The sequence below is a fragment of the Rhinopithecus bieti genome, unplaced genomic scaffold, assembly GCF_001698545.2.
Source record: "Rhinopithecus bieti isolate Rb0 unplaced genomic scaffold, ASM169854v2 scaffold_11380, whole genome shotgun sequence".
Classification (NCBI taxonomy): Eukaryota; Metazoa; Chordata; class Mammalia; order Primates; family Cercopithecidae; genus Rhinopithecus; species Rhinopithecus bieti.
Genome location: NW_016807225.1, coordinates 2,675,412 through 2,747,500, shown reverse-complemented (window position 1 = coordinate 2,747,500; position 72,089 = coordinate 2,675,412). Strand labels below are relative to the sequence as shown.

Sequence of the window (72,089 nt, the reverse complement as noted above, 5' to 3'; positions counted from 1 at the left end):
TGGGTTGTTGTTGTTGTTGTTGTTGTTACAGGGTCTCACTCTGGTTGCCCAGGCTGGAGTGCAGTGGCAGCATCTCAGCTTATTGCAGTCTCAACCTCCTGGGCTCAGGTGATTCTCCCACCTCAGCCTCCTGAGTAGCTGGGATCACAGGTGCACGCCACCACGCTCAGCTAATTATTTGTATTTTTAGTAGAGACGGGGTTTCACATGTTGGCCAGGCTGGTCTTGAACTCCTGGACTTAAATGAGCCACCCACTTTGGCCTCCCAAAGAGCTGGGATTACAGGCATGAGCCACCATGCCCAGCCTTCTATTTACTCATGAGCTGGTAAACTGTATTTTCCTAGAAGTTCCATTTCATGTAGATTTTCTGATTTGCTGACATAAAGTTCTTCATATTATATTCTTAGAATACCAAGATTTGGGGTTTTTAAAAACCCCGGGCTTTTTCTAGGGTTTTATATTGGTAATTTGTGCCTTTTTTCTATTTTTAAAATAGAGTTTAGAGTAGTTTTAGATTCACAGCTAAATTGAGCAGAAGGTGCAGAGAGTTCCCATATACCTTCTTCCCCCACACATGCACAGCCTTCCTCACCAGAGTGATACATTTGTTACAATCAATACATTATCATAACACAGTGACACATCTTTATCATCCAAAGTCCATAGTTGATACCCTAACGTTCACTATTAGTGTTGTACATTCTATGGGTTTTGATAAATGTATAATGGCATTTATCCATTATTGTAGTATCATACAAAGTATTTTCACTGCCCTAAAAGTCTTCTGTGCTCTGCTTATTCATCTCTCCTTCCCCTCTAACCCTTGGCAACAATTCATCTTTTTACTGTCCCCATAATTTTGCCTTTTCATATAGATGAAATCATACTATATGTCTCCTTTTCAGATTGGCTTCTTTCACTTAGCAATATGCATTTAAATTTCCTCTATGTCTTTTCATGGCTGGATAGATCATTTCTTTTTAGAGTTAAAAATAATATTCCATTTTCTGTATGTACCAGATTGTTTATCCATTTACCTGCTGAAAGACATCGTGGGCAATTACAAATAAGTCTGCTATAAACATCTGTCTGCAGTCTTTCTGTGGACATAAGTATTCAGCTCATTTGGATAAACACCAGGAAGCATGGTTGCTAGATTGTCTGGTAAGAGTATGCTTAGTTTTGCAAGAAACTGCCAAACTGTCTTTCATCATAGCTGTGCCATTTTTCATACCCATTAGCTAATTCCCATTAGCGTTCCTGTTGCTCCACATGCTCACCAGCATTCAGTGTTGTCAGTGTTTTGGAAAATCACCATTGTAATAGGTATGTCATGATATCTCGTTATTATTTTATTCTGCAGTTCCCTAATGACATGATGAGCATCTTTTCATATGCTTATTTTCCATCTGTATATCTATCTTCTTTGGTGAGGTGTCTGTTCAGACCTTTTGTCCACTTTTTAATTGCGTGCTTTTTTTTTTTTTCTTCTTATTGAGTTTTAAGAGTTCTTTTTACAGTTTGGATAACAGTCCTTTGTCAGATGTGTCTTTTGTAAACATTTTATCCCAGCCTGGGGCTTATGTTCTCTTTTTTTTTTTTTTTTTTTTTTTTTTTTTTTTTTTTTTTTTTTTTTTTTTTTTTAGATCAGTCTTGCTAGGGGTTTATCAATATTATTAGTCTTTTCAGAGAACCAATCTCTGGGTTTGTTGCTATCTTTTTTATACTTTTTGAGATGCGTACTTAGACTGCCTTTAGACTTTTAACACAAGTTTTGATGTCATTTAAAAATTGCCCTAGTTCAAAATACTGTCTAACATCTATTGTAATTTATTTTTGAACTGTCAGTTATTTAGAAATATAATGCTTAATTTCTAAATATTTCAGGCTTTTCTGGGGTTTTTAAAAAATTGATTTTTAGAGTAATTTTACTTTGGTCAGAGAACATATTTTAGATGATTTACCCTTTGGAATTCGTTGGGACTTAAAGACCAGCATATGATAAATTTTGGTAAAAATTCAGTGGGTACTTGGAAAGAATACCTCTTCTGACACTGCTGGTTATAGTATTCTACAGACATCAGTTAGGTTAAATTTATTATTCATTTTGTTGTAATCGTCCATATTATTAATGACTACTTGTACTATCTGGTACTTCTAGGTCTGTAATTTTGTTTTCTATATTTGGAAGCTATATTATTAGTTGCATTAAAATACAAACTACATCTTTCTGGTAAATTTAGCTTTTTATCTCTATGAAATGTTCCTCTGTGTCCTTAGTAATGCTTCTTGACTTAGATTTATCTCAACTGATATTTGTATAGCTATATCAGCCTTTTTTGGTTGGTGTGTTTTTATCGTCCTTTTACTTTCAATCTTTCTCTTAACACTCAAAGTATGCCTCTTGAAAGGCACATATAGTTAGGTTTTTAAAATATTTACCCATGTGTTAGGCAGCCTCTAACCTCTAATAATGAGGTCATTAAGATGACCTCAAATGACCAACCTCTTGGTATTAAAGCCTTTTGTAATCACCTTCCTTGTGTGAGGACTGAACCTGACTAGCCTCTAGTGAATTCTGATGGTTAGTTTTGCTCATGCAAAATGGAGTCACTTGTGTCAAACCCTGACAAAATGGAGCCAGGGAAGGCTATGAAAGGAGGGATTTTGTGCACGATTTGCCTGATAACAGAAGCGAATCAAAGCTTACCATTTAAGTCACACAAAGACAGCAGGACAGCTAATCACTTTTGTAAGAACACTTGCCCGACACACTGACTCGTATGCAAGGCCAATCGAACAAAATATAGTTTTAAGATTACAAATTTCAGCCAACAACTGCGGCCACTGACAAATCACCACTTGCCAGCTCCCAAAAGACACTATCCCCAATGACTTTCTTTCAAAACGACTTGTATAACCTCCTCTTTTCCCAATAAAACCCTAACATTTTCCTTTCCTCTGGACATACTGGAGGACACCTTGGTCTGTATGTATGACCTGGTTTGCAATCCCACATCTTGTGTATTATTCCCCAATAAAACCTTTTTACTTAGAGATTCATCGTTCTATACATTTTTATGTTGACACACGTTATTTTGCATGTATAGATACAATTCTATCTGTAGGACAAATTCCTAGGATTGATGGGTTTAAAAATGTAATGCACCTTTGTAATTTTAATAAGATACTGCCAACCCTTTATAGTTTGCACTAGTTTATACAATGTATGAGACAATCTAACTACACACTTGCCATTATAGTGTATTAACAAACTTTATTATTTTTGGTAGGTGAAAAGCTTCTATTATTAAGTATTTTTGTATGCTTTAAAGTCATTTGTATTTTCTCTTCTATTAAACGTCTCTATTCATCTCCTTTGCCCATTTTTATACTGGATTGCTAATCTGTTCTCTTTTTTATTGATAGGGACTCGTTCTATTTTAGATAACTTAGTCCCTCATCTTGGCAGAGTTACACATTTCTTGCCCAGGTTCTCATTTGCATTTGCTTATGGTGCTACTGTCACGATGAAATTTTTTATGTCTATGAAGTCTAATCTAGCAGTCTTTTCTTTTATGGCTTCTGGGTTTTGTGTCATACTTAGAAAGGCCTTCCCCACTCTTAGGTTATAAAATAACCTTCCTTTTTTTTTTTTTTACTTTTAGAAAAAGTATTTTTTTAATGTTTAAATCTTCAGACTGTCTGTAATTTGTCCTGGTATAAGAGGTGAAGTATAGATCCAACTTAATTTTTTTCAACAGAGCCCTACCTAGTAGTTCCCACCCCATTTGCTGACTAATCTTTTTTCCACTGATTGAAAAGCCACCTTTATCATCTTCTCAATTCTCGTATTTAGATCTATTTCTGAACTGTTCTGTTCCACTCATCTGTATGACTACTCACAAATTACTACCACTGTTTTAATTGCTGTAGATGTATAAATTTTAATATCTAGTAGTCTCCCTCTATCACTATTGTTTTTGAATACGAACTTTAGAATCAATTTATGTGATTTTTTTCAATTCTATCGGTATTTTTATTGAAGATCACATTAGATTTGTAAATTGAGAGAAGTGGTATCTTTATGATGCTGCGTATTTCTATGCGAGAACGTGGTATATCTTCCCATTTGTTTGGGTCTTGTTTCATCTCTCATTAGCATTGTAACCTTTTCTACAAATAACATGTCTTGTGTTTATTACTAAGTGTGTTATCATTTATGTTTTGTGCTGTTATAAAATGGGTCTTTTCTTCCCTTAGAGCTTGACATTAGACATTGTATCTATAAAAGTTATTGATTTCTGAAAATTAATTTATTCTTATTTTGTAAGGTCTGGTTAGTCTTTAGTTTCTAAGTAAAAAACTCAGCATCATCTGAAAATTACAATTTTCTCTTTTCTTCTAATTTCTGTATCTTTCTTTCACTTGTCTAATTGTTTCGTCTGCGTCCTACAGAACATTTTTAAATCATAGTGCTAATTAGTGGACATCTTTTTCTTGTTCCTGACTTTAATGAAATTGCTTCTGGTATTCTCAATTAAGCACGACGCAGGTTTTGGATTGAGATAAATATATTTTGTCATATTAAGGAAACACCCAGCTATTCCTAATATTAAATGATCCTTGAATTCCTGAAATAAGCCTCATTTAGTCATGGTAAATTAGTCTTTCATCTAGAGCCAGCCTGACTGGGTTCAAATCCCGGCACCATTACTTCTTGGCTTTTTGTGTTCAAGCATAATACTTCACAACTTTATGACTCAGTTTCTTTGTCTCTTAAATGGGGATAAGAATATCTACTCATTAGGTTGCTGTGAAAATCAATTGACTATATGGAAAGTTGAGCATCTTTTTGTATGTTTGAGAGACATTTGCATTTTTTTCGGTGAACCGTCTGCTCATATCTCTTCCACAGTGGTCTACAGGAAATTCTCTATTTTTATGTTATTTATAAATTAGGAGTATTAGCCGTTAATCTGTGATGTAAGTTGCAACCATGTTTCTGGGTTATCACTTGTATTTTAGTTTGCTTATTGTGTATATGCATACAAGATTTGTTTTAAACAGTCAAATATATCTTATTGCATCTAAATTTTTAGTAGTAGTTAGTGTGGAAGAGTACATTATTGGTTCCAAAACTTTTCAGTTCCCTATATCCCCATCCTTTGCCATGTGGATTTATATTCCCTTCTACCAAAGGAGTGGAGTGTATTTTTGTACTGGTCCAAGGAGATGAGAGACACTTAGAGCAGATATACCCCAGCTGAGTTCAGTGGCATTATTATGCAATAGCTAACCCAGGTTACAAAGCAAGGGTCCACAGTCTTTTTTAAATAAAAGTTTGGATAGTGAATATTTTAGAGTTTGCGACCGCATCAAGTCTTTGTTCCAAGGTCTCCTCTTTTTGTTATTGAACACTTTAAAGGTAGAAGAAAAAACAAAACAAAACACCATTCTTAGCTTGCAGCAGCCCAAAACTAGGCCTTGGGTCAGTCAGATTTGGCCTACAGGCTATGTAGCTTGCTGACCCCTGTCACAGAGGACTTCATCTTTTTTTTTTTTTCTTTTCTAGTAGTTGTATAGTTTAAATTGTACAATTAAATCTCTCATCAATTTTAAAATTATCCTGGCATAGTGTGAGAAACAGATCCACTTTTTCCTGTATGGTTACATATTTATATGTAGCCATATAACCATATCCAGTTATCTCAACACCATTCATTTTTATAATCCATCTTTCCCCCCCACTGACTTAGGGCACCACCTTTATTGTATCCTGAATTGTCATATGCGATTGGGCCTGTTTCAGAATTTTCTATATTGTTCCATTGACCTATGCATGCACTTATACCACACTTTCAGAGTTGAGGCTTTATGTTTTAATACGTAGTGGGACTAGCCCTCCTCCTACCAAGTGCTCTCTTAAAAGGGTTTCCTTGGGCTGCTCTTGTGCATTTGTTCTTCTACATGAACTTTACAATCAATGTGTCAAGCTCCAGAAAAAAAACCGATGGCATTTTGGGAGTCCCACAACATCTTTCTGCAGAGTACACAGGCCCAGATTTTAAACTACTTACTAAATGTAATGTTAAAGAACTGATCAAGTTTTCTATTTCCCCTGAATGAGTTTTGTGAAATTATTTTCTCTAGGAATTTTGTCTAAGCTTTCAAATTTATTGGCTTAAGTTGTACATATTCATAACTTTATCTGTGAGAGTTCTTTGATAACTGGATTGAAGGTTCATTCCTCCAGAGAGAATTTGTGGTTGCTTCTAGTAGTTACCTGGGGTTACAATTGGCTTGGGTCTACGGTAAATTAAATTTCCTCATGCAGTATTCTGCACCATACAAGTAGTATAAATTTGAGCCCCAGCCCTCTATATAAGGGACAATTTGTTCAACAATTGTAGGTTGGTAGGAGAGGAACACCTTTTCCTTCACCCAGGGCCAAAGTCAGGAAAGTTTTGTCTTACTTGCTTTCCTAGGTTTAAGCTTTCATGTCATTTTTTACTTCTATAGATTTTTTTCATTTCTCATCATTCTTCTGGTTATTTAGAAACAATTTTTGTGTTTTGTGTTTGTTTGTTTTTCTAGAGGAGCAATGATAAAACTAACTTCAAAAGTAAAAGAATTCTGCAAGGATGCTCAGTACCTGGGTGACAGGTCATTCATACCCCAAACCTCAGCATCACGCAATATACCAGGTAACAAACCTGCACATGTACCCCTCAAATCTAAAATAAAAGTTAGAAAAAGGAAAAAAAAACCTTTTCCATGCATTTCATGGCTTTAGGGCTTAGATTATACTAAGCTAAGAAGATAAAAATTGACTGACCTTTGGCTGCAAAACAAAAAGAGTTTGCTACTGACTGCTATGGTATAAATGCTTGTGTCCCCTGAAAACAGGTGGAAATCCTAATCCCCAAAGTGTTGGTATTGGAGACAGGGCCTTTGGGAGGTCATTAGATTAGGAGGGTGGAGCCCTACTGACTGGGATTTATGCCCTTATACAAGAGACCCCAGAGAGCTAACTAGTCTCCTTCACCATGTGAGGACACAACTAGAAGGTGACATCTATGAACCAGAAGGCAAGCTCTCACCAGACATTGAATCAGCCAGCACCTTGATCCTGGACTTCCCAGACTGTGAAACCATAAGAAATAAATTTCTGTTGTTTATTTTTAAAAAAAATTAAGTAAGGCAGCAAGATGTATTAGCATACAAAATCAGTAGCTTTTATATATAGAGCAATAACCAGTTAGAAGACATAATGGCAGAGGAAATCTCACTTACTAGCAAATAAATTAAATACTGAGGGATAAGCTTAGCCAGAAACGCACAAAACCTACACAAGGATAATTTTAAAACACTGCTGAAAAGGCACAAAATAGACTTGAATAAATGGAAATACATCCTCTGTTCTTGGATAGGATGACTCCACATTTTAAAGATGTTAGTTCTCCCTAAATCAGTTAATATCATATAATATCAATAAAATACCAATGTACCTTAACAAATGAATTTAGACAAGTTGATACTAAAGTTCATATGGAAAAACAAACATGTTTGAATAGCTAGAAGCACAACAGATAGGAAAAATTATAAAGGGGACTAGCCTTGCCAGTCATTAAAACATACTATAAAGTCTCTATAATTAAAACAGTGTGGTACCATGCACAAGTAGACCAGTGGAACAGAATAGAAAACCCAGAAAGACCCAAGTACTTATGGATCCTGGATTGAATACCAAACCAGAAAAACATTACTGAGAAAACTGCTATAATTCAAATAAAGTATGTAGTTAATAGGATTGTGCCAATGTTAATTTCCTAGTTTCAATAATTGTACCATTGGTATGTAAGTTAACATTAGGAGAAGCTGAGAGAAGGGCACACAGGAAATCTATTTTTGCAGCTTTTCTGTTAAGTCTAATTTTTTTTTTTTTTAAAGGTTTTGGATCAAGAGCCCCTGAAAATGTGGAAAAGGAGCTCTGTGTCAGGCTAACATGGAACACCAGAGGGAAAAAATCACCACTGCTCACATTCCCTGAGTTGGTCTCACTTTATCTCTGGCTGGTCAGCTTTTGCTTGGATTCTATAAAATACATGTCTTTTCAATAAATTCCATGTCATGCTTTAAAATGTAAAATAAAAAATTGGTGTTATAAAAGTTTTAATCCTCCAAATGCATTTCTTTGTTTTCATTGGTAGGGTCTTTAAAATACTTAGTCATGCTAATTGAAATTATCCATTTAATCCAAGTATTTAAATTGTTTGCATACAGTTGAGCAAAGTATATTTTATGGCTCTTATATATTATCTGGTAATTTTTATTTTGTGTTTGTCTTCTCTTGTAATGGTAGCTAAAATGTTACATATTTTACTATGTATTTTAAAATTAGCTCTTTGATTCTGTTTCCCCGTTTTCTAATTAATTTTCTGGATTCTTTTAGTCTGCTTTTAAAAGATTCCTTTTCCTAATATTTTGAGTTATACAACATTTATCTTAGTTTTTAATACACAAATTTTAGGGCAATGAATTTTCCTCTGAGCAGTTTTATGTGTATCTCAGAAGAACAAGTTTATAGTCTAGATATGAAATGCTTTTTTAATGCTTTGCATGTCCTAATCAACTCAAGAATAGTTGAAGAGCTTAAAAACATTTTAGATTGCAGATGAGCAATGTTTTCTGGCTTTAATTTATTGCATTCTTTTTTTTCTGACCACTTATCTTCAAATTCTAAGTTTATTGCATTTTTTTCAGCAAATGCCATCTGTTGTTCCTTCCCTCTGTTGTGAAACTTATGTTTTCTGTATGCTCTAATACACAGTCAAATGGGGAAATGTTTTACGGGTAAAGTGTAGTTACCATTTTTAGGGTAAAGTCTAATATGTATCAACTAGATCTTCTGTATCTTATTTAAATCATCCCATGTCCTAAGTTTTATCCATTGATTTGTCATGAACTGACAGAATTGAATTAAAATATCCAACTAACACTGTATTTCTGTTTCTTCCTGTGTCTCCCATGGCTTCCAATACATAAATGGTTTTCCATTATTTGGTACAGATATCGAGAAAACATTATATCTCGTGAGTCACACCCTTTAGTATTATGTAGTGTTTTTCTTTTTCTTTCAATTATTTTTCCCTAAGTTCAACCTTGGCTGATATGCAGACTACAAGTCATTTTCTTGTTTGTGTTTGCTTGGCTTACTTTTGCTCAACCTTTCTGAATCTTATAACATGAAATTAGTGTTTGCTGACATTTTTGCCTTTTATCTACAGCTAAGTTTACTTTTATTAATATGACAGGTACATTTGTTCCTATTCTATTGTTTTAGAAATCTTTAATTTTTGGGATTTGTTTGGTTGTGCATACATGTTTTTTCTCATAATTAGCAGTCTGAATTTTTCTAGTGATAATCTCTTTAATCATATTTTCATATGATCCCCATAATCCTCTATTTCATTAGTCAATATACCTTAATTCTCTAGTATGAGCAATGAAAAATTAGTATATTTACCTGTCCTCCCTATACTATTTTAATAACGGAACATAAAAGTCACTTTCTTATTTCTATGTACAAAAGCTAGACTATGTCACCTAATTTAAAATGCTGGTCAGTCAGAAGCTGTTCAGGAAAAATGTTGGCCCAAAACTTGCAATTATTTCACTTTTATGCAGTTTCAAAAGGTTTAGCTAACTTTATTTATAGCATGGTATTAATGAGACCAAAATCATGGGATCAGAACTTAGTGTGAGCCAGCAGATTGGTTTTATCCCATGGGCACTTTCTGTAGGCTTAAAATATCAAAGATTGCTAAGGTGTTCAGTCCAAAAGGTGTAAACAGATCAACACAAATTTACTGTCACTACTGAGAAACAAAGCCCAAAAAACTTAACTGGCAGTTGAACAACTTTGTTGCTGAAGAACAGTACAAGGAAACTAAGACCATCACATTGTGCATTAAACTCTACTAAGTCGGTGGTTCAAGGGGAATAACCTCAGACTGGTATCATGCTAGAACATGTAATGGAATCAGTCAGCCATGATTCCAAATAAAGCATTACTTCCAATTCAGTTTAACCTAGTTTTAACATGTCAGTAGCTCCTACCGATAAGCGGGCCTAGCTATATTTCCCACGGAAGGTGACCAAAGCAATGCAAACCTGTTCACATCTCAGTTCCAGCTTTGTATGCACAATGGGCCAGTTGCAGTAGGGTTTCCATGAACGCACCCTGAGCTTAGCAGAGGAATACTGCAATAGTTCTCCAACTCAACAAGTAAGCCAGTATACACAGGACCCTTCACTTCCTGTCTCCTGCCTTCCTCTGTCTGTTCCTCTATAAGCTTTATATGTGGGCCATACAAAAACACTTGCAGTGCTTTGAACAAACCATGCTGTTACCCTTGGAGGGCTTGATCCACTCTTCTTAACTCCTGCTCATCCTTCAGGATTTCGTTCTGTGTTTTTTTTTTACTTCTTCCACTGCCCAGCTTGAATTAAAGTGCCCTCTTCCTTGCTGCCAAAATACCGTCATTCTTATCTCATTCTACACTGTAATACTTGCTTTTCTTGTCTCTTCCTCAGAAGACCATGAACATCATGAGAGCAGGAATGCCTTTCTTCTCTGTATACCCAGCTCCTAGCAGAGCGCTTGGCATAAAATGTGTTCTATACACATCTACTGAATGAAGGGACATTTCTAAAAGTCAAGACTGCTAAGGCAGCTTTTGCTAACAGTCAAAGAAATGTTTACCAAGGTGTTGAAAACAGTCTATCACTAACATTATGATCTCATAACACAGATCCTCCTCGCTTAGAAATCAGTTGTGCCTTGGTACACAAAGGACGATACCTTTTTATTGCCATAGGTTTGCAAGATCTGCAAGATCTTGACTTTCCTCTCGCTCTGGTCACTCTCAAGAACAAAACTAGGTTGTTATAAGAGGATGTCACAGAAACCAGCTATCTCCATTCAATGACGTATGCACAGAGAAGGGATGAGCCCATTCAGTTGCCTGGTAGAGAAACAGCCCACCAAGAGAAACAATAAAAAGGTCTCATCAGACACTGGCCCAGGGCCTAGTGGCCCACAGCTTATGCATACGTACATGCCCTCTGACAGTTCGTCAAAGGAGGCAGCAGAGGTATTGGTTGGGAACAGACACTCTTTAACATCAAATAGACTTGAATCTGAATCGTCACTGACGCTTAATAGATACGTGACTTGAGCAAGTTTGTCTATAACTGTAAGTGTATTTCATTGTTTTAAAATGGAGATAAAAGTACCTACCCTTAGAGTTGTTGAATAAGTGAGATGTTGTTTCCAAATGGCAGACCACTAAGTACATATTTGCCATTATTATTATTATTATTCTGGACAGGGGCCTAATAGTCTCAAGGATCGTATATCTAAGGGGCCCAGGAGTATCCTGCTTTAGGGCAGTTATCCTCTTCCCTAAGAGGTCCCTGAGGAAGACTTGGCTTAATCAGTGTTCAGTAAATGTTTGTTGAATCAGTAACTGAGGCAATGGCTCTGGTGGACCTTTGTTATTCTTATTGGCTGTCCAGCATCTGAAGTACCTTCCCACATGTGAGGAAGCTCAACTTTCCAGATAACCTCACTCTGACTTCCTAGCCAGGACACAGGCATATGACTATTAATCAGATCCACCTACCCCATATTTTGAATCAGAAACTAGTGATTCAAAGACATCAGGAACACACAGCATCACTTCTGATGAAAGTGGAACCCATATATCCAGTTCCAGGGGCAGCATGCAATGGTAACAGTAGACTGGGAAATCAAATTTCACTATATTCATAGGGCTAGTGCTGATGCCCCAATAAAAAGTTCCTTGATAAAGATCAACATGAAGCTCAAGGTCAAAAAGGGATGAGGCAGCCCAATTAAAATCTTAACCAGCAGCAGAAAGCCAAAGATTGAAGATAGCATTAGGTGGAGGAGCCTCTTTTGGGCACAGGCCCCCTTACCAGGCCAAGACCCCGAAGAGGAGAAAGCAGAAGAGGGACCACAGTCCAGGTCATCTTTTCATAAACAGCAACTCATAAGTAAGCAGGAGTGATCCACCTTAGAGTCTCACTAATCTAATCAGCAATTCCTCCTACCTCACTGGGCTTGGAGGAGGAACAAGGGAGGTAAAAGAAGGACCAGAGTCTTTTAGTATGCTTTCCTAGAAGCCTGCAGTGATTAGTGAATGTGAACGCTTCCCTCTAATCTGTGCTTTTAAGTTGGTGCATTTAGGTGGTATGGCAAAGGAACTCACTGGCACACAGGTGTTCACTTAAGTAACGGAGGTGGTGGCAGAGACTGGCATCCAGTCTGTGCTAGACTGACCTACCAAACAACCCAGAGAAACTGAGAAAGAGTGAAGAAGTGGGAGAAAAATCAGGAAAGCAGGGTCAGGAAAGGGAGCATTCCAAAGAAGGAAGTGGTTATATAGCATCAGTATCATAAAAATCAACCTATGGGCTAAATTTTGACAGTAGAACTCACTGGTGAATCCAGCAAGAAGTTTTAATGGTAGCAAGGGTAGCAGCCAGGTTTTAGAGTGGTGGTTCTCAGCCTCAGCTACACTTCTTTTTAAAGACTGAAACCCGTCCCACCTCCCCATGCTGATTTAATGGGTCTGTCATCCAGTCCAGAATTAGGATGTTTTAAAGCTTCCCAGGTGATGCTAACATGCAGCCAGGGTTAAAATCCACTGCCTCAGTGGACTGCAGAATGGACAGAGTGCAGATAAGGGCAGTATACTTTAGTGGTAGTTAGGATTTCAAAGGGTTGAGGAAAGGTATTTTTGTTTGAAGCAGGAGTATCTGAACATGTTTAAATGCAAAGCTGTATGTGCCAGGAGTGTGAGGCTGTATCTAGATCAAGTCATTTATCAAGGGAGAGGGCTTAGGGCACGTCTTGGGCAGGACAGGCACTGGCAAGAAGGTAAGGAAGGGTGTGTGTGAGGGTGTCTAAGCGGGAAGTTCTGCCCGAGGCTGTTACGTGGTGGAGGAGGGCTGAGATTAACTGCTGAGATTGAGAGAAGGTGGGGGTAGAAAGGGTTTATAATAGCCAGTTTGCAGTAGCTGCTGACAACAGGAGGGAGTTTGAGATCAATATTGAGAGCAATTCAAATCGTTACTATGATTTTGGGGTGGCATCAGTTTGCATGGTCATGAGATTTTTTTTCATGGCCCGCTTGAGGAAGCAAGGTGTAGGACCTATACATAATGAAATGTGTTGATTTTGAGTCAAAGTCACGAAGGCCATCTTTAAGTTCTCTGATATTTTCTTACCCCTTTCAATTAAAAACATTTGAATGAGAGGTCAGTAAGGGTCAGAACTTTCAGAGAAATAAAACATTAACTTATATAATTTACATCTTAAAGCCTTCTAACTTTTTAGTCTCACACCTTGATAATATCTAGTAACACTAACATTTGTGGCCAGAGGTAGTTTTAACTGGTCTTTAAGATGGAAAAGAAAAATTGTGTGGTGTTTTAAAAGACTGCAAAAATTGAAATGAGAGCTTAACAGCCTACACACATGAGCATCTGAGGAAATGAGAACTCCTAGTGTACCTTTGCAAATACAATGAACTCTTTAGCTATGCATATTCCCTGAAAAGACAGAACCTGGATTTCCGGGCTCTGGCAACCAATTAGGACCCAGCCCAATTAACACAAGTAAAATATAAAGAAAAAATGGCCACGGTTTTTTTTTTCAAAGCCTTAAGATTAGAGTGCCATATTCTGAAATGCTGAATCCACGAGTCAGACAATAACAACAACAAAGCATGAGATTGCTATTGGTCTCCAACCCCTGCAGAATCACTAGCTGAAATCTAAAAAAAAGAGAACATGGTGTGATTAAGTGGGATCACAGAAAATTGATTTTTACATGCTCTGAAGTACTGAGATTCAGTCCTAGCAAGAGATTACCAATAACTCAACAGCTATTTATTACACACCTATGCACCCAAGGTGGTTTTTTCTTCCAATATTTTTTTTTCATTTTTATGAGCCATACTTTAAATGATTCATCATTATCATGCTAGAAAATACATGATACTTTCCCTTGCAACTAAGATCTTACGAACAAATGTGGTAAACTCATACCTTACACAAATCATATTTTTACTGCCAATTGTGAAAATGACTATCATTCATAGACTAACAATTCATTGTTACATTTTATCCATTTTATTTGATTATTCATTTTTTGATACAGGGTCTCGCTCTGTCACCCAGGCTGGAGTGCAGCGGCCAGATCATGGCTCACGGGACCCTCAACCTCCTGGGCTCGAGTGATCCTCTTGCCTCTGCCTCCCAAGCAGCTGGGACCACAGGCATGCACCACCACAGCCAGCTAATTTTTAAAAGTTTGTGTAGAGACAAGGTCTCACTATGCTGCATAGGCTGGTTTTCACATCCTGCGATAAAGCAATCCTCCTGCCCTGGCCTCCCAAAGTGTTGGGATTATGGGCGTGAGTCACCACACCCAGGCTTTATCCATTTTCAAGGTTATTTCCATCCATCTAAACATAGCCCTTGATAGCATCCTTTGTCAATTTTTCAAAAAGATCTTTCAGGAGCTTGTAGGGGAAAAAAATATGAGAAATAAAGACATTAACAGTTTCTGCAAAGAATTATACAAAAAAAAAAAATCTCTTTACTTATGGAGGGAATATGAGCGCATCTCAGAGCTTAGAAGGAGATCAGTCCATTAAAACATCTTTTTAACTGTGGCAAAGTCTACGGTTCTCAAACTTGAGCATGCACCAGAGCCCCCTGGAGGGCTTATGGAAAGACTGCTGGGCCTTGCGCTGGCAGTTTCTGATTCAGTAGGTCTGGTGTGGGCAAGGTATGCTGGTGTTGTTGGCCTAGGGACCACACGCTGAGAATTCCTGCTGGGCAGCTCCCTTTCTCTCCACGTTGCTTCCCACTTCTCCACCTTGCCAAGATTGCTTCTTTGCTGAATGTCTTCAGGATATGCCCCCATTCTTCAATACTGTACTTGAAAAATTTTTTATTCCCTAAATCTGGCAGTTTTACCAAGCATTATGATGTCTACTTGCAGTGATAGAAAAATGTCTTCTTTTGGCCATAAGTTTGTTTTGCTGGACTTGTTAAAAACCCTGTAGTCCATACTCTTCGACAATACTTCTCATCTTTCTTCTTTTTGATGTTGCTGTTTCTGGGCATTTGATGTTCATCTTTTGGAGACGTTAACACAGGAGAAAGCGTCTCTGTGCCACTTGCATTTAGTTCTGAGTGATGGAATTCACCATTTTCCTCACCCTTTCCCTCTGTACCAGATTTCTTCTAGGGGGAGAAATTGTTGCCAGTGACAGTAACTCTGTGACCTTTCACAACAGGAGTGAGAGATAAGGAAACACTGACAGACAAAATTGGCAGCTCAAGCACTAGCAGAGGGAAGCAGCTGACAAGAGCTAACTGCTTTTACCATCCCTCCAACCATCGCATGAACCATGATGTCCTCCAAGCCATGCTTCCAACTAGACTGCATCCACAGCTGCTAGAGTGAGCCACTCTGCTCTCAGTCCAGCTCAGATAAGCTTCACAAGACATACAGGGCACTGAACACAGCTGCTAACGCTGAGGTTTTTACAGTCTTCTCCCCAGGGGGAGAAACCTGTGTGGCTCAGAACCACAGTAATGAAGCCAAAATGAAACAAAGACCTGAAATGAATCATGTATCACCACCAGGAGCCTACGCCTGGAGCGAAAGTGGAGAACCCATCGCATCAGCAATGACTTTGCCAGCCTAGTTCCTTTGTCTCAACACTCCGTATCTTCTTCAATTCCAAGTGACTTTAATGATAACTCTGCAGCAACAGAACTTCCCAGGCTATATTACAGGTATATAGATACAGCTACAGTGTCTCTAACTCCAAAATGCAAGGCTCTATCAATCTATTTGGAAGTCATAACTAGTTTAGTTACTTGTCCTAGGTGTTGTGCTTTACTTAACAAAGGATGCTCTACAAGCATCACAGACTAAGAAGATTTATTTCAGCTTTTGGCCATTTTGCTACAAAAATAGTCTTGTTAGTAGCCTATTTCATAGCCCAGCAATGTCCTCTAAAATTTCGAATCGCATTTGATTTCTAAACAATTCAAGGCTAATGTGGCCTATTTTCCAACCACATACCACTCAGTAAAAACTATACTCAGTCCCCTCCAAATCCGGTACCAGGTAAACAAGCTGCTAATTTCCTTTTATTAGTTCTTACCAAGAGGCAACACAAGGCTGGGCATGGTGGCTCACACCTATTACTACAACACTTAGGGAGGCCGAGGCAGGTAGATTGCTTGAGGTTAGGAGTTCAAGATCAGCATAGGCAACAGAGCAAGACCCCATCTCTACAAAAACTTAAAAAATTAGCCAGGTGTGATGGCACACTTCTGTAGTTCTCACAACTCAGGAGGCTGAGGCAGGAGGATGGCTTGAGCTTATGAGTTCAAGGTTACAGTGAGCTATGAACACATCACTTCACTCTAGCCTGAGTGACAGATCAAGAACCTGTCTCTAGGAAACAACAACAACAACAACAACAAAAGGCAACAACATGAGAGTTTTGTTCCTTTCAAATACTGCATCTGAAAAATCATCTAAAATTCCCTTAAACTTGTCATTAAAACCAACTTTTTATTAATGATCCTCACAGAAGCAGATAATGTTTTGACTTCTGCCCATCGTGGAAAACACACAAAATTAGGATTCAGACAAGCCATCTGTGTAGCCAGCTGGGAAAAATCAGAATCTTAAAATAAATAAAAACTGTTTAACTCAGCTTTAGTTATTACTTTTGAGCAGATCAAATACATGAGCTCAAGGATCATCCTCAAAGTAAGTCGTGTTTCAGAGTTTTTCAACTCTGATTATCTTATCTGATTACAAAACCTGATTTTGAAACTAGATAATTTCTTTGAAAGATAATAGATTTTCTTAACTTATGACATTATACACTGTGCCGCATATAAAGAAACTTTAAGTTTTAAGATTCAAAATACACTCATTTCCAAGGCTATCCTCTGGAACTGGTTAATACAGAAAGCAAGCAGAATACATTGAGTAATAATTCCTTAAACATGCACATACAGCACCTTAAAATGAGGAGCACAATTTACAACCCTGTGTTGGAAAGTATTTGTGTGCTTAATATTCTGTTCTCTCAGGCAACTAACTTTCTCCCCATTTATTACAGGTAGATGTTGCATTCTTGGGTAATCCCTGTTGAAAGTATTCAAAATGGGTAGAAAAGCATGCCCAAGAAGATAATAAATATTCACGGTATACTGTTTCATAAATAAGCATCTCAGACTGACTCAGGTCTATCACTGAAAAACAAGAGATTATAACCCAGGGCAGAAAAAATCTGAAAGTCTGGGATTCTAGTCCTGGCTTAGTTCTGTGATTTGGAGCAAGTCACTCAACTCTGTGACTGTTTTCATCTCCTTAAAATGGCATGACTTTGTAGAGATGTTTGAAATGTAAATAATGTTGTATATAAAAATTATTTTTAATCATAGGTAGAAAGGTGGACTATCAGGCAATAAGTTATATAGAAAAAATGTGGGAACACCTTGGCCACCTGACCTTTGGCAGTTTTCACTAATAGGCCATGATCATGGGACCAATCACTGCATGAGTCATACAGCTTGACACAAACAAAAAATTATGTCCACAGATTTCTCTCAAACCCAACCAAGTATGTTAAAAATATATGCCACAGGTCACTATGGTGACAATGCACATGACAACAAAATCTAACCTCATCACTAAAACAATTCAGCGGTACCAATTTATATTCAACAGACATATTTTCTATACTTCTGTGGGTACAGCCCACAGGGAAAGGAAGTGCAGCCTGGGAAATCCCTGTAAGCACACTGCTGCATGAGAGCCACGGGTGACTCCGAGGTCTGCTGGGCCAGTTTCAGCATTCTCCCGTCCCATCATCTCCACTCCTGTTAAGCACACACACTGCTGCATGAGAACCAGAGGCAACTCAGGGGCATGCTGGGCCGGCTTCAGCACTCTCCCACACTGCTGCATGAGAACCAAGAGTGGAACACCCCTGTAAGCACACACACTGCTGCATGAGAACCAAGGGCGACTCAGAGGCATGCTGGGCTGGTTTCAACACTTTCCCGTCCCATCATCTCCACCTGCTCTCCCTCTACCATATTCCTGATTTGAACAACTGACATGTTCTCAGTCTTAAAGTGCCATGTAAACTTAGCTTCAAGTCCCCTTTTCCAACTAGATTCATGCCCACCCACCTCCCCACTTCATCGATAAAGAAATCTGGAGTTTCCATTGATAAGGACTATAATTGTTAAAAGGGAGTATGATAAAGCAACCCATCATTACACTTTGTATGGGAAACAGAGGCAATCGCATTTTGGGGGAAGGAGGTGCTGCCCCATCCAGCACCTGTTTAAGACAGAAAATAAGCAGGTGCATGAGTGGGAGGCCCCCTACAATGTGACCACAGCAGGCAGCAATTCACCAAGAGCTTCTGTGTATTTCAGAGTAAATGCACTCATTGGTATTAAAAAAAAGTCCTTCTGTCAGCCAGGCCCCTGAATGAATGACAGACACTCTTGATAATACTTTTTAGAAAGCGTGGCTTCTCTCCAGCAGCTCCAGGCCATCACTTATTTCTCATTTTGACAAAGTAGCATCCAACTTCAGGCACGACTGTATATATAACTCCACATGCAGCTGAGCCATCATAAACACGCCAAATATAAAGGCATGTCAAAAAGACATTTTACCTCCCCAAAGCATGGCCCCAAGAAGCCATTATTATAATAGAGTATGAATTTCTGCTGCAGGTTATTAACCTATAATACTAACAATAAAGTTCTGCTTAGGACATAAAGGCTTACACTGGGACATGAAGTAGTAAGACACAATTCACTGACTATTTTAAATTTGCTGTACACCTAAACCATCTTCTCCATTACACCAAGCTGTGTGTGTGCGTGTGCATGTATACACACGTCCTCTTTCAGTAGAACATAAACTCTGAAGATGAGGTAAAATACAATACAGCTGCTGCTGCTGATGAGCTGTCTGAGTTTCTGCAGACAATCTGCAAAAAAATGGAAGTTCTCAAGGCCCAGTTGCTGGTGTCTCTTTTGAGGCTCCAAAATGAGAACCTCGTTGATTTATCTTATTGGCACTCTGCGTGAATCAAGAGTAGGCTCAAAGGCAAGCCTTATCTCCTGCAAACAATTCCATACAGGCCTCAACTCAGTATTTAAATTTGTTTGGAACTGGCTACAAATTTGGAACTTCCTCAAATGATATTAAAAGCTCTACACAAAACGTATGCAGAAGCAGTTACTGGTTTTTCAAGAACAAAGACAACTGCAAAAAAGCAACAGCTCTGTAAATGGAGCTGTAGTAAATGTTGAGACAGCAATAACAAGGTAACAAATAGAGCAGAGGATGACCTTTTTGTAAAAAATTGCTGCCTCAATATTTTACTATTAAAAAAAAAAAGACTCCCACAACATGATCTTCTGAGAGAGAGTCCACTGCTGTGTTTCAAAGAGGAGTTGGTTCTGGTGGTGAAAGGACTGGGAATGTCGATTAAGATATGCAAGACTATCTAACACAAAGTCCAACATTTGCTTCAGCAACACCCAGTCAGCTCCTGCAGGGCGAAGTCTTGCTCTCTAGCTGTATCCAGGGCTCTTTTCTTGTGGCATTTTAAAAAATGTAGTAGTTGCATCTGTGGCTTTCTCTGCTGCAGAGGTCCTGACCAACCACTCAGAGCTGGGTGATTTGGGGGTTTGTGACGCTGGTGTGGTTGGCTCCACTGCATCCATGTGAACTAGTAAGGTTACAATAGAGGGGAGCAAAAACATCAAGGGGAGATAAATTAGAATAAGACAAATTAGAATGAGAGACACTTAGAAACAAAATTTTCTTAATCCTTATACTTCATGTCCTAGTAACCTAAGGAGTGGCCACATAAGGTATCTCTTTTTCTCTACAAAAAAGTAAAGACAAGATTTAAGTAAGATAGTATTTCCTAATCTGAGAAAATGGGTTCAATTGAACAAATAAATAAATTCAGTAGCACGCATTCATAATGTAGTAAAAATCACTTATAAAGTACTTACGTGCCTATTGCTTAAACAATGAATACTCATGATCTTAATTGTTAATACAAACCCTTACTCATAGATACTCGTAGAGATGACTCATAGTGATCTCCACTTTCTAGATCAGGGAACTGAGGTATAGAGAGATCAGACAAATTGTTCAGGGATAAAACAGAGCTGGTTAAATATCAAGATTCAAACACAGATACTGGACTCTAAACCCCACGCTCTTCCTGCCACAACCCATGCCTCCGACAGGGCAGTGTTACCAATAAATATATACCATACAACAAGGAAAATGGCAGAAAAAGAGCACAATCAGGCCCAATATTTTTCAATAAGATCACTAAAGACATTCTGGACAGGAGACATGGCTTGTGCAGGGCTGTCCTGTATACTTCAGAACACTCACCGATCTGGATCCTATCTGCCGAATGCCAGGAACATTCCCCAGTCATTGTGACAAACAAACATTTACTTCACATTTCCAAACACCCCTGAGTGGAGTGGCACAAACCATCATTTCCACCCACTCTGTTAAGAACAAATATATACTAAAATATGGCAAAACCTAGGAAAGTTTGGATTTTACCCTGTCACCCAATAATTCCACTCCCAGAAATGTAACCTAGAACAGTAATTTTCAAATTGTGGGTCAAAAAATCAATTTAGTGGGTCATGACCATTACTCTTTTTTCTCAATGAAAAAAATAGAAAGTATCAGCATGCACCCAGGATTTATTTCAGATTTACATGTGCAACCAACACACATATTCAAACATGAATTTCTTATTGTGGGCTAATGTAAAAATATCTTGAAAGCTGTTACTCCAGATACAAGAGTTTCTTGAGGGCAAAAGCTTTCAAACATTTTGGAACTTCACCAGAGCAGGAAGAAATACATTTGACAACTCAAATCTCTCTCTCTCTCTTTTTTTCTCTCATATACACACACACTCACAACAAACTCAGGCACACATACTCACTCATATTTAACTGGTAATAAATTTCAAAAAACTATACCTACATGGTCACCAAACTGCAGTGAAAAAAGCACTACCCTAGAAAAACTTTTTTTTTTTTGCTATTTTTTATTACAGTAAAATATATATAAAATTTGCTGTCTTACCCATTTTTAAGTGTACAGTTCAGTCGCATTAAGTACATTCACACTGCTGTGTAACTATCACAACTATTTATCACCAGGACTTTTTCATCATCTCAAATGGAAACTCCATACCCATTAAACAATAACTCTCCCCATTTCCCTCTTTCCCTGGCCCCTGGCAACCACTATTTGTCTTTCTGTTTCTATGAATTTGACTATTCTAGGCAGCTTATAAAAGTGGAATCATATAATATTTCTCCTTTTATGTCTCACTTATTTCACTTAGCAAATGTCTTCATCCAATTTGTAGCTTGTAGCAGTTTCATTCTGAATAAGAAAGACTTTCAAGCTACATAATATTCCATTGTATGTATACAGCACATTTTGTTCATCCAGCAATGGACATGTGAGTTGTTTCCATCTTGCCGATTGCAAATAATGTTGCTGTAAACAGACGTGTGCAAAAAATCTATTTTGAGTCTCTGCTTTTCATTCTTTTGGGTATATGCACAGAAACAGAATTGCTGGATCATATGGTAGTTTTATGTTTAATTTTTTGAGGAATTTTTTTTTACATACTGTTTTCCACAGCAATGCACAATTTTACCTTCCCACAAGTACTGCACAAGGGTTCCAATTTCTCCACATCCTCACCAACACCTGATGCTCTCTGTTTTTGATACAGCCATCCTAACGAGCGGGAAGTGGCCTCCAAGAATGTTTGCACTTGTTCTCTCAGAGAACAGTGCAGTATTTTCCATAATAGCATAAAACAGGAATACGGTCCAAATGTCCATCAAGAACATTTAATTATAGTATATTAATCATATTCATACAATGGAATACCATATACATGGCAGCTGAAAAATAGATTTTGGCAGGACAAAGCATGACTGAATCTCAAAAACAGAACCGGGTGAAAGCTGCAACATAAAATATGACATACTTTGATTCCATATATACAAGGGTTCAAAAACACAAAACTAGACAATATATTGCTTGAAGATACATATGTCTGCTAAAACTACTTGAAAAAAAAAAAAAGAATGACAAACGATAAAAAACAATCAGAATAACTTTTACCTCTGAGGAGAGCAGGGAGAAGACTTTTAAAGAAGATTTTAACTTTTAAAAAAGAAAATTTTAACTTTTCTTAAAGTGAATGGTAGGTACATGGATATTTGCTGTATTTTCTTTACTCCTTACATATCTGCTATAAACGTTCTTTTATACCCATTCAATATTTACTAAGAAACATGTTTAATTTTAAAAAACATTTAAACTTTAAAAAGACACAGTGGGCAGTAAGAATTTGCCCTATGACTCCCGAGAAAAGGGACATCCTAAAATGGAACTACTGAATCCAACCATGTGGTTAGAGTACATCAGGAATCACTCTGTTTCAACTTTAAGATTCTAATAATTTATTCTTACAACAAATAACTAGTGGGTTTGTTCCATGGGCTAGGTATTCATTTAGATGCTAGGAGTGCAGTAGTGAGCAAAACAGATAAGCAGTTCTGCTCTTGTGAATGCATCTGACAATCCATTTGACAATTCACATCTCTCTCTCTCTTTCTTTCTCTTATGTCACTGACCTAGTATTTGAAACCTGATGTAACTAATTAGCAGATTAACTATTAGGTATCCTTCTGAATGATACTCTAAGCACACATATCCTATCCCAGAAAGAGAAAGGTCAGAAAAAGTTTTGGGGATAGCTAAAATATACTCACACAAATAGCTGGGTTCTCAACAGAATTTCTGATCACCTCAAATCCGCTTTATCAAAAGCCATGTGTTTACTTTTTGAAGGACTGGACTCTGCATGCCGATGGCTCTGATCTACCATTCTGATGAAGAAAATCATTTCAAGAAAACGAAGTCTGGTTTTCATCTGGGTTTATTATGTTTTTTACAGCTACTTAGTCTCAAATTTTGGAGAAGATAATCCATTTTTTTTTTCTTTTCTGAGTACATTCTTTAAGAGCATATTCAGCTAGTTCACTTCAGCATGAGGGAGACACTTGCGGGAAAATCCCTGTTCTGGTGTATCAAGTCTCAGAAGCAGGTTAGCATGCTTGCTCACTAAGATCCAGGATGTGGTTCTGTGCACTAGACATCTGCAGGCTAGAAAGCCATAAGGAGGGGAGAATGAAGATACAAAGAAAATAAAGGTGCTACACTTTCAAAATGGGTCTATTTAACAACCCTATGGTCATTTACGGTCTTTTTCCTTGGCCTTTTGTTACTATTACTACAAAAAGACAAGGAAGACATACTGTTTCTTCCTGCTCTTCACCTCTCTACCCTTATTAATATCTTTAAATTCAGTCAGTTTCAACTCAAAACTTTCTACCAGTGGGGGAGGGGAAAAAGGGAAAAGATTTGTGGCTGCATGTTTAAGAAAGAAGCTGAATTCATCACAGTGACAGGGGAGAGTGTTGGCAGAGATCTGAGCTATTTATTCTTTTAGGAAAATCCTATAAAGAATGACACAAGGAAGCCTCTATCTGCAGTCTTGTTCATCACACTGGTGAGGAGTCCGATAACAGATGTATGCAGTAGCGTGATTTAGTGCCAGAAGCTGGCCCCTGATGTGTATTAATACAGCGGCAAAGCAGAACGCACCTCTCTTCATCACTCATTCCTATAAAAGAGGTGGAATCCGAGATGGCCCGATGTTAGGCAGAGCAAGCCCATTTGTTCTACTGACTGATGGCACAGACTCAGGCTATGTCCTTCACCTCCATGGGGCACTCAGGTTGTGGGTAGAAAAAAAAGAAAATGCTCAGTGAAGCAGGGCTTAGTCAACAAGTGAGAGCAGAGGAGCTGGGCTCAGGAGGGGAAATGTTTAATGCTCAAGTCTTGTTTAACACCCAACCCCACACACGTACATTTCCCAACCTGAATATGGAATAAGGATTTTCAACTCTTCCCAATGGTTCGTTCCTCTCTTATAAGCAATTAAAAGCTAAAACTAGAAGCTAGATATTAAGGAGAAAAAAAAAGAACAGAAAGATAAAAGAAGGGTGGGTTTCTTTTAATGCTTCCAATACCACAGACTGAATGAGGATCTGAGTTTTGATGTGGGGTCACAGTCTGGACTTGATCCTGTTGTATACAAAAAGAAGAACACCTGCAGTGCTCGAGAGGACAGCTCTAGAGTCACAGGGAAACTGGTCTGATCTTGGCTCTGCAATTTATCAACCACGTGGCCTCAGGGAAGTGATTTAAGCCTTGGTTTTCTCATGTGTAAATTGGGAATAAAAACAGCGTCTACCTTACAAGGCTGTTGCAAAGATTAGGTGAAATAATGTTTACAAAGTGTTCAGCTCAGGGCCTGGCCATGTGGAAAGCACTAAAAAAAATAAATAAATAAATAAAGTACTATAATCATCAGACCTGTGATGAAGACTGTCCAGTATGAACCACCATCAAGCAGACATCACAAACAGAAGCTCAAAGAGGACAATTTCACAGTTCACCAAAACTTACTAAGTCAAGGTAGAGGATAGGGCTCCCTCCCCATCTGTCTGAGGTTTACTCTCTATTCAGCTATCAACTGCTCTGATCTATACAATAGGTAGCATTTTCTAAAGAAAATAAAATATTCAATGACATATTCAATATCCAGTTTTCTCACTGAAATATTAATAAATACATAACTCTCCCCTTTTTTTCATTGAAGGATAACATACACACAGTGAAGGACATCAATCCTAAGTGCACAGCTCCAGATTCTACCTATGTAAGCAGCCATACACCACACCAAGTTCATCATATGGAGCACTGCCAACAGCCCAGAAGGCTTCTTTGTGCCCTCTCGGTCACTGCCCCCCTCCTCCCACCAAAGATAAGCACTATTTTGGCTTCTACCAATTAGTGTTAGTTTTGTTTAAAAAAAAAAAAAATGAAAAGTTTTAGCCTAAAAAATTGTTTTCAATTAGGAATGTCATGACCAGTAAAATATTAGCAGTCCACTTATAAAAGCAGTGAGAATGTACTGTACGGTATGCAAAATAAGAAAGTAAATAACCCCGTGTGACTGCCTGACTGCTGACTGAACTGCCACCTCACTTGGACTTTCATTAACATGGACCTAATTTCCTGTCTGTGCTAAAACAAAAGCTCAGATGACTGGAGATTGCTGATAGTGGAATATAGGGTTTCAAACTCTAGACAGTCATGTAACAGTGAAAAAGCACAGACTTCAGAATCAGCGAGAACTAGGCTAATTATTTCTTGTAGTCTCAGTTTTCCCATGTAAAGTGGGAATAAAATGATCTACACTATCACAAACATTACATGAAAAGGTATACAAAACACATAATTTAGTGCCTGACACACGGTACATGCTCAATAAATGATAACTGCATGTAATCACCTGCACTGGGGCTAGACAAAGATGCTGTGGCCACTGGTTTCCGCTTCCTCTTGATGTCACGTGAACATGGTGGTCCCCAATGTACATTTGCCTGTCTGCAGATTAAGAAGAGAAAAAAGGTTTGAACTTTTTAATTCTTATTGTAAGACATTACATGTAGCCCAGTTTAAATCCTTAACCCATTACAGACATAAATAAAATGGGCACCATCTTTTGCCATTAAGCATTGGGACAACATTATTCAGAATTAATAATAACTCACTCTTTATCCACAATATACACCCATTCTAAACTTTTTACCTGATTTCAGCATAGGAGATATTCAAGACTAATTTCAATAAATATGTGTTGCATTACATGCTTATTTTATACAATTATTTTCATAAAAACTACAACCACAATTGTTCTAAACTCACTAATGAAATACTTACTCCCAAGAGGTAATACATTGAAAAGTTTAATGCTGCATGAACACAGATATTTGCACAGAATTTTAATAGGAAGTTTAACCTCCTGCCATGTAAATCTGAATTTTTAATACTGTCTACATCACAAGTTAAGTAAGTTTGGCTTCTGTGACTTCTAAAAATACTAATTATGTTTTTTATTTTACAGGCAAAAAAAGAAAATAAAATATTTTCTTTTTTTTTTTTTCTAATTATGTGACAATATGTTCCTTCATCTGAATATTCAGCTTATTTTAAAAGCAAATGATTCTGTGAAAGACAATGGGCTTAACACTGAACTAGCTGGTATGCTATTTTAGTTCACCACTGTTCCCCAAGAATGTATTGTACTGTATGCAAATTAAGAAGTAAAATAAAAATCTTTATGTATGTTACAAAGTGTTTAGCTCAGGGCCTGGCCATGCAGAAAGCACTAAAAAAACTCTTTATGTATGTAAAGATTTTGTCCCTCTCAAACTGGACAGATCCTGCCCCTGATTAAAGACCAAAATGAGTCTCACCTTTACACAAAGTGTTCCCTTGAACATGTGGGGCCTCATCTACCATGAAGCAATGTTTAACTGGTGTGCATATATCTTGCTTCTCTGATGAAACAAGAAGGCTTAATCTCTTTAAGAACAGGGATCTAGAGAACAAACTTTATTTACACTTCTTTGATAATTTTCCAATGATCTACCAACTTTGGCTCAAGGCACACAGGTGATCCTCATTAGCTGTTGATTAAAACTGCTATGAATGAATACAAATTCTAAAAATCAAATGGCCAACTGAACACTTAAAAATGGTTAAAATAGTAAATTTTATATTATGTACATTTCACAATTTTAAAAAACTAGCCAAAGTAAATAACATATAAAATTATACCAGATAAACTCCTAATCAGTAGTCCCAGCTGAGGATCAAGACCCTTAGTAGTCTTAAAACTGGAACCTCAGACAAACCTAAGAAAACCTGGTTAGCAAGGCAACAAGACAGCTGTTGAATGGACAAATTTTTTGACTCAGAAAGCCCCCAAAATAACTTGCACAGTTGAAAGGGGTGCATGCACGCACCGCGCGCGCGCACACACACACACTTTCACTTCTCTAAATAGCAAAAGTTTAAGAGTCAATTCAATTTATAAATAGGAAAACATAAGAATTTGACTAAAATCCTAAGAAACTAGGAATGTGAAGAATGTTACAGGCTGAGATTTATAATACAAAGCCAGTGGTTTGGAAAATTCCATCCAAAGCGCCTTTTATTGATCACTCTGTCCTGTACAGAAAATTAAGTCAAATACCTCATGAATAATTAATTCTGAAAGCCCAAATAGTTAATTCTAAACAGCTAATTATAAATGTGTAAAGTAGAGAAAACACTTCCTTTTTCATACCTTGCATAAATCCTGGGAATAAGTCTAGGCAGCATGCTGATTTAATAACAAATTAACATAGATGACAACATCAAAGGCAGACAGGACTTCAGTCTGAATGGAGTGGTGGTAATTCCCTTTGAAGTCCAGACACAAGCAGAAAATAAAGTTGACATGACAAAATTGTGTTTCTCCTCAAAACAGAGAAATGTGGAACACATACAGCATCCATCTTTTCCACAAACATGGGACTTGAGTACAGACCTAAACTGAGACTATCCAAGCACTCTGATCTTATTCAATCATCCTTATCCTCAGGCATGATTCAGAAGGAGAAACAAAGTCAAACAAAGGTTAACAGTGTATAGTCATACTTCTTTCCTCTTTATCTGAAGCTCATTAAAGGAACCTCCAAAGCTTTTCAGAAAAAATGTTGACACCATTGCTTCAAGCTAAACCATGTTACTGTTAGACATCAGGATGGTGACGCTCTACAGCAGTGGCGAGAGGAAGACAGGCAGAGAAAGAGGCACAGGGAGCTTCTGGGGTTCTTTCTGATAATGCTCTTTGTCTTCATCTGGATGCTTGTTACTTGACTGTAACTTTATGACTGTTCATTGAGTGTATATTTCTTTGTACTCTTCCCTGTATGTTTATCCTTCAATAAAAAGTTAATTAAAAACACTGCCTCTTCAAGATCACAGTTTACAATATGCTGAGTTTCATGAGATAGATGCAAAATGAGAAGCATAAGTACTCAAGAAGTATATTAAGATATTAATTCTTGGAGTATCAACTTGAGCTACACAAATACTGCCTTTTATTTGCCCCCATCCATCATTTTTACCATTTTGTATGTTTGACATATGTCGGTAACATGGGAAAAGGCCCATATTATCAACTCTTTTATGGATCTAGTCAGTACTACTTATCTCACACTTTCAAGGAATGATAGTGTCATTTTGGAAGTAAAAAAAAAAATTATGCACTAAAATGTTTAAGTTTTTAACAACTTTTAATGGAAATGCTTATTTACTTTAGCAAACTGAGAGTAAGTATTACTTACCTATTATTACACACACAGGTTATTACACTGCAACTCTTAGGGTGTTATTGTGGGTTCAATGGCTCAGGCGGTCCTTCCACCACCCTGCTCCTCTAGGCGATATTGTTTAGCCTTCAGGTCAATTGTCTCTACATTAAGTGATCCTTGACTGTTATGCCTCCAGCATATTACTTCTCTCTGTGGTAAATGGTCTACTTCTACCACCCCATTCCTAAATCTAACTGTCGTCTTGAATATCCTAAATCCTTCAGATTTTGTAAATTCCTCTGGTTATAACAGGAAAGAACTGAAGACTTTCTAAGGAAATCAAGTAATGAAGCTTGTTAAGTGAATTATTTTATTGTAAAAGTATGTACTTTTGTGGACTATTTCCTTTCTACTAAGCAGTTTTGTTGCTTCTTTCATTGTTCACTAAATTTTTACTGAGCACCTACTCTTGCCAAGCACTGTACTAAACACTAGGAATATAGTGATAAACAAGAGACAATCTCTGCCTTGATGGATCTTATAGCCAAGTTCTACCTGCAGCTGTGCAGCTTTTCAGGTTACAGAATACAAATAACAAAGAAACTAGGGTATCAATAAAGAGAAGGTATGTTCATTTTTAAAACTCAGTTTAAATGATCCTTCCCTCTTAAAACATTTCTCTTAGGGCCGGGCGCGGTGGCTCAAGCCTGTAATCCCAGCACTTTGGGAGGCCGAGACGGGCGGATCACGAGGTCAGGAGATCGAGACCATCCTGGCTAACACGGTGAAACCCCGTCTCTACTAAAAAATACAAAAACTAGCCGGGCGACGTGGCGGGAGCCTGTAGTCCCAGCTACTCGGGAGGCTGAGGCAGGAGAATGGCGTGAACCCGGGAGGCGGAGCTTGCAGTGAGCTGAGATCCGGCCACTGCACTCCAGCCTGGGCGGCAGAGCGAGACTCCGTCTCAAAAAAAAAAAAAAAAAAACATTTCTCTTAAGACACATTTCGAGGTTGGAGAGCTATTTCATAGGAGGTAGAATAACATCATATCTTAGCAGTCAGTATACGAGGACATTTTTCTCTATGTCCCTTCCTAGACAAGATTCGGGGAGGGAAGAAGAAAAACGATCAAACTGTTATAATAGGACAGTAAGACATTTTGCTTCTTTCTTGGTTTTAAGTGAACATTAGTACTGCTAGAGTTCACAGCTTAGGAAAATCTATTTTCTTATGTGAAAGCCCCATCTACTTGGAAAGAACCCTAGAGGACAAAGAAGGAAGAGGACCCAGAACAAGCCTGCTACACAATGGAATACTATTCAGGCATTAAAAAAAAAAAAGAGTAAATCCAGTCATTCACAGCCACATGGATGGAACCAGAGGATATTAGGTTAAGTGAAAACAAGCCAGGAACAGAAAGTTAAACACCATCAGTTCTCACTCATAAGTGGAAGCTTAAAAAAGTTGATCTCATAGAAGGAAAAAGTAGAACAGAGGATACTTCCGGCTGGGGTATGGGAAGGGAGGGACAGAAAAGGATTTGTTAAAAGATATAAACTTAGAGCTAGATAGGAGGAATAAATTCTAGCTCTACAGTACTGTACGGTGACTACAGTTAACAATTATATATTACACAGTTTCAAATAGCTAGGAGGATATTGAATGCTTCTAACAAAAAGAAATGATAAATGTTTGAGCAGATGTATATGCTAATGACCCTGATTTGATCACTACATATTGTATGTATTGAAATGCCACTGTGTACCCCATAAATACGTACAACCATTATGTGTCAGTTTTTTAAAAATAAAATAAAAATTTAAAAAGAAGAACTAAAAAAAAAGAACAAGTCTGGGGAAAAGAAGAAGGAAGTTGGGTGCTTAGAGCAAGAGGATTTAGAGGCAGGAAACAGAAGCCCTCATGCAGCATGGCACATCCAGAAAATTAGCACAGCCCTGCTCAGGAATAAAGAACACTACTACGTGTGGGGCTGGCAGGGCCGCCTGTATTATTTTGGGGAACCTTAGCATGTGGCTAAGGCAACTGCTACAGCTTCGGCTTCCTATCGAAGAGGTAGTTCCAGTTTTTTGTTTATCCCCAAATAATTCCAGATCATCAAGGGTTGCAGACATAAAAAATTAGAGAAGGGAAGGAAAAATAAAGAGGTTGACCACCTCCCCAACCCCATTTTCATTTATGGGTACTTAACAACCACTTGGCTCCTTTTCTTTTAACGTGTTATTTATTTAATGTGTGTTATTTTACTTTGAAAGCATCACTGTTTACTCTCAAAATGGAAACTAAAAGAGGGACAAAAGCACAAATGCGGTAACAAAAAGGATAAAAGAGTCTAAGTTTCTCTTTCTCATCAACACAGAGACCCTTCCTGCAAGTAGAAAGGGTAAAAGATTAACGAGATACTTCAAAACTATTTTTCAAGAGTAGTATATGGTTGTTCTTGGGTTGCAAACCATGTAATATGCTAGGGGAAGTGATCTTTCAATTAGGCATAGTGTATAAAAGGCTAAGTATTAAGTTAAAGTCTCCACCAAGTTAAAACTTAACTCTCAACTGGAGTGGCAAATGGTTATCAGAATTATATAAGGAGCTTTTACTAAATACACATGTCCCTATCAAGATCCTAATTTAGTAGGCTGGGCAGGAGTGGGAGGAGTATCAGTAACATACTTATTTTTAAATTTTTCCCTGGGTAATTCTGATAAGCACCTACCTACTTTGAAAATTACTGAATTGAAAAATCTACCAAATTCCCAGAGTCAACCTAGTCAATAATACAGATCTAACTATTCAACCTAAAGAATAATAGAATGATTAAATTAATATACACTTAGATAAAAATACTATTCCCCAGTATATACGCAATTAGAGAAAAGACAGGCTATGCCTTTTCTGTTTCATCTGATCAGGGCCTCAGGGACAATCTTCACTCAGGCCAGTAAAACCTGGGGCATATGCATCTTTCACAGTGTAAGTGTGGGATCAGTACTTCCCCTAAGAGTGTGATAGTTTCCCCACTGTGGTGGCATTTGCCAGGGCAGAGTTGGAAGAAAGAGCACTAAAAGCAAAAAGTACACTCTTTTTAAAAAAATTCTTATCGCAGAAAAAGTCACTAAATTCTTATTACAAGTGTGAAGGTGAATGCTGAAGATTAACAATTAATGGAAAGAGGATTCTTTCTATCCAAGCATAAACACATTTCTGTTTTCTTTTTTACTGCAGGTAACTGAAAGATCAGGTGAGTTGTTAAAACTGCAGTGTTACTTAGGAAACTGGGCAGATCACTATGTCCTTGGGGCAGGAATGTACTTTTAGGGAAAAAAAATACTTTGAGAAATACATGCATGTTTAATAGAACCAATGTTGGCAAAAAAATAACTGAAGTGACTGCTTTAGATTTGGAATAAAGATGTTTAGAGTCACTCCTATGGAGAGCAAACAGTCTGTCTGCCAATGGCAAGCTAGTTTAAGGAATAGTTCACCTTCAAAAATCACTCATTTTTAAAGTTAATGAAAAGTTCATTTTTTTTATATAGAATAAAAATCCTCAAAAAACTGGGTATAGAAGGAACATACCTCAACATAATAAAAGTCATACATGACAGGCCCACAGCTAGTATCATACTGAATGGGGAAAAACTGAAAGTCTCTCTTCTAAGATTAGGAACATGGTAAGGATGCCCGCCTTCACCACTGTTATTCAATTTAGGACTGAAAGTCCTAGCTAGAATAATCAGACAAGAAAAAGAACTAAAGGGCATCCAAACTGAAAAGGAAGGAGTCAAAGTATCCTTGTTTGTAGATGATAGGAACTTATATTTGGAAAAACCTAAAGACTGTACCACAAAACTATTAGTAGTGATAAACAAGTTCAGTAAAGTTGCAAGATACAAGATCAACACAAAAAAATCAGTAGCATTTCTATATGCCAAGAGTGAACAATCTGAAAAAGAAATTTAAAAATTAACCCCATTTATAGTAGCCACAAATAAAATTAAATACCTAGAAATTAACTTAAAGAAGTAAAAGATCTCTATAATGAACATATAAAACATGGATAAAAAAATTGAAGACACCAAAAAAATGGAAAGATACTCCACGTTCATGGATTGAAAGAATCAATACTTTTAAAATGTCCATACTACCCAAAACAATCTACAGATTCAATGCAATTCCTATCAAAATACCAATGACATTCTTCACAGAAATAGAAAAAGGAATCCTAAAATGTATATGGAACCACAAGAGACCCAGAATAGCCAAAGCTATCCTAAACAAAAAGAACAAAACTGAAGGAACCACATTACCTGGCTTCAAATTATACTACAAAGCTATAGTAACTGAAATAGCATTGTACTGGCATAAAAACAGACACACAGACCAATGGAACAGAACAGAGAACCCAGAAACAAATCCACACATGCAGAGTGAACTCATTTTCAACAAAGGTGCCAAGAACATACACTGGGGAAAAGACAGTCTCTTCAATAAACGGTGCAGGGAAAACTGGATGTCCATATGCAGAAGAATGAAACTAGACCCCTATCTCTCAGCATATACAAAATCAAATCAAGTAGATTAAAGACTTAAATTTGAAATCTCAAACTATGAAACTACTATAAGAAAACACTGGGAAAAATCTCCAGGACATTGGTCTGGGCAAAAATTTTTTTAGTAATATCCCACAATCACAGCAACCAAGGCAAAAATGGACAAATGGGATCACATTGAGTTAAAAACCTTCTGCACAGCAAAGGAAACAATCAACAAAGTGAACAGACAACCCACAGAATGGGAGAAAATACCTGCAAACTACCCATCTGACAAAGCGTTAATAATGAGAATATATAAGGAGCTCAAACAACTCTATAGAAAAAAAATCTAATAATTCAATCAAAAAATGGGCAAAAGATTTGAACAGATATTTCTCAAAAGACATATAAGTGGCAAACAGGCATATGAAAAGGTGCTCAATATCACTGATCATCAGAGAAATGCAAATCAAAACTACAATGAGATATCATCTCACCCCAGTTAAATTGGTTTACATCCAAAATAGAACTAATAATGCTGGTGAGGATGCGGTGAAAAGGTAACCTTCGTACACTGTTGGTGGGAATGTAAATTAGTACAACCACTATGGAGAACAGTTTGGAGGTTCCTCAAAAAAACTAAAAATAGAGTCTTTTTTGACTCTATTTTATGATCCAGCAATCCCACTACTGGGTAAATACCCAAAAGAAAGGAAATCAGTATATCAAAGAGATATCTGTACCCACAAGTTTGCTGCAGCCCTGTTCACAATAGCCAACATCTGGAAGCAACCTAAGTGTCCATCAACTGATGAACGGATAAAGAAAATGTGGTGCATATACACAATGCAGTACTATTCAGCCATAAAAAAGAATGAGATCCTGTTATTTGCAACAACATGGGCGAAAATGGAGATAATTATAATAAGCAAAATAGACCAGGCACAGAAAGTCAAAAATTACATGTTCTCACTTATTTGTGGGATCTAAAAATCAAAACAATTGAACTAATGGAGATAGAGAGTAGAAGGATGGTTACCAGAGGCTGGGAAGGGTAATGAGGGTGGTGAGGAATGTGGATGGTTAATATGTACAAAAAAAAGTGAAAGAATGAATAAGATCTACTATTTGATAGCACAACAGGGTGGTTATAGTCAATAATAATCTAACTGTATGTTTTAAAATAAAAGAGTAAAATTGGTTTGTTCGTAACACAAAGGATAAATGCTTGAGGGGATGGATATCCCATTCTCCATGATGTAATTATTATGCATTACATGCCTATATCAAACCGTCTCTTGTACCCCAGAAGTATATACACCTACTATGTACCCACAAAATTAAAATTAGAAAGTTAATAAATTTCAATGTAAAAAGGGTATTTGTTTTCTATACTTTTTCTTTAACACAAACAAGTAACACCAGGAAAAAATTTGATGTTTCTAGGGACCAAAGGTCATATATATCATATATTCCAATTATTCTCCTTAATTACTAATCTGTTCACCTCAGTTATTTTTAACAAAAATTTATGGAGGCCTACCCAATGTAACATACTATGCTGGATGTGCAGAGGAAGAAAAAAGATGACTGAGCTGAGGTCCTGTCCCCAGGAGCTCACAACATAGTAGGAAGGCCAGTTTCTAAAGAAAGAATTAATACTCCGAGACACTGAGTTGTAATCAGAGAACAAGTAAGTGCTAGGGTAAAAGGAGAAAAAGGAGGATTAAATCTAGGGATTTAATCCCTAGATTAAATGTGAGACTCCTTTCTCACATGCGATTTTACCTTTAGGGTTTACTGACATTTATTAAGCAGTCAGAGGGGGAAATATTTTCACAGACTTGCACCTGGGAAAAGATCTAGGCCTATGGCACTAGGAGCAGCTAGGAAGAAAAAAAAAGAAAAAAAAAACCACTTCACAATTATCATAGGAAACAGAGGCGGCTTATCTAACAGGAAGCGATCCTAGCAATTCCACTAATGGTTTTCACTTAAATCTAACCCTCAGTAGTCTGTGACAAACTGCTCACTGGCACCTGAAAATTCTCCCTAATCTAATTCCCTTAGCTGGGCTAAGGTAGGCATATCATGAAGCTGTTTCATGCCACCCATAAGAGTCTAATCATTTCACATCAGTTGGAAAGATGGGTATGTTACAATGGAAAAACAGAGAGAGAGAGAAAATGCTTTCATCATTCCACTTAGGCAGTAAGATGCCAGCCAGCTGACAGCCACTGTCAATGAGACCCTCCAATAGAGGACAAAAGATTCAAGAACTGTGTACTATACAATGGGCAGTTCCAATAGGCTTGGGCAACCTTATAGACAATACTACAGCAGAAACATTGCTTCACACATGGCCAAAACTGAGGTACTAAAGAGGTGAGAAAGCAATACTGTACTTCACAGCATCAACAGATACAGGACTAATAAAAGGTTCCTTCCCCCAAGCCCTGAGGTAAAACCTCAGGCTGTTTATTATGGCTCCAAAGGTCAAAATTAATAGCATGAAGTGAGTCTTCTTCTTACTCTTTGAAACTCCTTGTCAAGTGGCACAGCCAGCTGGGCACACAACTCTGATATGTAGATCATAACGTTTGTGAACACATAAAATGAATTACAAATGAGCTCAGCCTATCCTATTTCAACTCTCTAATGGGCAGGAAGGTCTCTCTGTCTCTCTTTTTTTTTTTAATCCCAACTCTGTCCAAATGCCTCCTCTTATAGACCATTTGAGGCCATTTAAGCACCTCAAGAATCTGTATTACATCTAATTAGCAAATGACTCTGGAAGCCAACTCAAAGTTTTTAAAATTGCAGTTATCCTAAGGACGGGGTAGGGCAGTAACTACATAACAAAAATGTACCAGGATGCTAAATATTTACATATATTATTTCATTTTGATCCCCACTCAACCAATTTAAAAAGTATTGATATTTCCATTTTAAAGATGTAGAAATTGAGGTATGGGAAGATTAAGTCATTTGCCTGGGTAAAGCCAGGATTCTCACCCAGGTCTGCCTGACACTAATATCCACACTCTTAATCTCCTACCACCTATGCCAATGGTCTATGAAGAAAGTAGAAGCTATGAAACTTTTCATCCATTCATTAAGAAACGTACAATATTCGCATACCAGGCTGATATCTGCCATCCTTACTGCAACTAAAAATAAGATTTCTCAAAGAAAAAATAGTTTATTTACAAAGGAAGCTGACTATATGAAAAGAAGATATCAGTACTTTGCTATGTCAAGAGCTTAAAGAAAGAATAAATTAAAATGGTAATGCATGACCAAATTATCTTCCAAAATAAAGGAAAGGTCACTACAAGTTGATCTTTCCTTTGAGTTGGAGAAAACTAAAACACTGCCATGAAAAGTTTTGGCACTCAAAAACTGCAATTGGTGACTTATGCATCACACAGATGCAACTGACCTGTATGTAGCAATTGATAAATCCTACTTATCATTTTCTTTGGTAATAACAGTAAGAAAAACTATCCTTCACAATCAACAAATCTCTCATTTTGGGAAAAACTGCTTGCAGCACTAGTCTCCTTATTACAAGTTTGTGACTGTGCCCTTAACAATACCACTGCCTCTACTAGAACGCCAATCACACCATCTGCTGTTTGAGCAGCAGCAATTCTTAACACCACTACCAAGTATTACACCTTTAACAGCAAATCCCAATACTAGCAACCAAAACAACCAAACCAAAACAGTTGGTTTATGGATTTCATCCACACGGCCAGCCAACAATCCAACTATCCATACAGCCACCTGACAAAACTCTGCCCCTCCATTTATTAAGAACTATGTGCTGGGCACTGTGCAGATACTAACACTCTTCTTTACCTGCAGTAGGTTCTCCAAAACTAAGAGAAGTCCAGGGGTCTACCTCCTATAAGGAATGGTGCATACCATACCAAAGTACAGAGTTCATGCCAATTATGAAATGGGAGCCCCTATTAAGCAAATTACAAAGCACCAGTCACAAAACCATATGCATTTAGGACAACAGTTCTTAACCCTGGTTGCATATTAATCACCTAGGGAGCTTTAAAATAATGCCAATGTCTAGGCCTCATTCCAGACCAGTTAAATCAGAATCTCTGGAAGTAGGGCCCAGCATGGATATATTTTCTTAAAGCTTCTTAGGTGATTCCACTTGCAGCCAGGGTTGAAAACCACCAAGTTAACTATTTCCAGAGTGGTATTCCTGAAATCCATAAATCTATTAGATGGTACAAAGACCACAAACCTTCCCATCCACTGCACCTGTCATGTGGGCTGTATTAAAATGATACATCAATAAAATGTTATTTTAAGATTATGGTCCAATTATTTATTTGTTTATAGCAATGAAATACTAAACAAGAGAGGATTTTAGGTCATGCGCCATCCTCCCAACGCCCCCCGCCCCCACCTATTCTGAGAACCAGAAAAGCATACGGTTCTAGCAGGGAGGAAACTGTTGAAAAGCCCTTCCTCTTGCTTGGGAGAATGGAATTGGCAGTGTCCAGGCAAGAAGCAGCCTCAGCTCAGTAACCTGACAGGAGAGAACCTTCATAGTTCAGGCATGATTATCGAACTCTTTGTGCTCTTAAAGGAGAGTAATTATAGGCATGTGAAAAAAGGGAAGCACTCCCTGAGGAACTCTTCCTCACATGCTTCCCAAGAGGCAGTAGGGCCATTAAAAATTCCATGATGAAGAGGAAAAACAGCCTGGGAACAGCCAGGAGGCAATACAGCAAATTAATACACCAACCCTCCTCAGGGAAAGCTGTGATAAAACAGGAAACACTTCTCTTTGCAAAATAAAATTATACCACTAATGATAACATAGTCACCCCCCTCCCCCCGACACACACACACCATGCTAATGATGCATGTGAAATTTCCAATGCTGTCCAGATGCTTTGAAATAAATGTTTCCCTACTACAAATAAAATGGGACAAGAAAAAGATACAATTTCCATTCGAAACAGTTTTTAGTATAGTCATTCACCTGCTTCTTCTGCCACTTACTCCTTCACACTCCTCCTTGGTGCCAGGCTTTTGCTAAATGATCCAGTCTTTGCAAAGCCTACTGCCCTGTTCTGAATCCAGTCTCATCAGTCTGCCACACTGGAGCTAAACGGTTCCATCCTCACTAACCCCCTGCTGGGGAGGAACTATTACAAAGGAGTGACCAGTTACCCTGAGAGCTCAGTATGTCATCATTCACATTTTCTAAACATTGCATAGAAGTCACTTGCACTGATCATTTCCTATGGAGCAGTGGTTGCCAGGTTTTATTGATGTGTACCCTCAAGAGTAAAAAATCTGAAAAAATATGATATGTGTAGTACATACACATAAAATATAAATACATGCTACTAGACACATATGTACAATTTAAAACAAAAAAAATTTGAAGGATCAGCTATAAATAAATGTAAGTTTAAAAATGTACTTCCCCTGTCCCAACAAACCTTCATGTATGCAACCCACTTGGTATCTATTGCCCTGGGTATGATGTCTAGAAGGACAAAGAGGATGTATGATTGTCCACATTCTCTCTCCTTTGCTTTCAGCAATGGTCCAAAACAATAAGCATTATTACCCTAGGGCTGAGTACAAAGAAGCACAGTAGGATAAGGCTTTTAAAAGAAACAGGAAGCCTAACCAAAGTACGAATACTGATCTCAGCACAGCACAGCTCTAGGTAGCAGAGGTAAAGAGAGGAGGGAAAGTAATCCACTTTCAGCATTCTGACATGGTATCATGCTACTCAAATCATTTTCCCAAACAGTATACACAGACATTATTTTATTTGGTATTAAGACAAACAGCTGAAGGACTGTTTTCCTATGGATTAAAATCTTGTTGTCTTCTCTGACAGCTTCAGCACAACCTCTAAAAAGATCTCCCTGAGCCTCGAAGTTAGGGGTCCCTCCTCTGTGCTTTTTCAAACCTTTATTGTAATTGTCAACTTCCATACCTGACTTTCCCACGAGAACGTAAGCTCCTTGAGGGTGGTATCTAAACAAAGAGGCTGGCTCACAGCAGGATCCCAGCAAATGCTAAATGAATTAATGATGAATAAACATCATGCTACCGAAGGAAAGGCCTTACTACTAATAGTTTATATCACTCCACAATTTTCCACATTCTTTTTTTTTTTTTTGAGACAGGGTCTCACTCTGTCATCCAGGCTAGAGTGCAGTGGCATCATCACAGCTCACTAAAACCTTGACCTCCTGAGCTCAAGCAATCATCCCACCTCAGCCTCCCAAGTAGCTGAGACTACAGGTGTACGTCACCAGACACAACGGATTTTTTTTTTTTTTTTGAGACGGAGTCTCGCTCTGTCGCCCAGGCTGGAGTGCAGTGGCCGGATCTCAGCTCACTGCAAGCTCCACCTCCCAGGTTCACACCATTCTCCTGCCTCAGCCTCCTGAGTAGCTGGGACTACAGGTGCCCACCACCTCGCCCAGCTAGTTTTTTGTATTTTTTTAGTAGAGACGGGGTTTCACCGTGTTAGCCAGGATGGTCTCGATCTCCTGACCTCGTGATCCGCCCATCTCGGCCTCCCAAAGTGCTGGGATTACAGGCTTGAGCCACTGCGCCTGGCTGACACAACTCATTTTTTAAAAAATTTTCTATAGAAACAAGGTCTCACAATGTTATAGCCTAGACTGGTTCCACATTCTTAATAACACCATTTGTGATGGTCTCTCTTTTCAAAAGACATTCTGTACAGAAATACCAATATTTCAGTAGAAAGATCTGGCAGTAGGTTATGGTGCAAAATTTATTATTATAGCCCACAGTAGAAGTTCTAACTGTATCCACGAAGGAGTAACTTCTTTATGCAGCCTGCACCTCAAAAACTATGAACATAACCATTTAAGAACTTATTAGGGAAAAAAAGAGTTATCAGAACCTTGGAAAGAAATTCTTTGTGACAACAGAAACAATAAAACTTCTAGGGTCCAGCCCATTAGCTACTCTTCTGTATAACGGCCCTGTAGGGGGTGCTACCATTAAAACCATATTTACTTCCCACGTCACCTAAAAGAATTTATATTTGTAAGGAGTCACTCGTTTGACTAATATATATTAATGCCTAACAAGTCCCAGATACTGTGTTAGGGAGTTATTGGGAACAAGACAACATCCCAGTACTCTGAAGCTTATATTCTAGTGGGAAAGACTGAGGGATAAAGTGAAAAGAAAAAAAAGAAAAGAAAACCAAACCCACAAAAATAAACTAATAAGCAAATTCATTTCAGACTGTGATAGAGCAATAAAGGAAACAAACAAATAATGAGCAGGAAGTGCTGGAGGTGGCCCCTTAGACGGGATGGTCTGAGTGGTCTCCTTGACAAGGTGGCACCTGAGCTGAGACAAGCAGCAGCTCAAAGACAGTTTTCCAGTCAAAGGGAAAAAGAGCAAAGGTTCAGAGGCAGGAAAGGACTGCTGCAATTTTTGAAGAACAAAACAGAGCTCCCTGGTACTGCTGGATCTCTCCCCGACAGAGGGAGAAAATTATACGACAGGAGGCTGTACATGTAGGAAGAAGTCAGATTATGCAGGGTTTTGCAGGGTCATGGCAAGGAACATTAATAATGTTCTTTGAAGATGGGGCTTTTAGCAGCAGAAATAAAATGAAATATGAGCCAGAAGACCTAGGTTAAAGTTGAGACTTAATCACATCCTAGCCTTGGACCACAGGAAAGACACTTCACTGCTCTGCCTCAGTTTCTATATCTGTAAAACATCTATTCACCTCAAAAGATTCCTATGGATTAGGAGGATTGTCAGGATCAAATTGGATACTGTACACAAACATATTTTATAATTTCAGGAGTACCAGAAAGGAATATAGTATCGTCCAGAAGCAAATAACAGCTACTAAAAGACAATTACCTGGCAGAGCAGTGTGCTGGTGAACACCTTCGGTGAGAAGCATCGGCAAGAACGTCCAGTGAGTAAAGGGGAGACAGGGGATTGAACTGCAGGAATGAATAAGACTATTTTAGTACGGCTTACATGAAACGGACCTGATCCTAAAGGGTAACCTACACTTTGATTACTTTTCCCCTTTTTGACTGTCCAACTCTTTTGTCATACCAAACACAGGCACTGCTCAGTAAAGTCATGCATATTTAATAGTGTGCCTGTGAATGTACCCAACCTGATCTAGCACACCTCAAAAAAAAAAAAAAAAAACTAATCCTTATTAAACAACACTTTTTCAAAAACTTGATATACAATAGTCACTTAAATGGCAGAAGACAGTTTTTTCCACATGATGTAACAGGAACTTGTGCCTGCTGCTGATTATCAACTTTGTATCAGCCCTTGTTTCCAAGATTAGCATGAAATTACCTTTTCATTTCCTTACCCTGGCAAATGTCTCCGAGAATAACTGGTTGGCACATAACAGCAGCATCGCATTGTGGAAAGAGAACTAGACTAAGAATTAGAACACCTTTTAGTTCCAATCTACCACTGATGTGCTGGGTGTCAAAAATTACATAACCTCTGAGCTTTACTATCCTCATCTGTTAAATGAATATATCACTATCTGTCTTACCTAATTTTTTTTTTTTTTTTTTTTTTTTTGAGACAGACAGTCGTTCTATCACCCAGGCTGGAGTGCAGTGGTATGATCTCAGCTCACAGCAGCCTCCACCTCCCGAGTTCAAGCAATTCTCCTGTCTCAGTCGCCCACGTAGGTGAGATTACAGGCACCCACCAACAAGCCTTGCTAATTTTTGTTGTTGTTGTTGTTGTATTTTTAGCAGAGACAGGGTTTCGCCATGTTGGCCAGGCTGGTCTCGAACCCCTCACCTCAGGTGATCCACCTGCCTCAGCCTCCCAAAGTGCTGGGATTATAGGCGTGAGCCACTGCACCAGGCCTGCCCTACCTATTTTACTTTCATTGCTATCATATTGCTTTTAGAGTATAATTTCAGTTTCTCATCTGCAAAAACATCTATTTGACTTCAAAAGGTGGCTGTGAGGATGGAATGAGATCCCTCACTTTATGTTTGCTAGCTTTCTTTGGACTTTTTCCACAACCAATAGTCCTCTCCAAAAAGTTTAGAACTTAATACCTTGTGACATACAAAGACTGGAAGACCCTGGAATGATAACTTCAAACGTGTTTTATGAGAATACAAACTAAGCAACTGTTCTATCTGCCACAGAGGTTCCAATCTTGGTTCTACTAGCTGTATGACTTTGGGCAAATAGTTTCAATCTTATAGATCTCCAGTTCATCATTTGCAAATAACAGATCTGGACCAGGTGACTGCCACAGGTCCCCTTCTGCCTTTAGATCCTCTGATGCAAACATGGTTAGTGCTCTAGCTTAGTGTTCTCCAAACTGCAGTCTCTCACATACCACCTTCATGATTTTCCTTAGCTGCCTAAAACCTGTATTACTGTTTACTTATTATTTTTCCTCATATCAATTATTTTTGCTCAGCTTTATCCTTACTACATTTCTGTGAAATAACAAGCTTGATATAATAATTACATCTTTTCCAATGTAAACTATAATGCAAAACTTAAAAACTGTGCATCCATATGCCATCTAAAATCATCTCATACACATACACCAGTTATGTCTTCCACCACTCTAGTTCATTTTGAAACAGCAGATTCATAATGAAGATTCCAAGTCTAAAATGTGGATCATGTGTATCAACTCAATAAGCTACTAAGTAGTTAAAAAAAAAACACGACAAACAGGAAAACTACAACTTTTCACCTGCCAGTGTTCATCTATTTTACAACTAATCACCAAGATAGAGCAATCCTCCAAAAAAAATCACAAAGCTTCACACATAAAGAAACATATCAACAACTACTATGAATTAATTTTTAAATTGTGAGCCCTCCACATGGGCCTAAATATGCCAAGGGCCCCCCTCAGGGGGTTGGTAGGGAAAAGACTAAGAAAGAGAGGCTCTAAGGCAGGGGTCCCCAACCCCAGGGCCGCACAGCAGGAGGTGAGCTGTCAGCAAGCAGCTGCTTTCCATCGCTGGCATTACCGCCTGAGCTCTACCTCCTGTCAGATCAACAGCCACATTAGAGTCTTATAGGAGTACAAACCCTACTGTGAACTGAGCCAGCAAGGGACCTGGTTGTGGACTCCTTATGAAAGCCTAATGCCTGATGATCTGTCATTGTTTCCCATCACCCCTAGATGGGACTGTCTAGTTGCAGGAACACAAGCTAAGGGCTCCCATTGATTCTACATTATGGTCAGTTGTATAATTATTTCATTATATATTATAATGTAATAATAATAGAAATGTAGTGCACAACAAATGTAATGCACTTGAATCATCCTGAAACCACCCTCCTCACCATGCCCCCAATCCGGGTCCATGGAAAAACTGTCTTCCACAAAACTTGTCCCTGGTGCCATAAGGTTGGGGACCACTGCTCTAAGGCTTTGACCCCACTTCACCCAGAGCAGCTCTACTTTCTGCTTCATACGTTTAGGCTTCAACATAGTACTTCTCAACGCAGGATTCTCATGTTGAACTAAACCATATGCAAATGAGATTCATTCCGCTTTCTTACTGCAAAGTTCAAAACTAAAATAGAAACAGGATTCCTATGAAATATATGCTACAAGAAACTAATGATCACAGTTGAACCTACAAAGAGGAATTAGCTGCAGTTTTTACCAGTAAGTATTGGTTACTCTTAGAAAACAGTTCTCCAAGAAAATCAAAATAACAAGAAAGAGGAAACCTTACCTCATGTGCACAAGCAGAAATGTGAGGAAAATCAGAAGCCAACGCTTTATTCTTTCTAAAGAAAAGGAAACCAAATGATAAAATAAAGATGACAAAGAAAAATGATCTTACCTGATTTCGTTCTCTTTTCCCAGCTGATGGTAACCAGAAACTAAAGAGAGGGAGAGAATAACAGGAAAGAAAACAATAAAAGAAGTGATAGGAAAATTACAGAAGGGAGAAGATAAGATGTTGGAATAATGAAGTAAAGACAAAGCAGGGAATAGAGAAAAGATGCAATCAGAGGAGAAGACATTAAATGCATGTGAAGGTTCTGGAAAAAAAAAACAAAACCTCTTCAAAGGAAAAAGGCTTGTAATGGAATGTAAAAGACTGGACAATAGAAATAAACCCAAGATTACAGTGTGACACCAATACTCTCTCAGTTGTGCAGTGACAACAGAAGCCTCAACTCAACAAGGGCACAAACCACACCCACATCTTTATTTTCTATGTTAAAATTAGCCCGGGTTGGATGTGTATAGGATCATAACTGGGTACTGACCATGATGCATACAAGATATATGAAAGAACCAACCACTTTAGGGGACAAGGCTGTCACGAGAATTTGCAGAATTATTTTCCTGTAGCTACATACAGGCTTCCTACAGCACTCACCACAGTAATTAGAACAAGATATTTCACAGGTTGGGCGCAGTGGCTCACACCTGTAATCCCAACACTTTGGGAGGCCAAGGTGTGCAAATCACTTGAGCCCAGGAGTTCAAGACCAGCCTGAACAACATGGCAAAACCCTGTCTCTACAAAAAATACAAAAATTAGATAGGCGCAGTGGCACATGCCTGTAGTCCCAACTATTCAGGAGGCCAAAGTGGGAGGATTGCTTGAGCCTAGGAGGCATAGGTTGCAGTGAGCCATGACTCCACCACTGCACTCCAGCCTGGGTGACACAGTCAGACCCTGTCTCAAAAAAAAGATATTTCCCTATGAAAAGGTCTAAAAATGGGAAGAGAATATAGAAGGATAGAGGCAGTCATCCATTTTGGAAAAAAAAATTTAGAGATAGAAAAATTAGTTTAAAATAAACATCTTTACTGGAGGCTACTAATGCAGCATCTGCAGGTATAAAAAAACAATACAATGAAACTAGTCTAGAAAGGAAAAGAAAATCACTGTCACAGGTTTAGGATGTTGCCATCTTTAACTGTTATAAAGTACAAATCTTTAAGGTCTCTTTGAGCTCTGAAGCCTGATTTCTAAGTTGCTCCATAAAACTCCCCTCTGCCTCCACCTCCAAGGAGCAGACTAGCACAGCCAGTAAATATGTAAGCACTTACTCTTTCTGCCGAGGGTCACTAATGATATGGCTTATCCTCTCAGTCCCCAAAGTGTTTATGCTGGTCTCCTAAAAAGACAAGGCAGACAAGAGTATCATCCAACCACAGAAACAAACACATAAAGTACAGTATCAATCCTTCCCATAACTGTGCCAGCTAAAGCAACCTCAAAAGGCACATGTTAAAAATCAATCTTAAAATAAAACAGCAACTATATTTCTTTTTATTGGAATTCATCTTAAAAGTCTTACATGTTACCCTACATTTATTATTCTCCAGTGATCCAAAAGTCTTTATCAACACTTTATAGACACTATTCACCATATATGGTATTTTAATAAGTACTATACCTCCTGGAACTACTGCAGTATATAGGAGTAAAAATCCTTTTTTAGAAAATTCAACAGTAGCCAATTTTTAACAGGCCAGCACACCAAGCTCCCTAGAGCTATGTGATTATAGTCCCAACAGCCTTCATCCTGGGACATTACTAAATCCTCACTGGTAAAAGTATCTGCTGACTAAATATAAATACATCAAAAGAGTTTTGTGACTTGCAAAAATTGTTACTCTGTACTTTGTCCCTCAAACATCATCTCAAGAAATAAAAATAGAAATTTGTATAAAATTGATTCCTAAATTCAGGGTTCTCAACATCATTAGTGTAAAAGCTTACCCATATCACCACAAATAGTTCAGAAGCCAACCATTTCCAAAAAATTGGAAAATGGCAATTCACTCTTCATTTGAGTACATTCCCAATGCTTACCTACCATGGCACCTGGGAAAGCATGCCAACACACATCTGAGTAATTGTTGTGTTGAGATAACACAAGTCACGGGCGTGACTGTCAAGAATGTCAAGGCTGTTCTTCAAACACATTTGTGTCTGGACAAATGTTATTACCTGTATTCATCTATATGTGTGGACTGTCCTAAACATCAGGCTACACATTTCAGCTGAACTGACTATAGAAAAATTACTCTGAGGTCAGAGTCCGGGCAGTAGTGGAGTTAAATGAGAAGTTTTCATATACTATATTCTTCACATTCTGCATTTCTTATAGCTATGCCTCCTGGTCACAGACACAGACATGGTAGGGGGGCCAAGGGAAAAGATGGTTGAAAAATGAGCTATTTGTTACAGCAGAAAAATTATTAACTGAAAGTGCCGTAATGTTTAAATTTACAGTTTATTACTGTGTAAATTACAAGCAGTACTTTGTGTAATTAGCAGCTCACTGGCAGGGAGCTGTGAATGAAACTCATTATTTATGATTACAATTTAGAAAAGCAGAAGCGAGATGGGGGAGGGGGAAGAAGGGGGGCAGAGCGGTGACCTCTGCTAGAAATGATAAATATCCCTTTGAGGTGATGAAGATGAATTAAACAAGTAAATATTATCCTACTCATTTGACATCATTAAAGGCACATCCAATAGGCCCTCATTCCCTTCCAGGCAAGCTAAAGGGAAACCTTCAAGACAAAGTGACTTGCCTCCATGGACGTGGATGGCTCTCATTTTATAAGAGCTGAAAGAAAGTAACATAGGTGGCAGGGGGAACATTATCTGTCAAGCCTAAACAATAAAAGTAAAATCCTCTCCTTCCTCCACCCCATGTGCTGCTATTTTGCTAGCTATCCCTGTTAACAATAAGCTCCCGGAGCAGCAAAAGCAGCGTTTTGTCTGTAAAATGAGTAATTCGAAAGGTTTCAGTCTTCCAATAATCAAATGTCTTCTAATTCAAGACTTGAACTTGAGGCCGGGCACGGTGGCTCATGCCTATAATCCCAGCACTTTGGGAGGCCGAGGCAGGTGGATCACCTGAGGTCAGGGGTTCGAGACCAGCCTGGCCAACATGGTAAAACCCTGTCTGTAGTAAAAATACAAAAAAATTTGCCAGGCAAGGTGGTGGGTGCCTGTAATCCCAGCTACTGGGGAGGCTGAGGCAGGAGAATCGCTTGAACCTGGGAGGTGGGAAGTTACAGTGAGCCGAGATAATACCACTGCATTCTAGCCTAGGTCACAGAGCGAGATTTCGTCTCAAGAAAAGAAAAAAGATTTGAACTCGAATTGAAAGATAAAAAGAAATAAGTATCCTGGGCTCGTCTGGAAATAAACAGCCTCATTTTTTTTTGTATGCCTAAAACTTCAGAAAACTGTTCCCTAGTCAGGCTATAAAACAGTATCCCCTTAAGGGAAGCCAGACTGTGGCACACATTGTGCCATCTAGCAGGCATTCTAAATGCTTACCAAGTTACTACTTGTAACTTACCAAGTTTGTTCTTACCAAGAACAAACAAATTAATGCTTCAATGCCGCTCCTTTCCTTATTCTTTGCCCACCACCATCTTCTCTGACTGAGGATGAGCCCCTGTCTTAATTTATTTCTCAATCTCAAAGTAGAGTAAAAAATAAAGTTCAATAAAAATGTAAAAAGACAAAAGTAGACCTGGGTTCAAATCTCTATTCCACCATTCCTATCCGGGTAACATCAGACATTCCTTAACTTCTTCGAACCTAAGTTTTCCTCATCTGCTGAAGGAGCTTGCCCTTTTCCTACAAGGTTGCTGGAAGGATTAAAAGAGTTGAGTCCCTGGTATCATCCCTGGCAAAGGCAGAACTGAATGAACAGCAGATAGTTCTCCCTCATGGCTGAGGGGCTCTTGAAACTCAGTAACAGTTTTTTTTTTTCTTTTTTATGAATTCTAGGATGAAAGACCAAAGTTAGGAAAGAACAAAGATGCATTCATGAATTCAAGAGGAGTCATAAAGAAGCCAAGAATATTTTAACTTACACAATAATAACATAACATTAATCAAAAGTTACAGAAGACACAGCTCAGGCTTGTAGGTTTAAAGGCAACAGACATTGTAATGACAGTGTTTGCTTTGTCAGAACTTCTGTATGAATTACGTTTCATCTTTTATTTATATATCCATTCACATCCTATATAATGTTCACTCTTGTAAACTCCCAACACATTCCAGTTGGTTCCATTAACTTCAGGGAATTCTGTAGCACCTCTGATTGTTAACAGGGTATGCAACTCCCATAGGAAATATTATCTCCCCACTGAGCCCAGCAAACTGTGAGAGGTATCACCTTCCCAACCAGCCTTCTTCGCCCCTTTCTGAGGCACCGAGCTGCAGCTCCAGGCAGACGATTCAAGCGAGCATGATACCCTAAAAAAAGAAGGAAGGCCTCAGATACCGATGCAGAAAATCCAAATGCAATCCTATGTTTCTAGTACACTGAAGGCTTAACCTCAGGATCTTACTAGATTGACCTTTAAACTAGTATCACAGAGCTGTCTGCCGAGGATTTATTATTCCCAGGTCTTTGTCACTAGCAGTATGATCACAGGCATGCCATTTACCTTTGACCTAGGCATCCTCCATCTATAAAAGAGGGATAATCACTCAGTCCTACCTTACTGGGCTGTTTTGAAGACCCAATGAAATAGCAAGTAGAAGGGACTTTATGAACTGAAAACACCACACAAACATAAGGTACTATTAACAATTTTTAATTTAAAATTAAATGTTAGTTTCTATGTCAAAAACATTCTAATTCATGACATAATGGGGAAAATAGCACGCATCAGATAACCCAATTTTTCTCACTGCTACATGTGTTCTACACAAGGAAAGAACAACTGGAGGAAACCACACCAAAATGTTATTAATGAGATTGTCTCTGGATATGAGATTATAGGCCATTTTAAGTTTCTTCTTACTATTCTTATTTGTATATATTTTAAATGGTCCATTAGAAACTTTTAGAAATGTTCATCAAAATGTTCAATAAAGCAATGTGTGCCTCAGTCAGTCCTTACCAAGAACCAACTGCTGGTTCACCATGACAAAATCCTACATAATATGAGTTTACATCTCGTAGTGTGATTCTGATCACCAACAGATGTTCAACAAATTCTTGGCAACTGATTAACTGGTTGATTAGGGGTTACTGGGAACCCTAGAATCATAAATTTATAGTGCTAAAAGAAATGGTTTTGTCCAATGTCACATATCTTAAGTGATGACCCTGTCATCCCAAGAAAATGAAGCAACTATCACAGAGCTTGGTAGAGAGTACCAGAGTATTAACACCACATTTCCATTTTTCTGTCCTAGGTTCTTTCCACCCACTTTGCTACATCATAATTGAAGAAAAAGCAAAGGGAAAAGGAAACATATTTGTGTTAAAGTCCCCAATAATAGGGTCATTAAAATAGAACTAAATTATTTTAAAAGCATCCATTTTTAAAACACCATTATATGTGAATACTCTTACTGAAAATAAGAATGTGTATGTGAATGTTCTTATTGAAATCTGTTCTCTTCCAAAATCCAATAATCAATAACCTAACAGTTTCACATCAGGATAAGCAGCTGTCACTAAATCTGGCACAAACAGCAATAGCAAGCTGAAGGAATGCCCTGCTAATATATATGTCCCAAGAGTTTCCATGGATTAGTTTAGGAAGGAATGGAGAGAACCTTAAGCTTTGAGACTTACTTTGAATCCTCTAGAAAATCCCTGAGCTAGCTCCAAAATTCAGATAGTTAAATGTGTGACCGAAGACATGAGTATGCTTGCTAGGATATGATTGCTCTGCCCAAGGAGAACCATAAAAGCATTAAGTTCTTGGTCTCCTCAGAACTCACCTCTTTGAGCTGGCCGAGAAGGTAAAAGGAAAGTGGAATCTGAAAATTTATCCAATCCAGAATCCATTCTTTCTACTTCAGAACAATGATCAGGAGCCCACTTGGGCAGAAGATTAGCAACAGTGAATCCTGGGACACATTCTCCTTCATAGAACCAATCACTCTGCTCATCGTCACCTAAAGTAAAGAGATCATATCATAAGCTAGAATTTTAAACAAGGTCTGAGAAAAACAAATGAGAGGGATGATTTCTTAGTGCTATAGTTTTGATCATCCTTTTTTTTTCCTTTTTGAGACACAGTCTTGCTCTGTCACCCAGGCTGGAATGCAGTGGCATAATCACATGTTCAGGCAATCCTACCACCTCAGCCTCCCGAGTGGCTGGAACCACAGGCTCATGCCACTATGCCTGGTTATTATTATTATGAATTCTTGCTCTGTTGCCTAGGCTGGAGTGCAGTGGCATGATCTCAGCTCACTGCAACCTCTGCCTCCCCTCCCGAGTTCAAGCAATTCTCCCTGACTCAGTCTCCTGAGTAGCTGGCATTACGGGCGCCGCCACCACGCCCGGCTAATTTTTGTATTTTTTAGTAGAGATGGGGTTTTTGCCATGTTGGCCACGCTGGTCTTGGACTCCTGAGCTCAACTGATCCGCCCGCCTTGGCCTCCCAAAGTGCTGGGATTATAGGCATGAGCCACCGCACCCAGCCTTTTTTTTTTTTTTTTTTAATTCTTTGTAGAAACTGGATCTCCTTATGTTGCCCAGGCTGGTCTTGAACACCTGGGCTCAAACAATCCTTCCACCTCAGCCTCCCAAAGTGCTGGAATTACAGGCTGATTATACTTTTAAATAAATCAAGGCACACAAAAAAGAAATTGTTCTGGTTCTTCTTGATTCATATTGCAATGAAAACTGAAACGTCAACCTGATTTCACATAAATGTCATACTGTGTTAAACTGGACTGCTTTAACAGTTAAAAATAAATAAATAAAGCTACCACTTACTAGGCCCTTACAACCTACCAGGATCCATGCTAAAAATCTGTAAATATGTCATCTCTTTCAAGCCCTACACTAACTCCAACTTACAAACAAGGCAACTAATGCCTAGAGAAGTCAAGGTCAATTTAGTAAACAACGAAGCCAGGATCTGAACCCAAAGCCTGACTAACTCAAAAGCCTGAGATCTTTATTACAAAAACAAACTGCCTCCCCTATACCATTCTCAGTGGTATAAATTTGGGGGCTCAAAGCCCATAAATGTTTCTCAATTCAAAGCTAGCTATTCCTGAGGGATTTCTTACTATATTTGCCTCTCTCATAAAAGGTGAATAAAGAATATACGTCCATACTTCATTTTATCCTTGGTATCTCATTAATGGGACAGAAATCATCTTGACACTAGCAATCCAAGCTACTGGGGAAAAAAAAAAACCACAGCAACAAATAATATAATTCCCTAAGACTTTTCAATAAGTTATACCATTTTTCCAAGACCATATTGTTAATTAACAGCAAAGTCACAACCAGATCCATATATCCAGACTGTCGGTAAAAACTTCTCTCTACTGGCTGCAATGATAGTATCTCAGTTTCCACTAGAGTTTATCCCTGCCAACAAAGAATACATAATTTTATGTCTGCCACACCATACTCCTTTCAAAATAGCAAAGTTGAAGGAAACTATTACAAGAATATTTAAAAGAGTTCACAATGTAGTCATTCTCTAATGTACACTGGATTCCAGAGAAGTTGCTCAGAACATGTCAATCCCATGAAGTATGAGATCCATGGGTCATTAACACCCAGGATAGTAACTCTTAAATCACTGTGGAGATCTCCAAAATGGGGAATGAAAACTGCATTCTGGTAAAAAGCAGCAGATATTACAACTAAGAAAGTTACTCAAAGTGTTCCCTTATAAAAACACACCACAAACAGCTGTCTCTCTGATACAGTAGTTCTCAACTTTGAGCATGCATCAGAAGCACCAGAAGGGCTTGTTAAAACAAGGACGGCTGAGACCTAACTCCAGAGTTTCTGATTCTAGTCTAGGCAAGACCAAAATTGTGTATTTCTAACAAGTTCCTTCATGATGCTAAGCTGGCCTGGAGACCACGTTTTGAGAACCACTACTCTAAAAGCATCTCACAAGATCAGATACATAGATGAACTGAAGACAGGCATTAGTGCATAATAATTAGTTTCACTGTACTTCAATATATTAATTCTTTTCTTATTCATAAGCATTCCTCAGGACATTTATTGAAATAGTATATTTAATTAGGTCATGTTTTCTGATGACAAATGGCAAACTATAATGGATTTTTTTTGGTTCTCAAGCATTCATTCAAGATTTTTAATAATACAAAAAGGGACTCTGAACTAGAAGGAACATTGTGAGATCATGTAGACCAGTAGTCTTCAATCAGGGTTCACTAAGACACCTAATAGAGGAGCTCCTTAAAAGAGTGCTGCCAGGGAATAAGCAAGAAGCTGGGTAGATCAGGTTCCTGACCTCCGGCTTCTCTAGAATTTTGCTTTAAACCAAATAGGCTTAGTTGTTTTACAATCTGAGAATCTATGTATGTTTTTTTGGGGGGAAAAAAAGGAGAGTTTTCCCCTTAATTGGATTATCAATAATTATTTATTAAGTATTTACTATATGCCAGGAACGTGCTAGGTACTGCAGTTGCACATAGTAACTCCTGCCTTGAAAAGCTTCAAGGGAAAAGACGTGTACCTACAAACAATAACATAATCTAGTGAGTACTAAAAGAAACAGTAAGTATAATACAAGGAGCCACAGAGAACAAAGGAGAAAGGGCTATTAGCCAGAACCCCCTCAGCAAACACATGGCACATTTAAATGGGGTCATTGCAGAGATGTAATGAAGTGACTATTCACAAAGGTGTAGACAGTACTAACAAGGAACCCCACAAGGGATGGTGAAGCACATCAGGTAGAGCCAGCACAGCAGGAGGCCCTTACCATTCCTAGACCTGGAGTGGCAAGGGAAAGAATGGTTATCGGAGTCCAAAGAACTGCAGTTATAAAAGAAGGCTGCCAAACAAGAGTGGTGGCCCTCAGCAGAGGAACACAACCACTGCCAACCAGCAATCCAACAGAAAAGGTGTCAGGGAAAGCAATAATCTAATGTGGTGGACTGCATTAGCATTTCCAAGTCCTCTCCATAATAGAATCATTCACCCATGCCTTTTGCTCTTTGCCATTGGATTCCACAGTACCTTCCCTTTTAGGAAGAGCACACTTCCTCATTCTACTGACACTGGGCTTGGTCATATGACTTGCTTTACATAGTAGAAAATTAACAGACATGATTCAAGCAAAGGTTTTAAATATGTACATGTGGTCTAGCCTGGTCACCTGGCATTTACATCCTCTGCCACAGGAAGTCCATGCTGCCTATCACCATTGCTCCTCCATCCTAGGTCCCAAAATACAACACACTGAGCAGACGTAAACCTAACTTGAAGCCTGGAGACCAGTGGAGCCCAGACGAGATCAGTGGAACCATAGGCAACCCACAACCCCATAGCAAAAAATGAGTGTGGTAAACTGTGATAAGCCACTAAAATTTGGGGGCTCTTAAGCAGCATTACCACAATAAATACTTGACCAATATATCCAATATCATTCACCTCCCTCCCTTCGGTCTTCTGTTGATGTCTCCTACAGGCCAACTCCAACAAGAAATTGAAACCAAGAAGACCCACTGATATAGTTCATAAATATGCCCTTGCAGGGGCAAAAGGAAAACTGTTCTTGGTAAACGACCAGTCATTCAAGGAAGATGAGGATGAGATTTCAGGCAGAAAGATCAGCATAAACAAAGGCACAGAGGCAAGAAATTCCATAGCTTTACACTGAGAACGCTAAGCATCAATGTCACCAGAATGTGTGAAGTTGAAGCAGAGAAAAGAGAGGAAAGTTGAGTCTACAGAATATTCTATAATCTCTCATGATAAACTAAGGAATCCTTATCAGTGAAAAGGCTTTCCAAAGGCCCAAAAACTTAATCTGCTGTAACAGGTCCACACTTTCTTCCATCTCTATAATTATGCATCATAACCTTTAAGAGATGCATTTTGATATTCCTAGAACTGTAGAAAAGCGAAGAAAAAGAGCAAATACTGGTAACTCTGAATAGTATATATAACTCATTCATGGAAAGACATCAGACTTTCCTGGTATGAGATAATAAAATCAAAACTCTAGTTAGAGCCTACCTGTACACACACACACATAATCTCTAATGATACCTAATTCCCTCAGAATCTAATAAAAGATAGAAATGTACTCACAACAACCTCCATTACAGTAGGAAGCTCAACAACTCCAGGAGGATAAACTGCCTCTATGCCTACAACTTTGAGGCATGAACAAGATGCTGTCCCCACAGTCCTTCTCCAAAAATCAGGACTTGGCTGTTAAGTCTCACAGCCCCAGTATCCCTTCAGTTACTGGGGAAGCTACCTGATCAACCGAGACATGTAGCCACTACATCAGTCCTTTAATTGCTTAACCCATGGAGAAAAATTATTGGACTTTGGAGCTAGAAGGGACTTTAGAAATCCCTAAGTCCCCTACTTAGATTAAGAAAACCAGAGTCCAAAAGGGCTACATAAAATTTTTATTGGCATGTGGCCCCACACAAGTTGAGAGGACAAACATTTTCTAAAATACCCTGATATACAGGCAAAGTTTTAAATTAGTGTTTAGGTAGTAAAAATAAAGAACTGGTAATTAACATATACCAGCCTTATTCACAGGACTCTATACTCCAGGAGTTTTACTTTGAGGAAGATGTTTTATATAATATATTCACCTAGAACACTATAATCATTATAAATAAGGCTATAAAAATGACAAGATTTTCTCTATATGAAAACAATGTCTTAACACCTAAAAAAAGACAGTAACACATGAAGCTATTTCTTGATTCTAATAAAAAGAAACTTCCTAGTGTCCCAGGCTCGACACTCTGACCACCTAGACCAACGATTCCCAATGTCTGATCTACCGGCATAAGAATCAGTTCAGGTGCTTGTGAAAAATGCAGATTCCAGGGGCCAACTCTCGACCTATTTATTTCTAGGAGCTCAGGACTGTGCGGTTTTAACAGTTCCCTAGGTGGCTCTCATATGCCTTAAAGTTTGAGAACCACTGCCATAGACAGTCACCATGTTCTCCACGAGTCACTCCTATGATTACTCAAACATTTCCATAAACACGGAACCAATATCCCAAAGCTGGGATCAACATTACCTTGTCGCCCTTCATCATTGGTAAAGAGCCCAGTGTCACTGCTGCTACACACACTGCTGGTTTCACTGTAAAAAGAGTAAAACACAAGAGAACTCATCAGCTCCAGTCAATAAGCACCGTATGTTTATTATGGTTTTCAAGCTTCCCTAATTTCACTCCAACCTATTAGCCAATCAGATACGTAAATTTCATTGGGAAGGTACAAAATTTTATTTTCCTCCCCAAACAAAGAAATATAAAAGGAGAATTCTAAAATTTTCACTTATATTTTGAAGTACTAAAAAAAATCTAAAGTCACTTTGTTAGTTAAGGACTAGAAAGCTAATAAAGCTCAAAGACATAATCTCAACCTAGTTTGATATATTCAACAATACAAATTTACAAATTTACCAAACAATTTTATTCTTAAATATTGCCAACTATCAGTTTCCAATGAAGCTATGTAATTTTAAGATGTCTAGCATCTTTAAAGTTTTCCCCCATTTACAAAGTAAACAAAACTCCATGAACAAGAAAAAAAATATGGCAAAACTTCTTTTCTGAATTTACTGTCCTCCTTCATGTTGAGCAGATACACAAAACTCATTCTGAAAAAAGGAACTAAAGTTAAAACAAAATATAAAACAAACTTCATTTGCACTCACTGAAATATAGCTTTTGTCCCATGAAATTCTGCCCAATCTGTTTCATTTTCTGAGCTATTGCTCACAGTTGATTCTGTTTCTTCTGATGGTGCGCTTCTAAATTTGATTTCTCTGGTTCAAGAAAAACTTCTCAATCCTCTACAGTATTAGCTATTTCTTTGATTGGGAGTATTTCCTTCCAAGATAGTCAAAATTTTTTTTCACCTACTCTAGAAGATGCAAGAAACCAAAGCGAGGAAGAAGCATTTTCACCATGCTATAGAAAACACAGGCTTGGCAAAATCCCAATCTATATTCCTGGATCAAAAATCTGAAAATATTTTGTATTTTACAACATTTCCAAACATCCTTCCAACACTAAATCTTAAAAATGCCAATTAAATTAAGGAGCAATGCTTTCCTTACTCAAGCTTGTCCCTGAATATCAGATGCAAAAGATCTGTCACAGAAATAGTCAACAAACAAACCCTATTTCTTTTCTTTTTTTTTTTTTAAAGTTCTGGGATACATGTGCAGAATATGCAGGGTTGTTACATAGGTATACATGTGCCATGGTGGAACAAACCCTATTTCTTCTTCTTTTTTTTTTTTTGGAGATGAAGTTTCGCTCTTGTTGCCCAGGCTGGAGTGCAGTGGTGTGATCTCGGCTCCCTGCAACCTCCACCACGCAGGTTCAAGCAATTCTCCTGCCTCAGCCTCCCGAGTAGCTGGGATTACAGGAGCACACAACCACACCCAGCTAATTTTTGTGTTTTTAGTAGAAACGGGGTTTCACCATGTTGGTCAGGCTGGTCTCGAACTCCTGACCTCGTGATCCACCCGCCACGGCCTCCCGAAGTGCTGAGCTACCGCACCCGGCCCAAACCCTATTTCTTTATAGATTCTTTCATTTCATTTTCTTATGTACTTAGTATAAGCTGGGCCTCCAACTGTATTACCTAATTATTATAACATTGCTAGAAAAGCAACTGAACCACATCCAAGTGAAACAACAGAGTTAGTGTGAAGAAAGTCATCTTAACGTGCAGCTCCAAATGTTTCTGCTCTCAACGTTTTACTAGGAAATTTTTCATCACTTAGATTCTGCAAGTAACATTTTGCTTTCCTTGTTTTTTCACACATCTCTCTATCTAATCTTCCCACCAGAGAGTCTTTGAAAACAGAGGCACCCTAGGTAAGCCAGATGATTGGGCATGGCATCTACTTTCTGACAAGTATATTATCATAGGAATCGAGCCTAATAAAACACCATGGAGCCCTCTTGTCCACTGTTAACTAAACACTGTAAACTTGGTACTGACTTGAAAATGCTTTCATCTCAACTGCTTTTCTTTTCAAGTTCTGAAGACGAACTGTTTGCCTTTTAAGGTGCAATTAAAGGGTATGGTTTTCAAACTAGCAAAAATTCTTAGTTTTAAAACTGTAGATCAATAGTTTTTTATTCTATATTTTTTATATTTTTATATTCTATCTATAGATCAATATTTTGGTTGTATTATGTTCTACAATTTGAAATTCATACTTATTGGTAAAAGCAGAGTCAATAAAGTAAAAACCCAATCTCAGTACCAGAAACATCAAGAACTATGGTTCTCAACTAGAGACAATTTTGCAGCCCCTCTCCCAATTTGGCAATATCCAAAAACATTTTTGATACTCATGGCTTGAAGCAGAGAAGGAGGAGTTGGTGAACTACTGACATTTAGTGGGCGGAGGCCAGGGATGCTGCTCAACATCCTTCAATGCACAGCACAGCCCCACAACAGAGAATTATCTGGCCCAAAATGCCAGTAGTGCCTAAGTTGCAAACCCTGATCCACAGTGATGAACAAAGCAGAGGGCTGGAAGACGTAGGCTGTCCCATTTAGGGAAACTACTTGAGAAGAGAGGAGCCTGTGCACGTTAGCTGGATGCAGTAGTCAACATCCCATAGAAGCAACAATACCACTTCCTTGCCACGGCTGGGCCAGGGCCTCAAATGATCTGAAGCCTCCAGATCCAGAAACAATCAGAAGGCAGCCAGACCTTCAGACAAACTGATAGAACTGAAATTACTCACAAGTCGTACAGTTCACCCTTCCTTGCCTAACTGGGGCAGAAAGAAGATCCTGTAACCATAGAAGAGAACGATCCATGGATCCAGGGAAAAAAAATATCTTGCTCATCTCAGTGTCCCCAATGCCTAGCACAGTGCCTGGCACATATCAGACATTCAGTAAATGTTATGTAAACGGAATGAACTTGTTCTAGACACCTCTGTTGCCTGCCCTTATACAGCCTTGTGGCATGTCACTTCAACTCTTAGTCCTATTTCCCTACATGTAAAATGTGGATGGATTATTAAGGATGTGACAGTATGAGGTATGTGACCCTGCTTTGTGAACTCTAAAGCAATACACAAATGCAAACGATGAAAGATTAGAAAGCTACTTCTAGGGTACCAAGTCTGTGTCTAAGTATTATTTTAGAGGTTAATAGTAGTAATTTCCTCACTGACAATCTTCTCATTAGAACAGCACTCTACATTTTATAAGATGCAAACCTATTGTCATTTTAAATGGAAAAACAAAATATGGCCAATGAAATCTATTATTTTTCCTGCACTGGGTTTCATCCAAAAGAGAGGAGGCACTACTCTCGGCCAAGATCTACAAGTGCCTCCAGAAGGGGTTTGGTACTTGAACTGAGTTTATTCAGAAAATTATTAATATAGAAGGCTACTATTAATGATACCAAAAATATCATTCACTGAGTTCGACCGCAGGCCGGGTAATATACTAAGCACTTTTTATTAATTATTATGCTTCCTCTACCCCCAAACTCTACAAGGTAAATACATCAACCTCATGTTACAAATGGAAAGGGGCTTAGAGAAAGCATGCAAGTTACCCAAGATCGCACAGCAAGTAAGCATCAGAGCCAGGGCAGTGTATGTCTAAAGCCCATGTATTCACTGAATGACCACTACAACACAGAAAGCACAGATACTCATCTCATTTACTAAAGTCAATCAGATGTTTCTCTACTCAGAAGATACCTCTGAATTTCAGGACTTTTCATTCTCCTGAAGATGCAAACAGATTAACTGAGCTAAGGAAGAAGTATTTGTTTGCTTTTAGCTACTTAAAACTTTCAGGCACAGCTGAAACTGCAGCTGTGCCTTGACTACTATCCCTTATCAGCAAATAATACATCATATATGCTGAACCCTAAGAAAACTAATTATAAACTCACTTTGGAAAGACGCTCTCCTTCTTAATGCTGTATCTTGAATTCAATTAACACTCATTTTCGGTACGCTGACATAAAATACACCAAAATATATTCTCAGGGACCCATACCTCCTTGCCTTTATGGTTCCTGAATGCTCTTCCTTTGAAATCAAAGTAAAAACATTCTCTTAATGAGTTCAGGGGAAATAGCAGAGTCTGAGAATGCTATTCCTGACTTTAGCATCACACAAGGCTAGGAAAACAATGTTTCAGGCCAGTAGTCATCTGCGGTAACCAGACTCCCAAGATGACTCCCAATTACCCAACCTCCTATTAATGCACACCCCAGTGTAGTACTTCTCACACTGCACAGGGTCTGGTCTGTAAAACTGATCACACAAAGCAGAAGCAATAGGTTGCCACTTCTGAGATTAGGTTATACAAGACTGTGGCTTTCATCGTGGGCTCTCTTTTCTGACTCTCCTCATCCCTCTCAGATCACTTACTCAAGGGGAAGCCAACTATCATGTCCTGAGGATGCTGATGGGCATGCGGAGGGGCCCATGTGAAAACAGACTGAGACTCTAAGTCCAACAGCTTTATGAGGAAATGAGCTCTGCCAACAGTCATGTGAGTGAGCTTGGAAACAAATCCTTTGGCCCTAGTAGAGCCTTGACATAACTGAGGTCCCTGCCAACAGTTAGACTATAATCTCGTGAGAAGACTCAACCAGAACCATCCAGCTAAGTCACTTTCAGATTCCAAGTGATAAAATGTTCATTGTTTAGCGCTAGTAATTTTTTTTGTTTGTTTATTTTTTTTGAGATCGAGTCTCCCTCTGTCGCCCAGGGTGGAGTGCAGTGGCGCGATCTTGGCTTACCACAACCTCCACTTCCCAGGTTCAGGCAATTCTCCTGTATCAGTCTCCCGAGTAGCTAAGATTACAGGACTATGCTACCACGCCTGGCTAATTTTCATATTTTTAGTAGAAACAAGGTTTCACCATATTGGTCAGGCTGGTCTCAAACTCCTGATCTTAGGTGATGCACCCGCCTAAGCCTCCCAAAGTGCTGGGATTACAAGCATGAGCCACTGTGCCCAGCCTAGAGCTAATAAGTTTTAGGGCAAATTTTTCTGCAGCAACAGATAATACAGAATCTTTATAAACTCTTTGTCGAAACTAATTCCCTTCTTCCTAAACAGTAGCTTCTAGTTTCAACAAAACAAACCCCACCTCTGAATTCCCACTATTGCCGGGGGGAGCAGGGGGCAGAAAAAAGCAAGGCTCACCCTCTGATCTGAGAGCTTGCTAATTCTTTCATACTCCTAACCACAGAAGACTATAAAGTGAGAACTGAAAAAGTAACTTATACCTGTTCCAATTATAATAAGGAGCTACAGAATTAGTTTATCACCTATAATCAAAAGTTGGTGTTAATAAGTTACCATCTGGGTTTGTTTCTCCCCATTTAAAAGCTTATTAACCAAGTAGCTTAATAAGAGGTGTTTTTTGCATCTAATTAATAGATATCTTAAAATAAAGTTTATGGCTTGCATCATTTCTAAAAAACTTTTCTTAGTAAATAATAATGTGCTTAACAAAATAAAAGTTGTTTCGGAATTTAGAAAACGTGGGAAAAGTCACTCTTAGATCTACTGCCCAAAGGTATTTTTGCTCTATTATTTTCCAGGGTAGAGGTGGCACATTGTAACCCTTTGTAATCAGACTTCTGAATCTAGTAGTAAACAAGACTGAGGGAGAGGTTATTCAGAGAAATATCTCACATCAGTTCCGAAATTATTCCTATAAGTAATGAGAATATATAATAGAAGCATTTGTTTTTCAGTTTCATTCAGACGGTGACACGAAAGGCAGCAACCTCCCCAGGTTGACAGGTTCGATACTATGACCTGTACAATCAGGTACATTTTCCAGATACAATTTTCCTCAGGACTCTGCTATTGAGCTGGGGGCTGTGCCTCAAGACATCCCTTTTCTTAGAGCTAAGTTATTCACCTTCAGGTAGATGAAACATCTTCTCAGAGTAAATTTTTAAAGAGCATGGATTCTGGGGCCTGCATATCTAAGAATGTCTTTCTGCTGCCTTTCCATATAAAATATACCTTTACTGTATATAAAATGCAAGGTGAAGTGAGTCACTTTTTCCCTCTCAAAACTCTATGGGCAAATGTAGCCCTTAACACTTACTATATTGTAGGGATGAATGTCAGTTTTATTTTCATGTCCCACCCCCAACCGTTTTTTTAAGAGACGGTATCTCACTCTGCCACCCAAGCTCTGGAGTGCAGTGTTGTAATCACAGCTCAGTGCAGTCTTGAACTCCTGGGCTCAAGGGATCCTTCCGCCTCAGCGTCCCGAAGTGTTAGGAATACGGGTCTGAGTCACTGCACCCAGCCTTCAATCCCTTTAAAGATTTTCTTTCCTTAGTCCTGAGCATATGTGAAAAAAAGAAAACTAAAATAAAATACTTTTAAAAGATCCATCTCAGTAGAGGTCTCTTTTCATTAATTTTCTCTTTTAATCTTTAGACTTAATTTTTCAACTCAAGAACACTTTTTTCTCTTCAGTTGTATCTTCTTCTTCTCCAGCAAGTTTCTTCCTTGGGAATATTTACACACTCACAGACTTGGCCTCTTTAGAGCTACTAAGTTTTAGGGTGAATTTTTCTGTAGCAATAGAGAATACAGATGGCCTATTGCCAAGGTTTCCTCAAACTACAAGGCTGATAGAACTGCACTCAACAATGAAATGGGAGGCCCACATGAGAAGTGCTGGGCCTGCCCTGAAGGTAGACAGCAAACCTCTGCATCCTTTCTCTACAGTCACCTCGAGGTTCAGAAATGCAAGGCCAGTTTCAGTCAGAAAATCAGGCAGCTACAGTTTGAGGCAGGGTGTGGTTCCATCCTTCTCTTCTCAATGAGTATCTTTCAGTTTCTGGTTTGTTTGTTTTTTTTTTTTTGAGACAGAGTCTCACTCTGTCACCCAGGCTCCAGGGCAGTGGCGTGATCTCGGCTCATTGCAAGCTCCACCTCCCAGGTTCACACCATTCTCCTGCCTGAGCCTCCCGAGCAGCTGGGACTACAGGTGCCCACCACCGCACCCGGCTAATTTTTCTGTATTTTTAGTAGAGTCGGGGTTTCACCATGTTAGCCAGGATGGTCTTGATCTTCTGACCTTGTGATCCACCCGCCTTGGCTTCCCAAACTGCTGGGATTACAGGCGTGAGCCATCACACCTGGCCTGAGTATCTTTCAGTTTCTATTTGGTCACTCTAACTCCCAGAATACACTTAGATAGGGAAGCCTAGTGTTTTCTGTGTGTATCTGTGTTTGAGGGTAAGGAGCAGTTTTAGGGTATTGAGTCCTAGAAAGCACAGTCTTCAAGAACAAAGACTCCAGTTGACATGGGTAGAGAAGTGCATTCTGGAGATAGTACATTCTGGGGACTGTTGTGTTTTCCACACCTTCATTTATGGCACACTCCTAGAATGGGGTCAGAATCAGGCAGTGAGAGTTGGATGATCCTATCTCAGCCCAGCACAGCTGTATGAGATAAAAGCTTCCCAGTAGCACTGGGAGCACTGGGCTAGGGGCTCTGCATATTCTCTTGGCCAGCGGTAGATCTGAGAATGGCATGTTACCTATGTCCATGAGAGTAGAAAAGGGGACCAATGGTAATCTATGCACCCTTGCTGGCAAATACCAAGAGGCCTTTGAACAAATTCTGCAAAATAAGAGAAAAGGGAGTATCATTCTAAAAGTTCAGAGAAAGAACAAATCTTTGAAGATGACTGCCAGTGGAAACTACAAGAACTCAAGTGGGCAGTTAAGGCTACTCACCAGTTAAGATGTTACAATGGTGGGAGGTAGACTATGACTGAAAAGAATCATGGCATCTCAGTGTTACAAGGGATTTCAGAAGTCTTCCGTTCAACCCTCTCAACTCCACAGCAACTAAGTAAGCAGTCATCACGCCCATGTTTGAATCCCCCCGACTTATCTAGAAGTCATTACGCATTACATGGTGAAACAATTCACTTCATTTTACAGAGTCCTAATTTTTAGAATGCTATTTTTTATCCGCAGCAACATGTAACACTCTGTACTTTTTATTCCTGAGTTCTGCCCTGTGGAGCCACATGGAATAATCCCAATATTTCTTTTAAGAGGTAGACTCTTTCAAGAGATGGATGTTTCTTTCAAGATATAGACCTTCAAGTACAATAGTATCATATCTGCCTCCCAAGGTGTGTTTTTTAGTTGTCCCTAAGGATACCAGCAGAACTGCGAATATATCCATATAAGCACACTATGCTAGATTCGAGAATCTCACATGCAATACTACCACTATTTACAATAGTAAATACACTCTTGGTCAGCATCCCTACTCACAGAATAGAAATCAGAACACCCCCACCTACCATACATATTCTTTTACACAGCTCCTGGAACCCCTGATTAATGACCTCCACTTGCAAAGGAGGCTACTTACCTTAACCATGAAATAATGAATGCTATTGATCCAACAAGCTACTGCTATAGAGTGTTATTGATCACCCAATCTTTGGTTAAAACGGTCCTCATTTAGCAATTTCACTGTCACAAACACCTGGAGCAAAGCACACTCATAATTAAAGAGTTTGGGGGAGTTAAAGTGAGAGGTGATGGACAGAGATCTCTGCTTTCTCCCATTTATTCTTGCTTCTGAGCTATTGTTTGTGTCAGAAGGGATATTGATTTTCTATAAAAATAAGAAAACAAGAGGCACCAAGGGGCCGCAGAAGGTCAGCCTGGGATGGAGAAGGAGGGGGTAGGTTTAGCACTCTATCTCTGTCACTTGCCTTCCAAGAGAGGAGAATATTTTCTTTCCTGTGAGATCAGCCTCTAATACATCACCTTAGGAAGGCTCCCGAATGTGACTTCTGGCCATCACCCAACCAATTCACTGATGAAAAAAAAAGAAGCTAAACCATATTCAAGGGGAACAAACAAATGATGTGTTAGTAAAGAATAGAGCAAAATTAGGCTACAGTCACCTAATAGCTAACAGCTATTAATAGCTGCTATATAGACAATTTAAATAAAGATCAGTAGAAAATAATTTTACAGTAATTGTTCTACTTTAGAATACTCACAAACACACATACACAGAAAAATATTAAAATAAGTTTGATCTCTATGCAAGCAGGAAAAAACTATTATACTATAACCATTTTTAGTTCCTCAAAACTTGTGAGGGATTGGCTGGTGTAATATTAAAGGAAGACCAGAAACAGAAAAGCAAACAAATATTGATGAAGTCTATAACTACTCCATGTTTAGTTCACAAAGAGTGAGTTTAAGGAAATTAGAAATAGGTTGATTGAGACATACATTTTCAAATCCAAAACACCTAATACATGCTTTAAAAAAAAAAACAAAAAACTCTACCATTGACTAGGCTAAGCTAAGCTTAACAATCAACTTCATCTTAATAATCTTACAATGTGGATCATTACTCTGACAACTCTCAATATCACTGCTAAAAAGTAAAAGTCTACATTTTGATCTGTATGCAAACAGTGGCACATCCAAGTAGATTTATGAAAGGGTAACAAAGAAGATTCTTGAAAGTATTTCTTTTAAAAATGCAGGGGAAACAAAAAAGTAGAAAATTATTGACAGAATCAACTGACCAAGACAGTATAATATCCAAATCATAAACTATTATCTACTTACACTCTAATGCTAGCCCTTTTTAAAGGTGTGCCTAACAATTAAGGGAGACTTTAGTTCCACTCTCCTCTTGAAGAGAGGCTGAACACAACATGCGGTCAAAGAGTAAGAATCACCCCCTCTCCCACAGAATGGAATTAGAGGAAAAAAATACAAAGCACTTCTGTTTGTAACTACAGATGAATCGAGACAAGTCAAGGGGAATTTAGAACTCCTAAATAACTAGAAGATTTTAAAGAACTTTCCTCATGCCATGTGCGCCACCACTCCGCCCATTATTCCTTCACAGCTACAAGCCCTTTAGCATCTACATATTGAAAGAACTCTGAAGTGAGAGGCCAGGGTAATAGCCCAAATGGGTGAATGAGGTCTCCTCAATTTGAAAAGAGGAAGAATTTCACAAGAATTCCCATCCACTTAAGTTTATCCAGACTCTCAGGTAATGAGAATTTATATTATTACATCCTGACTAGAATGTGCAATAGATGTGTCTGGAGTAAGAGGGAACAGAAAAGAGTGAAGCATCTCATGCTAGATTATAGGCTCTGCATCTGGAGCCACACTTGAGCTGTTATCTCAGAGCAGACAGAGTTAACAGTTTCTCTTTCACATACAGTTATGTCGTAGTTTAACAAGAAATTATGGGGAAGAAACATACACAAAGCTATTATCCCAAAAGGCTACTTTTAAAATCACCATTCTCAATACTAAGAAGAATTCTATTTGGCATATATGCTCAATATTAAAACAAACTTGAATGTCTCAGTAGAGGGTTTCAATAGTGTGAAAGGCTACAAGTTGACTAAGCATTTCTTGTTTGATTAAAAATAGTCTGATGAGGAAAAAATACCTTTATAATCCAAATATATACATATAAATTCTGTAAATAGACCTTAGAAGGAATGAGGCATTAGAGGAAAATTAGGAAAGTCAAAATATGAGCCTATCACAATATAGTCTGCAGACTGGCAAATATAAACTTAGTAAGAAAAAGTTTAAAAGCTGGATTAAAAACCATCCATGAAAGGTACAGGTACACAGACCTAAGCAGCTTTTCCTGTTACTGACACAGCCTCACCTCAGAGTTCCTAAGATTGATGTCTTTGTTTTTAAGATAAACTTCAGAAAGGTCATCTGTTCTACAGCTGGGAAAGTTAAATTGAGACAGAACAACTCAAAGGGCAGCAGAACGTGGTGGTTACGAACGAGCTTTGGAATCAGGCTTGATTCCCCGTTTTGGCACTGGGTGACCTTAGGCAAATTATCTAAGCTCTTATAACCTCAGCTTCCCTTCTATAAATACAAATAGTGGTATCCACCATATAGTGGAATTGTGAACATTAGAGTATATGTTAAGTCCATAGTACAGTGCCTGGCCCATAGTTAAGTGCTTAATAAATGTCAACTAATATTAACAATAATAGAATACGCTGGTTCTCAACAGGGAGTACTCAATCCACCTAGGGATCACCCCTGGAGGCTTTTGGGTTGATACAATGAAAAGGGGGTGTGCGCATGTTCTCACTCATAGGTGGGAACTGAACAATGGGATCACTTGGACTCGGGAAGGGGAACATCACACACCGGGGCCTATCATGGGGAGGGGGGAGGGGGGAGGGATTGCATTGGGAGTTATACCTGATATAAATGATGAATTGATGGGTGCTGACGAGTTGATGGGTGCAGCACACCAACATGGCACAAGTCTACATATGTAACAAACCTGCACGTTATGCACATGTACCCTAGAACTTAAAGTATAATAAAAAAAAAAAAAGAAAAGAAAAGGGGGTGTGAACAATGTAGAGATGCTAAATATTCTGCAATGCACCATAAAGAATGGTCCCATCCAAAACACCAATGGCATCCTCACCATTAAGTAAAAGATAATCACAGATTAACATTAATAACATTAAAGTATCAAGCTGGGGAGTATCAATGTTCCCAGGATTATCTGAGATGTAAAAGCTAAAAAAACTCACCAAAACTACACTTACATTTTTAAACACGTACCCATTAGAGACAAATTTTTCTGGCTTGATCACATCTGATGTAAGACTAATGGGACTCGGTACTGTTATTTTCAAAGCCCACCATGTGTTCAGACAATTTGAATGTCAGCCATAAAAAAAAAATTCAATATAGTCAAACCACGAGTAGCAGAAAACAGAATTATAGCCAAAAAGTATCTAAAGCCATGATTCTTAATGAGGACAGGCAACTTAACGGAACATTTATAAACTCCATATGCCTGGTGCTAACATTTTCTCTTTCTCACACACACATGCGCGCATACACACACACACACACACCAACCTCTGCTGAGACCTGAGTTCTAAACAACAATATTTATGTACAAACTACATGGCATAATAAGCAACAAATTGTTTTTTAAAATTATTACTTGTGCATTTGAGGTACACGTTTTAAACAGTTTTTAGAAACAACTGTGTTTCTATAGCCTTCCTAACAGAGGGAAATAGACACTTGAATGGTACCTTAAAAAGCTAAGCTACTGATTGATTCAAGGAAGCCTTCAAAGTCAATACCAGAGTGGCTAGTTTGAAAGAAGGCAGAACCCACCAAGACTGTGGATGTGTACTTTGGGAAACATTAACCAGGAAAATCTTTGACTTAGTAAGGGAGATCTCACCATTCTGACATGTTCTCATCAGAGCCCTGTTTTTGTTCATCTGTTTCACACTCCATCCTTTCTTTCCTTCCTGCTTTGCTTAGGAAAGTCCTGTTTTCTGCTGATTCACACAATCCGTGGCCTGATGAGGTCCAGGGAGTATTCTCCTTCCAGCGGGACAGACGCTGCTTCTTAGCAGATTTGAACCTGCAGCCTCTCTCATAGCTCCAATCTGACACCTTCAGCTTCTGCTGAAGGCTAGCAGCCACCTCTGATGTCACTCGCTTCACCTTCCGCCTGCGCCTGAGTGGTCGACAAGGTGCATTTTCAGTAAAGGAGTCAGATTCATGCCAAGAATGCTGCTTACTCTTAACAATGGCATTGAGAGCTGGGTGTCGTTTGGCCACCATTGTGTCATCAGAGTCACTAAAATTGGTCACGGGAGCCACTTCTCGACAGTCCTTAGTGGCCTCATCCAGACTTGACTCAGAAGCCTCGCTGTAGCAGCAGGTATGCTCTGCCAGGTGAGTGAAGTCAGAACGACGCTTCCGACCTCGGCGTTTCCGAAGCTGCCTCCTCTGCTGCCGGGGGCTCAGGGCCATCTCCTCCCACAGCTCACCAAGCTTATTCTGCTCAGACGTCTGCTCCAAGGCTGAGGCTAAGTCGTGTACCAGCTCATCCATGAGGCCACATCTGCCAAAAGGAAGTTTGGTGGTGGAGGCGGGGAGGAGAAAGAAAAGAAAAAGAAAAAGAAAGCCTGAAAAGGATCTGTTGTTTTGGAATAATTTGATGAAACAGATCATGGTAGTCCACAGTTCTGCCTGTCTAAATGAAATAAGTCACCTTTCATCTGGCTACACTTAGATTCTGTTCCTACCACTTGCTAAAGCCACTAAAAATAGATGTTTTGTCCTTTGTTAAACGCCTGAAGTCAACATATTCTTAAGCACAAAAACCTACTCACCAGATGACAACTGGGACAGGACCCAAAACAAATTCGGGGGACTAGATCCTTCTCACTTTTCCCCAATTAAACTTGTCACTGAATTACCTAATGATGAGATCCAGAAAGATTAGAGACTGTCTCACTAGACAGTAGAAAAACATACAACTTCAAAATCACACTAGAGTTGCAGAAACACAGAGCAGGACACGGTCTCATTGAGGTATTGAGAATGAATGAAAAACTGTTCTTTGGCCTGGGGTCACTGCTGACAATGACCATGGCAGAAAGAAACAGAAAGACAACTTAGTGATATCCTTTAAGGAAGAATGCAGTTTTCATGATTCAAGAAATTGTAGTGACCCAGGTTTGAAGTTAGAATGGAGAAGAGACTAAGTTTGCACCCATTCTGGTACCAACTATCACCTGGAAGCTACCAGGTACAGAACCTTATACAGTAGGTCATATATTTTTGAATAATTAACAATTTTTAAGCCCCTCTCCTACTCTTCAGAAAATAAATGTCCGTCCTAGTTATGTGCTTCAGTGCCACACAATCACACAAAAATAGGATACAATAGCAGCTGAAATGACAGCGATAGGGTGAAGTTTCTAAGATTTCTGGCTGAACTGCTTTCCAAAATTTCTTATTTTTCTGTTTATCCTCAAACCAAACATCACACGTCAGGAGTCACTTCAGAGGCAAACATTTCAAGAAATGAGAGTAGTAGGAGCAATCTTCAAAGTTCCCTCTTAAGGGGAAATGTTTAATTTGTATAGCAGCTAATTAAATACACATTAAACTTTTAGCACTTTTCCCTTGCCTCTATGCCCAAAGTATTTCAAGATCAGCTTAAATTCTTTGTGGTGCCACTCTCTCACCATATTCCCATTCGTTCAGTTTTCACTTTGCAAAGGGCTTTCTAAAACCTGTTTTCATGCTGTGCTTATGCCAATGAATTTAAAGACAGGAAAACAGTCCTCCGGCTTATCTGCCACACCTGTAGGAGCAATGGTGACACCTACTTCCAAAACTACCATACAAATGAAGCTTCTCAAAGTGTCCAAAGGCACATACGTTTAAACAAGACCAAGTTATTTTAAACATTAAGAAGTGATTTATTAACACCTGTGAAAAGAAGGGGAAAAAATGGAAAAAAAAAAGTGGATTAAAATGCCACGATTGAGGTTTGGGAGACAACTGTCCCTAAGACCAAATAAAGAAACAAGTGGGAACAGCATGCCTAAATCTACTTCCTTAATAAAGAATTACTGCTTTAAAAACTCAGGCAACTAAAATACAAAAAAAACAAAAACAAAATAACAAATAAAAACCTCAGGCAGAATAGCACAAACTTGAACACGGAACGAAGTCACCAAACAACTGGTAGTCGAATGCTTGTGCAGAATCCTTTCCTGCCTCAAAGCCTGTAATTCGAACAGTAGGTGACAGAAGAACCCTAGGGCTCCCCATCTCCAGTCGCGGGTGCACACTCTCGAGAGGACCCGGCGTCCAGGCACGCACCCGGGTAGAGATGAGGCTGAGTCACGCACAGGAAGGAACGGGTAGGGTAGCTGGTGGACAGCAAGTAAGAAGAGAAACAGGAGCAGGGTGGATGTGAGGGGCGGAGTAGGAGGTGGGAGAGGCAGGAGGCAACTTCTCATTTGGGCTCACCAGGGGCGGGGGTCGGCTCTTCTAGGGCAGAAACTGAAAAAATGCAAGTCGTGGCGACTGAGCTCCCTCCGGGATCAGGGGTCGCAACATGGCCACATATGTGAGAAAAACTGTGTTTCGAAGGACTCTCCACCTCGCCCCGGCCCGTCCCTGAGGGCTGGGGCGCCCATGGCTCGGGACACCAAGCCCTCACGCTGCCGCCAGCCCCAGAGAGGCAGAAAGAAGAAAGAGGAAGAGGGGGCTGTGGCCCCGAAGACGGCCCGACCCACATCCCCAGGAATGGGGACAAGGGCCCTGAAAAGCAAGGCCCCACCACCCTCACCCTCCGGCCAGCTGCCGCAGCCCCAAGACGCCGGCGCGTGGCGCTCCGATCCCCTCTGGTACTAGCCCCCAGGACCCCAACACTCTCAACCCACTCCTCCCCCTCACCAGCTGCCGTAGCCACCTCGAACGGCCGCCGCTTTTTGGGCCGACTCTCACCGCCAGGGTTTCCCTCTCTGACCTCATTTCCGGTCTGGGCCGGAGGGGCGGGGCGGCGGCAAGTGGGAGGGGCTCGTTGCAAGATTGGGCCCCTGACCCGTTGCTTCCGCCCGTGGCCACACCCACTTCCGCCCCGCGGTGGGCGGAGCCACAGAAAGCCAGGAGATGGGGCAGGGGACAAGGAGGGGTGCTGAGTAAGGTCTGGCCGGGAAAGAGTGTCTAACGGGTTGAGGTGCCCATGTGGGGAAAGACCCCTGCATGCTGGCCTCATCTGCCTTAGGGGCGTCCAGAAATTGGGCGCTAGGCAGGGGTGTCAGCTTCCCCCTTGCTTTCTGACCTTTTTAATGGGTCTGAGAAGTTGAGAAGGAAAGGATCTTAATGACGTCTGCCCTGTGAGCTGGCACAACCTTTGGGAGGGGCTGTTCTTCACTGAGTTACTCAGAACATTACAAATTGCCTTGGGCAATAAAACAAGTGATATTGGATTATAGCTCAAAGTATAAAAGAAATATTCATGAGCCCATACCGATATAAATAAGTGATTGAATAAATTAACGAATGAGGAAGAAGAGATAAATCCCCACAGAAAATCTCAAATAACTTATGTAGACAGCCATCCTGGAGCACAACTTCCACCTCCTTAAATGTGGGCTGTGCATAGTGACTTCCTTCCCAACAGTACAACATCTGTAAAGGGGAAAATGAGTGATTTTACAGTGGGGAAACCTGGCAAACAGTAATTCAGCCAGGTGATCAAGACTATGTGCTAAATCATGTTGATAGTATGTGGACTGATATATGATGAGAATGGCACTTTATGCTACTTTCCTTCCAAATCTCATAACCCAGTCTAATTATAAGAAACAAATCAGACAAACCCGAATTGAGGGACATTCTGCAGAGTACATGACCAGTATTCTTCAAAATTGTTAAGATCAGCAAAGGCAAGGGAAGTATAAGAAACTCAGAGTCAGGAGGAGCCTGAGGAGGCATGACAATGTAATACGGTATCCTGGGTGTGACACTGCAATTAAAAAAAGAACATTAGGTAAAAACTAAGGAAATCTGGATAAAGTATCAACTTTAGTTAATAATAACGTATCGGGCCGGGCGAGGCGGCTCATGCCTGTAATCCCAGCACTTTGGGAGGCCAAGTCGGGCGGATCACCTGAGGTCGGGGGATTGAGACCATCCTGGCTAACATGGCGAAAACCCGTCTCTGCTAAAAATGCAAAAATTACACGGGCATGGTGGTGCGTGCCTGTAATCCCAGCTACTCGGGAGGCTGAGGCAGGAGAATTGCTTGAACCCTGGAGGCAGAAGTTGTAGTGAGCCCAGATCCCACTATTACACTCCAGCCTGGGTCATGAGAGCAAAACTCCGTCTCAAAATAATAATAATAATGTATCAATTTTGGTTGCAATCGTGACATGTGTTATACTTCTGTAAGAGTGAATAGCCGGGTGCGGTGGCTCACACCTGTAATCCCAGCACTTTGGGAGGTTGAGGTGGGCAGATCACCTGAGGTCAGGAGTTCGAGACCATCCTGGCCAACATGGTGAAACCCTGTCTCTACTAAAAATACAAAAAATTAGCCGGGCATGGTGGCACACGCCTGT

General features: G+C 39.1%; 1 protein-coding gene across 5 annotated transcripts; it reads right to left on the bottom strand.

Annotated features, from left to right (window-relative positions):
- Positions 1 to 16,672: 16,672 nt before the first annotated feature.
- On the bottom strand, positions 16,673 to 70,526 carry GPATCH2L (G-patch domain containing 2 like). Of its 5 annotated transcripts, XR_001887073.1 has the most exons (11): positions 70,420 to 70,526; positions 67,394 to 68,065; positions 55,149 to 55,213; positions 49,858 to 50,034; positions 48,293 to 48,372; positions 45,186 to 45,253; positions 43,849 to 43,903; positions 40,997 to 41,082; positions 25,670 to 25,764; positions 23,019 to 23,135; positions 19,809 to 19,900 (listed from the first exon to the last, which is right to left on the bottom strand). XR_001887073.1 is itself a non-coding variant. In XM_017880571.1 (10 exons), the coding sequence occupies exons 2-10, from the start codon at positions 68,053 to 68,055 to the stop codon at positions 19,743 to 19,745; spliced, it is 1,431 nt and encodes a 476-aa protein (XP_017736060.1). In that variant the 5' UTR covers positions 68,056 to 68,065; positions 70,420 to 70,526; the 3' UTR covers positions 16,673 to 19,742. The 5 variants fall into 5 exon arrangements, 4 of the variants coding, with proteins under 4 accessions (XP_017736060.1, XP_017736059.1, XP_017736063.1 ...); XM_017880571.1 differs by lacking the exons at positions 23,019 to 23,135; positions 43,849 to 43,903 and adding an exon at positions 43,960 to 43,999 and having other exon boundaries at positions 16,673 to 19,900; XM_017880570.1 differs by lacking the exon at positions 23,019 to 23,135 and having other exon boundaries at positions 16,673 to 19,900.
- Positions 70,527 to 72,089: the final 1,563 nt, after the last annotated feature.

What these genes read in the sequence shown, in the direction of transcription:
- GPATCH2L (XM_017880570.1), bottom strand. Translation starts at nt 68,055, where the DNA reads ATGGATGAGCTGGTACACGACTTAGCCTCAGCCTTGGAGCAGACGTCT. An exon ending in TTCTCGGCCAGCTCAAAGAG is followed by an intron (nt 48,373 to 49,857) that starts GTGAGTTCTGAG and finishes TTCTTTTTTTAG; the next exon opens with GGTATCATGCTCGCTTGAAT. An exon ending in TTTCTGCTTGTGCACATGAG is followed by an intron (nt 41,083 to 43,848) that starts GTAAGGTTTCCT and finishes TCATTCCTGCAG; the next exon opens with TTCAATCCCCTGTCTCCCCT.